This window comes from Apteryx mantelli, chromosome 4 (genome assembly GCF_036417845.1).
Source record: "Apteryx mantelli isolate bAptMan1 chromosome 4, bAptMan1.hap1, whole genome shotgun sequence".
Lineage (NCBI taxonomy): Eukaryota > Metazoa > Chordata > Aves > Apterygiformes > Apterygidae > Apteryx > Apteryx mantelli.
The window spans coordinates 14,090,237-14,162,157 of record NC_089981.1 but is presented as its reverse complement, the minus strand read 5'-3'; the positions used below and the strand labels follow the sequence as shown (position 1 = coordinate 14,162,157).

The following is a 71,921-nucleotide window of genomic DNA, read 5'->3' as shown; positions in this document are numbered from 1 at the left end:
TTTGTCAAATGCCACAGCAAGTGGGGAGACAGACTACCTGAACGGGTGAAATGTGACAAATTGAAACATTATTGTTTCATCTCAACAACCCACCCTGTCTCCAGTGCTACACGGAAAGACTATGCAGGTAATCTCCTCGTCCAGCTGATGGCCGGGGCAGCGGGGATAGTTTTGCCGCATGAGTCTGTGACAGGCATATACACCGGCAGTGCTTGGTTGGGAATCCAAGTGGAACCATTGCACCTAACTTTATCCATTAAGAATACAAACGTCTCATTGCACTTAGCTTTTAAAGCTACCATTAGAATTAATGGAGGTTTAGGAGCACCTGCAAGGGTAATATTTTGGCCCTAAGATAGGTGTCTTAGGTGTGCACAGTCAGCTGCCTGTCTTTCTCTGCTGACTGCAGACACATCCCATGGTGCTAGCTTCACCTAGTGGCTTAACATCTGGATGGCTGAAGGCAGGTGAGGTGAACTGCACCCTTAATTTCATCACCACAGCTTGCAGGATGTGTCTTTTAGGGTTGACTGAACCCAGGGAACTTCTGGCACTGCGGCATACTCTTTTGCAGGGAGCTAGAAGATTCCATCCTCAGCCATTATGGGACCTCGAGTGTTTCTAACATCAAGCCTTTAGAGACTGTTAGATCCAAGAAAGAATTTAAGTATGTACTTCTGAAATGGACTAAGGGAAATAAAAAGCATTGTCTCTTTCAGAAAGCAAGGAATGTCTGTTGTAGCACAGTTTGTTTCAGAACAGGCAGGTAAGTCCTGCATGTAACATCTGAGTCCAAACTCACCTTCTGTTTCTTTATCTTAGTAGAGTAGCTTACTGCTTGCCCAACAGCACTCACAAGGCTACCTGCTCCCTGAACATCTGTAGCAAGCCCATTGAAAATATATGGCCTTATGACTGTGTCCACTTCCTCTCCATCTGGTTGTGGGGTCGCAGCAGATCTCCCACAATGAAAAATTATCAGAACTTGATCCACAGTAGAAAGTACCTGAAGCAGCCGCTAATTCTGTGAACCAAGTATGCTGTGAGGAGAAATGAAGAGCCGATGGTTAGTGGTTACCCACCCTTTGGAGAATCCAGTTGCAGCACACTCCTCTGCCACAACCTCTCTGTGTGACCTGAAGCAATTTGCCAACTGATTTAAAGACGACGCAACTATTTGAGTGGCACCTACCTCTGCCTTTGCTCACTCCAACCTTCTCACCAGGTGCTCACATTAAGAAAGTGGTTGTTTTACCTCCCTGCTGCCATCATCTCCACAAGGCAATTCACCCCACCTGAAATGTGGGTCATCCTCTGGAGGTGCCTCTCTCTCCATTGGCCATTTAGGGAACATCAGGTGATTACGTTTCTAGCTAAAGCATTTCAATCAGATTTCATAATGTTAAACAGCATCAGCCTGGGCCATTGATAGTGTACTGTCACGTAGTGTCATACTGGTTGTAATGGACGCCCTGTGGAGATATGCCGAATCATCAAAAACTTTGCATTCCATATAATGCAAGTGAAGTAACCATCCTATGGTTTCTTCCATAGACCGTGCAAAAGCAAGTGGAAAAGTCACTCACGGTTCTCATATATCTATTATAAGGCTTTGGTAAGATTGGTCTCCTGTCTCCAAAGCATATTCAAAACCTGAGTCTACTTCCTTAATGAAACTAATTAATGAAAGCCTGCATCAAATAGCAGCAGTCTAGCTGGTCTTTCTTTCCCTTGAGATTAAACATCCTTCCTGTGGTTTACATGCTGAGCACAGTATAGTTCTTGTGGCAGCTGTTAGTCTGAACAAACTTGACACCACAAAGACATCTCCTTGTCTGGACACAGAGTTATGCTGTTGTGTTTTCTCAGCTAATCTTAATTGATCATCTAAGACCAAAACTGCTAATGTTTGATCTCTGAAGAATGCCACCTTCTATGACAGATGGGCAGTTAGGGCAATGCAATAGCATTTGTTCTTGGAAAAAGATCCCCAGAAAGAAGATCTCCTTATCTTGAAGATGATCAAGACAATTGTGTAGCTATAGCCAATTTCTAACCAGCAGGAAAGGAAAATATTGGAGATCCTTTCCCCCAGTTCTTTTTTCTCCTCCCTTCCCCTCACCATCTCTCCAAAATCATGGCAGAAAGCAAGAGACAGAGGGCAATGGCAAAGATCGTTGCAGCCATCCAGGACTTTCTCACCTTCTTGTGGGTTCCTTGGTATTTCAGGGACTATTTGCAGCAACTGCCTGGTGTGGATCTGCTGGTGAAAATTGTCACCTGAATTCTGTGACTGATGGTCCAGACAAAATCCTTGTGCTGTAAAATCAAATCCTGGTGCTGGGCTATTTAGACACTGTTAAAAAAGCCACGGTCATTTCAATGTGACATCTGGAGAAACAGCCAGTCACTCTCTTGAGGAAGGATCTAGTTTGTTGTATGTGGTCACTTAGATTCCAACCACTTCCCCCTTCCCTCCCAGCACAGAACCTGTCACTGTCATGGCTTAGGAAATGCTTTCTCGCTACTTCTCCCTTCTTCAGACAGTCTCACGATATGAAGAACACAAGAACTGTCTGTCCAAAGTTATAGCTTGACTCTTGCACTGATGCTTTGCTTCCCAGATGCATCCATGAGCAGCTCTAGTTTCACAGACCTTGCAGAAGATGCTCTACTGCTGCTCAGGGTCACACAGATTGAGAAATTGTCAGTCCTCTTCCCTAATGCCTGCTGCTGATTTCACAACCTCCCTCAACACAACTTCTCATTCCCCAAGGGTCCACTGTCACTACAGAACCTCCCTTAGCACACTCACCACTACCGAGTGTCCTCTTCTGACCTCAAAACCTCTCCCAACACAAGTTGTCACCATACATTGTCCCCTACTACTTCGCACAACCTGTTCTACTGTAGGGTCTCCTTGAACTTTCTAGCCAGCCTTATGACACCTCAGCAGCCACAATTTTGCAACCTCTCCTAGTGTTAGCCTTCAAAACACGATGTCCGCTTCTGATGTCACAAGGTCTTTCAACACAGCTTAGCACCCACAGTATTACTTGCCACTTCATACTATCTTTCAGCACAGTCCCTCACCACACCTCAGGCACTTCTGATTTCACAAACTCCACGAAGACAGCCCCTGGCCATGTAGCATCCATTTCAAGTTTCACAACTTCCCTCCACACCATGACTTGTCCCCATCCTGCCCATCATCAAATTCACAACACACATTCACCATGGCTCTATCAACAACCCCCTTGCCAGTATTCACTATCCAGCTGCAAAACCTCGTTCATCTCACCATGCACAGTCCCTCCTTGTCCAAATCACAGCTCCCCTGAGCATGACCTGCTGCCATAGTGGTGTCCAGAGCCAGGTGCCGAGGTAAGTGGAATGAAAATGGAGAAAAGACCTTTCTCCTTTGCTGGCACTAAGCACAGCCCTATGGGGAATTATTTTGCAGCAGGAGGTAGCAGCAATTCTTCATTTGGACTTGTGCATTAAGTCACCTCTGGTAGTCCATTTGGCTAAGGAAACAAAAGGACATGAATGTGATGCTAGCCAAGTCGCTGCCATGTGTGCCACTGGGTACAGAAAGTGGCAGGCTGGTTCACACTAGGTTAGCAGGCCAGATGCTATTGGCCTGATCTCTGGCTTCTGTCATCTGTTGCTCCTCTTCCTTTCCCAAAGACTGTAAGGCTTTGTTTACCTTCTTACCCAATACTCGTTTCCTGTAGTGACTACTGTTAACCCTCATTAAGCTGCCCAAGACTCCAGGTGACAATAAAAGTATATTTAAGTTAGGGGACTATTTTCACCAAGGCATTTCTTTACCAGTATTTATTCTCATTAACTGTAGGATTTCTGTTTTCACTGCGTAGATCGCTGGCATTCTGTGCAGAGGAGATGGAGACATTAACTATGTTGCTATCAGGCCATTCCACATTTCCAGAAATTTCAGCAAAACAAAGGAAAGGACAGTAGCTGAGACAATGTCTTTCCTGACATCCATGAGGCATAAGCTACAAATACACAGTAGAGTTGAGAGCCATGATGAATTTGACTTGGGCCTTGGTTGAGATGATATGCTGATATAAATCAGCATGTCTATTTGCTTCGTTTGTTTCATTTCTTAGGTTCACCTTTGACTGCAGCTGCTCAGGTTAAGAAAGATGGGGCCCATCATGACAGTGAGATTTGTCCGCCCTAAGTTATTTTGTTTAAAAGCTAGATGTCCATTTCAGACCTAATCGCATCCTAAAATCAGTTCTGAGGTAGATCAGATGCATCTGCCTCCAGAGACATTCATTCTTTTCCACAGAAGAGCCTAGAGTGACTAAGTCAGGGTTAAATTTGCTGGCTTCCATTGGCATTAAATAGGTGACTTCCTCCCCCAGTTTCCCAATTTGTATATGAAGGATTTTTTTGACTAACTTTGTAATTCACTGACCTCTGTTAAAACATGCAAATTCTTGCAAAGAGGCTTTATTCACTGGATTTCCAGTGATGAAATTTCTGGTGAGATAGGACTTGGAGGGTCATCAAGAGGTCACCCAGGACATCTTCTGTCCCTATAAAAACTTCATCGTAACCACTCCTGAGAGAAATGAGCCCAAGCTGTCCTTAAAAGACTCCTGTGATAGGAATTCTTTACCATCCCTGGAGGATGGTGACTCTTCTTACAGCTTGAGGTTTCTTTCTTTGTTTCCTTTAATGAGGATTTCTCTTTTACATGTTTTTTGGAATACACAGAAGTTAAAAAAGAAGAGAAAATATCTAGATTACAAATGGACTGTTTTAGCATTCACAATGCTAGGAAGCCAGAGCAGTGGACCTAATGGCCCTTTACACATGGGAAATCCATACAACTATCAGCTTGGAGTAAGGAAGAACTCCGAGAAGTGTTAACTGCATAGTTCCATGCATATGCTTGTCCAGTTGAATACTCAGCTACTCCTTTGACTGTTATTTCTTATGGAGAAACCCTGAAATGCCTTTGTGATATCATTATAAAAGCATTGACTGACAACTGTTTCTTTAAAATATATTTACTTAAACTTTTCAGTCAAGACAGAACTCATTCTCCTCCTTTGCCCCTTTCTTTCACGCCTTCCCTTCACGAAGCCTCCACCCCTCCCTCCTCCAGCCCCAAGAGCCCTTCAGGTGGAAGATTTCCTGCGAGAGGGTTAAAGGTTGGTGCTTAAATGGTTTTCTTCTCAGCCCTGGGATATGAAAGCATCATTCAGCACACCCAGGTCACATCATCCACACAGCCTATTAAACCACTTCTCACACAGGCAGGAAACATCAAGATACACTTGTGACACACGAAAGCAAGTAATGAATTAGATGGGGTTGGGTTATACACTAACAGCCACCTCCTAAGCAAGTTTTGGAAGATTTCCAGAAGCCATTCTATGTTCTTTAAAGGTGCTGTGCTCTAACACATTCATACCAGGGAAGACAGAAGTTGAGGAGATAAAGTTGTACAGCCCTTACACAAAATATTAGATCTCTAAACACAGGCGAGGTAAGTTTTGCAGCTTCTCTGGCTTCTCGCTTTGCTTCGCTTTGTTTGCTTTGCTTTGCTTTCCTCTTCCTTTTCCTTTCTTCTTGCACAAATGTGAAAATACAGAAAGGAACTTCCACTGAAGTTATCAACTGTCTCTAGTTATCTTTGGCTAGAATCATATACAGAGCTAGTTCTACAGCTGCAGATTAGACTGCTTCGATATTATTCTTTTGTTTCCCATAACCACCTGAGATTTCAGGGAAGAATGCATGCAGTAAGGAGATGGTGCAATTTCTCACCCTTTTTGAGATGTTAAGAGTACACATGAGATTCATTTTATTTTGCAGCTGATTGCATTATGTCATATAGCTCAGGTCTACCCCTGCAAAGGCACTTGAAGAGATAAGCCATAACTGGTGGCAATCCTCTACTGAATTAGTTATTCTAGTAATCCTCTTGGAGTCAGCAGTAAGAAACGGGTACCTGCAGCACATGATTCATCACATCTACAAGTAGACTGGTCAGGTGTAATATGCCTAGCTTAGGTATAGGTGCCTACATGACTTAAGGTGATGAGATGAGATCAGACAGATGGGTAGTTTGTTAAATGCAGTTTGGTGGTGATGGAAAGGACCTTATCAAGCAAGACACATAGTCGAGCTGTCTGAATTGTGAATCGGTCCTTTTGTAGATGCACACCTTGTTTTTAGCTCAGGAGTTTGCCATCTGCTGGTATTCAGGCATATAGTTTCCCCTGACCATTTCTCTCTTGGTCACTCCTTTCTGACTGCCTAAACATGGCCCTGCGATTGCTGTGGTATGCTTCCAGTGATGCTCTGGCTTGGATGGAGCCCAGCTATTTCTTTTCGACTGGGTACTGCACAGCCATAAAGGTGTGCTCATTTCATCCCTGTCATTTATTCTGTTGAGAAGTCTACGTCGTTGCTCATTAGAAGGAAGAGGGGTAGAAAGGATCACAACTTGGTAAGACGAGGGAGAAACTGACCTCCCGTTGTTCTTACTGATCCTTTTCCTTGTAGAAATATCTGAAAGGGAACCATCCATGTAAATTTTACCCTTCTGCTTGAAAAACTTTCATCTAGTGTAAGTACAACTGTAAGCATAGGAAAAGTCCCTAACTTTGCCCACTTCCTCTCTCGGCTTCACTTTGTGGGTTTGAAAGTAATCTTGGCTTTTCTCAGTTTCAGTGTTTCCTGTGGATGCTTGATCACTTTGTGCCTGCACGAGAATTTCTGATTATGCTGCAGATTGAAGTAGTTGGTAGATAACTTGGCTTAACTGAATCATTCCACAGATTTGCTCACAGATCACCAACACAAATGAGAAGACCTGGTTGTGATGTAATTCTGCAGGACTTAAAATGGTGCATTTTAACACCAGCTGATGGGGAATGTTTTGATCCTAGAAGGAAGCCCATACAGTGGATATTTTTATTAAAAGAGTGCCTGCTTTTGGCTGACCTTAAACTCTCTGTGAAGAGTTTAATCTGGTGGTTCCCAGACTTCTTTGACCAAGGGAATTCTGGTGGTCTGGGTGCATAATGGCAAGCTAGAGACGTTACACTCTTTCTAAAGATGTAGGCTACTCATTTATTAGTGACACGTAATGCTCGATGGGTTGTAGCTGGAATACAGGGTGAACCAAAGAAGTCCCATGTTTATGCTGGAATGTGACCTTGTCTCGAATGAGAAACTGTATGGATGTAGAAATGCCTAGGGACAAGGAGCTCAGCCATAACCTAAAACAGGTGGATGGCATTACAAAAAGCTCTGAGCTACTTTCAGGCACCAAAAGGGATTATTCTCTGAGGGTCATTCTAACCTGGTGGTGCTAATTTGCTTAAGCTCCTCATAGTGAATGGAGGAAAAAAGGGTTCTGCAAAGGACCCTAATTTAGTCATTCTGAATCAGCCTATAGAGAGACCTATACTGGCTGTTGAAGGAGTTTAGTTAGATTAGCTTCATTAAGCTAAGTTAACCCTTGAAAGGATCACGCAGAGTGTATCAAAAATCACGCTAGGTAAAATCAGTACAGTGCTGGGACAGAAGATCTCACAAGAGTCTTTCATTCTTCCTTCCTCTGATAGAAACAATGCTGAGATTTAGAACAATGTGAAATACTACATTAAGTCATATGTGTACTTTTTTTCCCCTCCATGATAGATAACCTTCCCAGAACTCATTTTTCAGCCTGTGACATTTCATATTTACGTTTCAAAATGTATATACACAAGAGAGTTCTTTTCTCTGCATGTGGGTACATTTCCCTTCTAAACGAGAATTCAAAGATCATGTGTACTTATAAAGCCAATCATCATTCTGAGCAATATTTCCAGGTATTCTTAAAGACACCCATTTTACAAAGATTGCTGTCAGGGACTTTGTCTCCCCTGAGGGCAAACATGCTGCATTATCTGCCTTGTAGTGCCCAAGGTGAACACTCTGGCCTTGTCCTTAGTGCATGGAAGGCTACCAGCCGTGGAGCCAGTCCTTCAAGATCCTGGAGGACCAGGATTAAGGAACATAACACAGAGTGCACCTATCTCCATGCCACCAAAGCCATGGCAGAAGCTTTGTACTGTGGACAATTAAGTAGCTGTGAAAAAATACATGACAGAAACTAAACGCTTCAAAAGCTTAATGCTAATGCTATATCTTGCTTGGTTTGTATCCACTTCTGATATAGAATTCATTATTAATAATGAAAAAATGCTGATGAATCATGTGTCTGTCTTTGTTTTCCCAGGTGTATAAGCTGTATATTGCATATTGCCACCTGACTGATCAACATGGAGAATGCAAGCAGTGTGAAGGAATTCATTCTTCTGGGCCTTTCAAAGAACCAAGGGGTGCAGAAAATGTGTTTTGTGGTGTTTTTTTTCTTCTATATTGTTACTCTGGCAGGAAATCTGCTCATCGTTGTCACTGTAGTTAGCAGTCAACGTCTGAACTCCCCCATGTATTTCTTTCTCTGCCACCTGTCCATTGCAGATATTTGCTACTCTTCTGTCACAGCTCCCAAAATGATTGCTGACTTCCTTGTTGATAAGAAAACCATTTCCTTTGGGGGTTGCATGGCACAGCTATTTGGGTTTCATATCTTTGGCGGCGCTGAGATCTTCATCCTCACAATGATGGCCTATGATCGCTACTTTGCCATATGCAGACCCCTGCACTACACCACCCTCATGACCAGGCGTGTGTGTGGCTGGATGGCGATGGGTTCATGGGTGGGGGGCTTTGTGCACTCCCTGGTGCAGACCCTCATAACTGTTAGCCTCCCTTTTTGTGGTCCCAACAAAATTGACCACTACTGTTGTGATGTCCATCCCCTACTACAACTGGCCTGTACCGACACCTATGTTGTGGGCATCATTGTCGTTGCCAACAGTGGAATGATTTCTTTGGTCTCTTTCTTCATCCTGGTCACGTCCTACATTGTCATTTTGTTATCCTTGAAAAGGCGAACATCCGAAGGGCGGTACAAAGCCCCCTCCACCTGTGGGTCCCACATTACTGTGGTGATTCTCTTCTTTGGGCCATGCACATTCACCTACATACGCCCATCCAGCAATCTCTCAGAGGACAAGAGCGTAGCTGTGTTTTACAATGTCATCACGTCCATGCTGAACCCACTCATCTACACACTGAGAAATGAGGAGATGAAAAGTGCCATGAGAAAACTGTGGAATAGAAAAGTTTGGAGAGAAAAGGGTGAGGTGTAGAACTGTGGTAACATTTTCTCAGGAGCTGAGAAAATCAAGTCTCTCTCACTATAATTCCATTTTGGAAAATTTACTGAAAGCTCCCTTTTGAAGAAAAGCTTGGTTTTAGCTGTTGCAGTAATTAGGAAGATGCTGAAAGTTCATGTTTTGATTGGAATGGCATTGTAAACTCTGTGACTAGCAGGGATTCCCTTTATGTTCTCTTTTTGAATAGCACAGGCCCAGGACTGGGGCTTCCAAGCACTGTCGAGACACCAGCAAATAAATAAATGAATGCCTTCTTATGAGTACTGCATTGTCATATGCTGAATCCATGGGTTAGCAATTAAACTGCTGATATTAGATGCTGGCTGGGTCATTTGCTGATGCAGATGATATGAGGAGAAGCTTCTCCCCTTCCCATTCCAGTTCAACTCTCTGCCTTTCTGCAGTAGTTCACCTATCACTAATGCCCTCCTTCCTAGCCATCCCCTCTGCCCTTCATCTCTGCCTCAGATTTTGCATTTTAATGTTTAGACTAATAGAGAATAAAAGATCCAAGTGAAAGATAAATTGCTCACCATAGGAAATTGTCGCCACCAAAGAAAGCATTGGGGGGCACAATTTTATGAGTCAATGAAAAAAAAGAGTTGTTTGGGGATAATTCCTGTACGCAGGATAACTCCTAGCCCAACAGGGCACATCTACAGGCCCAGGCAAAGGAAGAAACATGTATTCCAAGGGAATAGCTGGAGCAGCTACTCCTGCAGGAGGGAAGAGAAGAAATGTGAAGATGGAAGATTAAATCATCTCAGAGCCAGGCACAGCTGCCACAGGGAGGTTAGTTGTAGCAGCTAAGGTTCTCCACAAGGACGAAGGAGCCACGAGGAGCCACGGGACCCTGACTCCTACCTTGCCAGGAGGAAAAGAGCAAATGAGCTGTGTGAGGGAGAAAGACATCTGTGTAATGCACTCTGAAAGTAACTAAAGCACTTTCTTTTTCCTTCCTTCACTTCACGTTCCCTATAAACACTTGCTTGCACTTGTGTTGCACCTTAACATGGCTTAAGTGTGATTCAAGATAAGAAGGTGTTGCCTGCACAGGAGAGCGGCAGATCTACAGACCAAACCCTGGGACAATGTCGCAAATGCTCTGGTTCCCCGAATGTCCTCTGCTCTATGCAGGGGGTGGCAGAGTGGGTTCCCGTTTCACAGGCATGCACCAGTACACTGCAGGTGTCTCAGTGTCTTCTCCTCACCGTGGTGGGTTATGTGGATGGCAGCCAGCAGGACGGAACTGGGATAAATCCTGATTCTCAAGGCTTAGAGGGATAGTGTCCCTCAGGCCTGGGCCAGCATGTCCCTCACCCAGCATTCACACTCTGTGGACACAGCTAAAGGTGGGACCATCCCCACCTATTTGTAGCAGTCTAAATTCTTCATGCAATGAAGGACAGTTGTCTAGCTCAGCACCATTGTCAACAGAGAGGGACAGGCGCCTTCAGAGGTTGGTCTGTCTCACCCGGGGTGGGGCAGGTAGAAAGACAGATGGGGCCCACTGACCCCCTTCATACTGAAACTGCTGAGGCGTTAGGGCACACGGCCAGTTCAAGCTAAGGCTTATAATTTTAAAACTGTTTTGTTTTTTTTTTAAATGTTTTGGGGAAGAACACCATGATTTTTCTGATTTCTCTTCTGGCTGCCGGGTGCAAGCAGGCAACAGTGGGACCATAGTTTATGGAAGGCGAATACAACAACAACAACAACAACATTTGATTCCTCTACACATTGGCCCAGATTCTTATAATGACTTAATATGAGGACTAACCAGCTGCTTCTGTATTTTGCATTGCCTGAGTAAAAATACCTGGCAAGTAGTGAGGCCTGACCACAAACATTTTTAAAGTCTTGAAATAATTTCCTCGTTTACTTCTTGTTTCAAACGTGTACAGACCAGATGTCTAAGTGCCAACAGTCATATAGCACAGTTCTGATATTTATTTATGCTGCAAACATGCAATGGTAAGAGCAAGTTAATAAGAAAGAAGAAAGCATATGTGAAATATTGGCTTGGAAGGGAAAAAATATCTGAGACGTGTAAGAGACATCTTTACGCAAAAAATGTTTGATTGCAAGGGTAATGTGAACACAAACTCTTGCAAATGGTCAGCCATGACATTGATTTTAAATAGAAATGTTTCCAAAAGAAGCACATAGCTAATACTAAATGAAGTCCATTTATCTGGACAGCATTGGAAAGCAAGCAAGAACGCAAGCAAACCCCCCCACAATGTGACATGGTCTAGGTGATCACGCTCCAGAGTCACCCTGTAGAGATTACTCTAATAGCTGTCCAAAATATATATTTTAGCTCCCCGTCCACTGATTCTTTCTGACGAAGAAAACTTCACATGCCTCTGGGATCTCGTTGCTTCTGGTAAGCTTGTGCTTCTGCTGTGCAATTTACTTGAAATATTTCTGCCACAACTTCCCCATCTGGAGAGAGAGAGTTGTTCTTGCAGATGCTCTTGGAAGTTCTTTTTGCAGAATGAGAAATGGAGCTAGACATTCAGGCTGTCCGTTTCATCCTCTGTAGTTTTCAGCCCTGGCAGAGGTGTGGACTGCTCTCGTGACACACAAGAAGCAGCTTGGAGCTGAGAGGTTTTGATGAAAGTGCCTGAAGTGGTCCGAGAAGGTCATCAGAGGAGAATAGCAGGCAAACTTTTGGAGACTAGCAAATATAAACTGTGCAAGTTTTCTGATCTTGCTTCTTTGCTTTGTTCAAGCATGACTATGAAATCCTGCCTTTGAAAAGAGGCATTACTGTTGAGTGACTTTTGTGAGGTGCATTTTATGAGGTAGAAAGTACTCCATTTTTTTTTACCCTTTGTTTTAATTGGTGTCTTCTTTGCTTATTTTTCAGTTATATGCCATTTCCAGAAATATCTGTCAAAAGGAAGTTTCTGGTGTTACAGAGTCAAGGACTCAATAGGTAGCTGCAGCACTGCCTATGTACTCAGTCTTAACTTGTCCCCTCTAGCTGTGCACATCGTGGCAACAATGCTCTTAACACACACGCTTTGGGCCTCCCCACACTGCTTTCCCTCTGCCCACGGAGTGGCATGGAGATAGGGACGGAGACATGAAAGAATATTTCCTCTGCTGCTGAAGTTGGAGGGTGGAAGAGGCAGAGATCTCGTGAGAAAGAACTGATTGACCTGTGATTGTGGAACAGGATTAAGGTCCCAAAGGACTTGCCAGTATTGTAGACACTGTTATGCAGCTCTTGCCATCTATCTTTTCAGTGTAGAAACGCAACACTAGTGATACTTGCATACTGCACTAGAGTGCAGCAAAGGTGAATACAAGGGTGTTGGTGAGTAAAGGAGATTCAGCAGTGGTGTATTTATTACCCCAGGGGCATCACAGGTGTGTTTATGGGGGTTTCCATGCCTAGTCCAGAACTTGGCTGAGGTGTACAAAAATCTTACTGACACATCGTTAATGCAGATTATCTCCAGTATTCACCCATGTGCTGTAGGAAAGGTGGTCTGAGAAAATACAAGCCTGCTCTTTTGGAGACTGAGGTCGCAACCCAGAAACTCATGAGCAATAACTGGAACCAATCCACACAAGATGTAGCCCAGTACAGCACTTATAGGACAATGACTCTCCTGCTTCAGGTTTCCTGGCATGCCTTGAACATGGTCTGATTTCACTTAGGGCGCCTTAAAGACAGTTTGTGCCTAAAGGCACATCTCTGCTAAACAGACATGAGGTAGGTGTCCACTTTACCTCCTCCAGAAGGATCTATGCTGATAGCTGAAGTGATGTTAATTAGCCAGCTGCCTTGTGTCATGATGTGAATATTGATGGCTGCACAGAAATGCATGGACATTCTACAGAGTCAGAGAGCAATAGCAAGGACTAGTTCTGTTGAATTCCCTCAGAGGGTTGAAAAAGAAGGTACGTTCACTGCCTGAGCAGAATTCCTTAGGGCATGACTAACGTGTTGAGACTCAAATCAAAACATGCACTACCCTTCTCAGTCAGTTTTTCATTTCCAAATCAACACAACAAAAGTGGATGTTTAGGCAACCTAGTGACTAGTCTTCCTTTTTAAAAGGGGCAAAGATCAGAAATATGAATCTGGAGGATATTTCCACCAACTCCCTCAAGCAAATAAGTGGAGCTCGCTAATACACACTTCAGTAATACATTCTGAGTCAGATATCAACTGTCACTCCTTGAGAGAAGCATTGACTTTGAAAGGAAACTTTCCCCAAAAGGCATAAAAGGGAATACATTGATATTGAACATACCAGTGATCGACATGGATGTGTACTGATAGCACTGTGTTTCTAATGCCATCACAGGTGGCTTTATTCTGTGCTTCAGGTCCTGTCTACGTGACGTATATGAAGAACAAGAACAATGTGACAGAGTTTGTATTCCAGGGACTCACACAAGATGATACATTAGCAAAAGTATGCTTCACATTCTTCTTAGTCTTCTATGCCACTATTATTCTTGGAAACCTGCTTATCATCATCACTATACAGAACAGTCAACAGCTGGACTCTCCCACCCCATGCTTCTTCCTGAGCTGCTTGTCCTTTGTAGATATCAGTTACTCTACTGTCACAGTTCCCAAACTCATTTATGACCTTCTTGCTGAAAAGAAGACCATCTCTTTTGTGGGCTGCATAGCACAGCTCTTTGGGGTCCGTCTCTTTGCCTGCACGGAGATGTTCATCCTCATAGCAATGGCGCATGATCGTTACACTGCTATATGCAAGCCGCTTCATTACACAAGCATTATGAACAAGCATGTGTGTGGCCGGCTGGTGGCAGCTTCGTGGGTGGGAGGCTGTGTGCACTCCCTGGTGCAGACCCTGCTGACCGCTCAGCTAGTGTTTTGTGGGCCCAATGAGATCGACCACTACTTCTGTGATGTACACGCTTTGCTGAAGCTGGCCTGCACTGACACCTACGTGGTTGGTTGCATCGTGGTTGCCAATAGTGGTCTGATTTCCTCAGGCTCTTTGCTTGTTCTTGTTGTGTCCTATGTCATTATTTTGGTCTCTTTGAGGACACGCTCTTCCAAAGGGCGTCTCGAAGCACTCTCTACCTGCACCTCCCATATCACTGTTGCACTTCTGTTCTTTGGGCCATGCATTTTCATCTATATGCGCCCTTCCACCATCTTCTCAGCAGACAAGAGTAGAACTGAAACTAAATTCAAGGTTTCATGTAGCTCTCATCTTTCTTTGGAAACTGTCAGTCAAAAGGATGTGAGCATACTGTCACCAGTCAAACCCGAGCCTTTGGGGTGGTATTGTGGCTTTTACCTTTAGACACCTTAGAGCTGTGTAAGTCTCAGGTCTAGGCTTCTCCTGGCATTAAGAGGAATAACTAGGTATTTTGAGAGGTTATGCTTTCCCACTAGCTCCTACGAGCTTCGGAGAGTGGTGTCTGCTCACGTTTCTACACAAAAAAAGTGATGGTGGTGCTAAGCTTCCAAGAGAAAGCAAATCCTTCAGGATGGCACAGCACAAGCAGGTTTCATCTCACATATATTGGTGTGCTGACAGGAGGTGCCTCAACTTGAGAGAGCTGCTGAAGACAGCAAGAGATCTTTGAGGGGACTGCGATTCATTGCATAGTAAATAGGAGCATGAGAGGAGCAGGATGCTGCACTAGGTGTCTGCCTTACAGTGAAGGGTGACATACACCGTACTAGACTTTCCAAGGCTCCCAGGAACACTGATGGACACAGAGGCCGTTCCCCAGTGCCAGGCATTCACTCCGATTTTCATCAGTCTGTGCCAACCTGGTGTCTCCGGGAACGCTTCATTTAAAGGAGCTCTGCTAACACCTTTCCAAGGCCTTGACCTTATGTCATAGCTGAGCTTTATAATCTATCAGAGCAGCAATCCAAGCATGGTTAAATACCATAGTCAATGTTGGAGCCACAAACCAGTTCAATTATCGGGACATTTTTCACCGCTTTATTTAGAGACTGGATGAAGTTTCATACTTTGGCCAGTCGTCTGGTGCTTTACACTATAAAAATCTAAGGAATAGGTATCTCAGTGGAAATACGGGGATCCAATATCTCTCCATACTCCATAAGATATAGCCTAATTCCTAGCTGAACACTGAAAATTTCCCTAAAATTCTTAACAGTACTGTTCTTGATTCATCGAGTTTTCCTCAACTGTTTGCAGCAGGGAAACCCCCAAATGCCCCTAGGACCTCCTGACTCTGGGCAATGCTGTTCTACCGCAAATGGACTTACTTTAGCATTGCTGTCATGACAAGTGATTCAAGGCAGGGATTTTCCCAAATCTCCTTCTGGAACTGAGATTTGGGGAAGGGAAGAAGAGGAACAGGATTCTGGATGTTGGATCAGAAGGCTTTCTTAGAAAAGCAAACTGTAGATTTGAAGAGACAGCAGCTCTTTAACTTTTTAAATTCCCTAATTTTGTCTGGGTTTCTTGAGGTGGAGACTAAGGGATAGGTGAATGCAGGGCTTAGATGAATGTGGGGCTTATGAAAATCTGTTCTTTTTGATGATATTTGTCAGAAAGCATATTTAGGTTTGAGATTGTGATTCTTGATTGAAACATGCTGCCGGTTCTGCTGATGCTTAGCTCGAGATGGCTTTGACTATCTTAAACATCAGCGCAGAGAGAGGTGTGCAGACATGACTCATTGCTGTGCAGGGAAGCTCTTTGATGACAATCTACCTGTCTTTTTCTGGAAGAGTAGTATTGTACATTGCTCTTCCCAGAGACCTGTAAACATACACAGTAAAGTAAAATGATGCCTGTGGTTTTTTCTCAAGCTATTTCCTTCCTTTGAGCTGGGAGTCCACTGAAAGAGACAATTTTGGACACCTCAGAAATCTGCTTTAAAAATCTCACTTCTCTGTTGAAGATAAGGAAAGCACAACATTGATACGTGTAAAAACTGTGAACTTCACATACCTGATGATACTTAATAATCAGAAACAAGAGATAAACCTTGAGCTTCAGCCTCTGCAGCAACAGAAAGATGGCAACTAGCAGGACCAAAAGGCTACATTTTCCTGAGACTTGTAAAATCCTTCTTTAGGGTGCCATAGATGATCACAGGGACACAATCTTTGCTATAGTTATGCACAGCTTTAAGGAGAGGAAGTCAGGGGAAATAACAGCCCTAACAGGCTTGCAGTGAAATGCAAAGGGAATCCGCAAGACCTCTTTCCATCCCCCTTTGACTGTAAACCTTATGCAGAGGCAGGAACCTCTCGCCTGTCCGAGATTAATTCTGTCACTTTCAGCTCAATAAAGATTTCAACTCCTTCTGCCAACTGAGGGACAGCATTTGTAAACTCAGCCAGAAGGGATGAAACATCTACTAGTGATAGAACACCTATCCTTAGAGCTAGCTTAGCTGAACTGATAAAAGGATTCCAAAGCCTTTCCCAACTTTCTCATCTCCCAGAAATGATTGGTCATTTATTCTCAAAATCACATTGATGGCAGACATGTAGTTGGTAAGTCACCATCTTATTCCGTCATTCTTTTAAGTGAAAGAACACTGCAGCTTGATTAACTTTCAGATTATGTCCAATGTCCTTAAAATAACTACCAGTTCACTCAGTTGCCTCAAGTGGATTGCTGATATGTGGAGAAGAAAAGCAGGAATAAGTTCTTGTTACTTCACAATGGTAGCAAAATTAGAAGTCAGTCTTTTTTGCAGTTCTGTAGTTTTTTCATGTTTCCAGGCAGAAGGGGAAAAAGGAGGTAGTAATGAGTGACAGAAGAGGGAGATTTAACAGAAGAGGGACAGTTACTTTCCCTAGTGTTTGGGGGGCAAAAACACGGGTGTCTCTTCTCCAAGATTTCCTTTCCAGAACTTCAGGTTCTGTGTGTTGCACTGGAAGAGGCTACCCCTTTCAAATACTGAAGACGTAGCAGAAATGGCCATAAATTCAAATCACATTGCTTTTCTCCTCTTGAATATCTTTGAAAGCTTTTTCTCATCTTGACAGACTGGTGTTTTTCCTACATGAGCAAACGTTCCTAAAAGAACAGAGAACTGCAATTCTGTGCCACGCACTCCTCAGGCAGGAGTCCTGTTTGTGCTTGGAACTTGCAAGTTAAGAGTCAGGATTCCTCCAGCTTTCAGCAGCAGAGGAACACAGTCTTTCAAGGCAGAAGTTGCAGATACAACCAGTTAAAAGTCCCCCTAAAAGCACTTCTAACAATTAAGTACCTTTCTGAATCTCACCCTTGGAAGCTGATCAAATCTTCCTTGGAAGTCCTACTCTTTGTACCAAGGTTTTGATAAATTCTCCCCAAACAAAGTTCTCTTTCTAACAAGTCTGCTGAAGTTTCTCTAATATGATCTAAAACTCTCCTTAGAGCATCCTTCACCTCCTTATTCCTTAGGCTGTAGCTGATAAGATTCAGCACTGGAGTCACCACTGTAGAGAACAGAGAGGCCCATTTATCTCAGTCCAATGAGTAGCTGGATGTTGGGCTACCGCACATAAAAACGGTGCTGCCATAAAACAAGAAGAGAGCTCTCAGATGGGAAGCAGAGGTGGAGAAGGCTTTGCATCTGCCCTTGGAGGAGTGGATCCTCAGGGTGGTGGAGATGAGGTAGATGGAGGAGATTAGAATTGCCAGAGATGTGAAGATGCCACGAAACACACCAAAAATGTGAAGTACCGTCTCTTTGCTATAGGTGTCAGAGCATGAAAGCTGGATCCTAGGGGGATGTCACAGAAATAATGACCGATAATACCAACGTCACAGAAAGAGAATGTGAAGGTGGAGATAGTTTGCGCAAGTGCGTGGACAAAGCCAATGAAACAGGAGATGATTACCATCTCTGTACAGGCTTTTGAGGACATGACAGTTGCATAAAGGAGAGGGTTACAGAGAGCCACATGCAGTCATATGCCATTACTTCCAGTAGGAGACACACAGCACTAGCCATGAGGAGACAAGTGAATAGCTGTGCCACACAGGCACTGACTGAAATGACTCTCCTCACTGCTGAAGAGTTCACCAGCAACCTTGGGGAGATAGCTGAGGAGTAACAGAAATCCACAGAAGCCAAGTTACTGAGGGAAAGGTACACAGTGTGTGAAGCCGGGGGATCAACCTTCATCTACATGATCATTCCAAGATTCCCTATTAATGTGCTTAAAAAAAGCGGGTTACCTTCACCTCTTGGCTTTCTGTTAGTCCAGAGAGGATAAACTCAATGGCCACACAGTGATTCCTCTCAGGCATGTTGCTAGCACACTCATGTTATCTCCCGACAAGAAACTGGTTCAACACCTAGAAGTAATGGGAAACTGGCAACACACAATGGATTGTCTCAGTAGCCGCAAGGAAGTACGGCGCATTTTCCTCATAGCTTCTGACTAGACTTCTTTAATTACGCATTGAAATGACTTGTGAAACAAGGGAGTACTGTTCCTATTTTTCAGGTGAGATAAGAAAGCGCAGAAAGATAAAATAATTTATTCAAAAGGCAACAGCAGCACTGTGAAACACCAGTCCTAATCTGGCACTACAATGGTTTTTGTGTGCCCTCTTTCTCCTCTTTTAAGGAAAAAAGTCTGCTTTTCTTGAGGACATCTATGGAGCACTCTTCTCCCCTCACTCGTGGCCACGGTTGGGTGTACAGTATCATCCAAATGGCCCACTCCAAGGGCAATGGCCCACTTGTTCCTGAAGATACATGGTCTTGACACTAGTTCAGACATCATTCTTCCTGTATTGCAATCACCAATACATTTTTTGCCTCTTAGCTAACTCCCCCGGGCATTTGTAGCAGTGTAGTTATAGCTCAGTATCGGCCACAAAGTCCATTAAAAGGGCAAAGTAGCCCCCATTCAGCCTTGCTGAAATAGGAATATAATGGTTAGGCTGCAGCTGTGCCAACTTGCTAAGACCTGCCTTAATTACATGGACCTCCACCACCCTGACCTTTGGGACTGCAACTCGTAAACATACAAATAACACATCCACATCCTGGCAGAAGAAAGTAAGAGCTTCCTCTCTTGAATGAAAGGTGCCAAGCACTAAATGGCAACAGCAGCAGGAAAACTCAGCTTTGCATCTTCCCAAAGAGGAGGAGATACCACAAGATCCTCCAGGTTTGGCTGAGAAAGGATTTCTCATTTGCTTGCATCCCTGTTGTCAAGGAAAAGTGGCCATTTTCTGCTCAGGAATAAATTGGGAAGAGTCACCAAATGAAATACTGATCTGTTTTATCCAGTAAGACAAGAGTAGATACTGTAGCTACCAAGCCAGTTTATTCCCCCCTTGAGCCAAATCTTCAGAAGTACTTGCCCATTTCAAGAAGCAGACAGCAGGATTAAAACCAGCCTATAATGGTTAGGTACACAGTTTAAGTGAGCAAAATGCTTACCCTGCTTAGATGCACAAAAGACCAGACTGCCTTTACACACTGAGTTAGCTTTGCATAGCTGGCTGTTGTTTATCTCCAACCTACCCAACCTTTTCTGCCCTAAAGCACAGCAACTAGCCCAGTTAATTCTCAGAAAAGGGCTTCAATGAGCTTGCTATCAACAGGTTGCTCTCTTCCATGGACTACTTGGGAAACTGAAGGAGGAAATTTCCCTCTCCTGCCCCAACGTGAGTGATCAAACACTGGATTAGGTGCAAATCTGTACAATCTCCATCTGTGCTGACATTTAAAATTCAACGGGATCGGGCCGGAGCAATCTGATCTGACTGAACCTGCTCTGAGGAGGAGGTTGGACTTGATGACCTCCAGAAATCCTTCCCAACCTAAATGATTCTATGATTCTATCTGCAGATTGAAAATGATCTTTTTCATCTCAGAAATAAACTCTTATTTCAAAAGCTACAAACATTTCATGTACCTTCGTAAGAGTGAGTAGCTTCCTTCTTCACTTCAAAGACATCTTAATGAAACAAATCAGAAGATTTATCTAAATAGAAAAACTTTAGGACTTCACACTTGCAGTAGAGCCCCTCCCTGCTCCAGATAAATGCCCAGATAAATGTTCTTTGCTTCGATGTTTGCAGAACTATGCAATTCAGTACTGCCTTTAGAGCAACAGCTCATTCTTTTCCCTGTATTTTGCAGCTGACCTGCAGTCTGGGCGTTGTGAAACATTAGTGGAGTGACACGCTGAGAAACAACTTCAATATGAAATGTGATATTCTAAATGTGATATTCTAACACTCAGCTTGCCGCTTCGGAATTCTTTCTTCAGAAAAATGGTGTTACTGAAGTACTTGGTGTACTTATGACTCTCGATGCAGTTTAATGTCTGTAAATTAGATCTCCTGCAAGACACCAGGCCTTAATCAGGAGTCTCAGCAGATGCACTCTAATGAAGAATCTTTCTGTGAATTAATTTCCCCTACCCTTGGTTAGGGGTCCAGTCAACATCTATTCTAGGCTCCCCCTATAGACAAAGGAAGCAATATCACCTTCAAAGGACAATTCATCCCATCTTAAGATGAGTGTGATAAGCAGAAGGAATCATCCTCTAAGGGTGTCTTTGTTGTCATTGATTACAGGACATGCCCATCTCATTCCCTGCCCTTACTACTTTTTACTAGTGAAACTGATGACATAAGTGTCCTAGCAAATTCAGTGAACCCTGGTCATGTCTGTACCTATCAACTGACAAACAAAGCTTAACAAAGCTTTAGACTGCAAACTTTCATACAAATTATTTTAATAACAACAAGACCATATTCATGTAAATAGCAGTACAGTGTAAGATATCAGAGGAATCAGTTCTGCTTATCTGACTCTGAAGAGCTGCAGTGCAGCTCTGTGGAGTTTAAGCATTAAGTATGCCATCTGAATGTGAATCCACCTCTGTTATTAATTATGATCAAACTTGATAATTCTTCCTCTCATTAAAATGCACAGTCCTGATACACAGTTAGCTGGTTTTTCCACAGAAGACTCCTGTTGTCTCTAATAACACATCTACCCTTGGACTCGTGTCCTTTGTTAGATAATCTCTTTGTCTCATGGACCATCTAGTTTCAGGCAGCCTGCTCATCTGTGGAGCAGATATTTTGCTGTGATAACCTGTTCGTGTGTGGACCATCCAGGCTCAGATTATGTGTCCATCCATCGGGGTAGATTTTTCTTCAAATGCAGATAGAAAATTCTTCAAGTAGGTAATCGCTGGTGATTTGCTTAGAGTTCTGGTGCCTCTGCCTTAACACTGCCTTTGCACTTTCACATAATCACATGTATATTTTTCTTCTAAGGTCCTTGAATAATTAACTCTTTTGAAGAAAAGAAAAATAATGGTCTATTGGAAGATGTTGACATAGATATCATGCTTTAGTAACAGTTTGCCATTAACCTCTCTCTGTTCTTGCAATATCACTGGACACTTATTGAAATTACTTTACGATAAGATGATGAAGACAGCTGTTCTGGGAAGCTGAGGAGCCTTTGAGACGTACGAACAAAGACCCTTCCCCTGATTCTGGCATGAGTTTAAGGACATCTCTACCTGCCAGAAAAGCTAGCTTATTTGTGCTACTTCGAGGGCTTAGAGGTTGTTTGACAAACTGTTGGCCTTCAGAGCAGAGAGCTGAATTGGGTTACTCAGCTGAAGAGTGATCTGCTCTGACTGTCCCTAGCAGGGAAAGTCATCAGTGGGGCTTAGGCAGGCAGAAATGTCCCAGGTAACGCAGCCTTAGTTAGACTGTGCTTACAGTGGCTGCTCGTGTTGTGGAGTGGGGGCGACTCCCGGGACAATGAATGTGCAGTGCCATGTGTAAGATGATGAGTGAGGGAAGCTCGTCTGTTTGGGCTGCACCATGAGGTCTGCAATGTATTTGCATTGGACCGAGTCCTCTTCCAGACTGCATTAGACTGGCAATGTAATGGCTTCCGGAGTTCTCGTCTAGACTATGTGAAAGCTGTGGTGTTCAGGAGATAGCTGGGTTAAAAGTGGATCAACAGGTATTGCTTGTCTGCGTTATTTATCTTTCTTTGCTGTAGTCCTCTCTCACAGTTTAGTCAGGAATATCTGAAACCTCCATGGTATTCTAGGAAGCATGAAAATGTTTGCTTGCAGAAAATTTGTACTTCTAGATGCTGCCAGAGTTGCTCTGGGAACTGACTGCTTATTGCTTAATGACACCTGTCAGTCTTAATGATAAAGCTAAGGATATGGAAGAGTGGAACATATTTCTTCCTCAGACACTACGTTTACACATTAAGGGGTCTAAGTGGTTCAGGATGGGCAGAATGGGTTGCTCTGAGTGATGACGCCCAGTGAGAGGGAGTGTAGCTTTTTATGGGACCTTTACTTGCAGTCCTTCCTAAGGATAGGGAAAAATGGTCTTACACCCATTTGTCTAATAACTGTGTGTGTTGAGGCAGTGTTATAGCAGGTTCCATTTCCTTCTCTGTGCTACTTCCCTGGCCAAAGCAGCTGAGACTGAAGTCTTTCTCTACTGAAGCCAGTGGCTTTTTGTTCTCTGTGAGCCAGCTCCCTGAGTCAGATGGAATGTGATCCAAAACCAGAACTCAGGGCAGCATTAAGCTGCATTAACGTGGACTTGAAATAATTCCATAAACCTGAGCTGGTCACTCTACACTCTTCCTGTAATTCATAGATATAAATATATACCTTTCAAGGGAGACAGAGACAGGTGTGATCAAACTATGGAGGCAAACAGACTTTTATTTGCCTTCATGAGCTATAGCAAGAGCCTATAATTTTGCTTTATGCTTTGGCAGCTCATTAACAGAAGTCTAAACTTAAGTAAGATGAATCCCAGCCTCAGCATTTGTAAAAAATTCTTCTGTGTGCACATTTTTAGCCTGCGATGAATGTGAATTGGTTCAAGGATATTCACCCACAACAAAAGAGGGTAGGCTGTCCCTCAGGACCACCTGCTGTGTGGTAACTTTGTTCTTGCATGGAAGACTCGAGTCGCCCACATCACTAATACTATAAACAGTCTAAGGTGCCTGATGAATGTGACCCGGTTTTACTGAAAGGTTAATGATCACCTTCAGACTGGGAGTCAGGAAAAAAAAGACTACAAGGATGTATGAGGTAAGGGAATGGAAACAGAACATGGAAGCGATACTGCTGAACTGGTACTAGTTAGCAACAGTTGAAAACAAAGCTGGGATATCTTCAAGGCATCAAACTTGAAAGTAAAAACTTAGGTGAAACTAATCACCTTCAAAAGTGTCACAATTGTACTTTCTCACAGTAAAGCTGTAGCTCTTGCTATTACAGAAAAGTTTTTAATATTTAATATTTATTTTTAATATTTCATATTTAATATTACTACTGTTTTCAGGGTCTGAGGGCACTAACAGGCCTTAATGGGCCTGATCATCCTCGCCTGAGGCAGCTACTTGCACCTCCTGCCCATGGGCCCAGGAGCCCCATTTAAGCTCAACCCTGGGCCTTCAGTTTCTGTCTGAGCTGCCCTAGAGGAGCACTGATCTCCAGCTCAGCTCAGCGTGCAGACTCCATTGCTCTGGACCCTGCCCTGTGGACTGACTTCCCAGCTTGACCCTGCACCTATCTTGTCACTTTGGGCCTGCCCAGTAGGCACTGGACTCTCTCTGTCCCTGGTTACCCTCACCAGGCCTGATCCTGACTCTGACCCGCAGGCTGACTTCTCAGCTTGACCTCATACCTGCTTCATCACCAGGAACTCTCCTGGTCATCTGGACTCTTGGTTGAACTCGGCTACCATCTTCAGGTCTTCTCTGCCCACCTGGCTCAGGGCCAGAGGGACAGGCCCTGGCTGCAGCCTCCTGAGCTTATCATTCTACACATCCTGAATAGGGAAAAGGAAGGAAAAAATGGGCACTTCTGTGGCATAACTCATCTCATCATGTAGCAGATGTCTAAGATACTTAGATGAACCATTCTGTAAAAACACCTGTTACTTTTTTTTCCTCCCCCTCCCTATTGAGAAGAAACTAAGATGGAAGACAGAAACGAAGGCATGCTTAAAGGTATATCTCTAGGTGAGATGAATTCCATAAGCAGGCATATGCATGTAGAGCTACTCCAGATTTATTACAAATAAACCAACTATTCCTTCAGTGCCATATTTATAACTGTGATACTAATATTTTTTTTGTATTCAGAAAAGGATATTAAAGTCCGCTGGTTGGATTCCAACTCTTTCCAGTCAACTTGATGGCATTCTACTAGACAAATGTCTGATAGAAAACACTCTTTGATTAATTCTGCTCGTTCCTGCACCAAACCAAGCTCCATTCACTCTCATAACAAACTGACTGTCTGACTAGTAGGTACATGGACGTATGAATTCCTGAGCTGACTTTTGAAGGTGTGCAGGATATACAGAGTTACCTGTGAAGACAGAAATGGATGGTCAGCATCTCTGGGGAAAATAAGGTTTCACATGCATTTGTCTGCATGGGATTACAATGATATTCCAGAGTAGATGTCAGCTGCACTTAAACTCCACAACTATGAAAAGAGTTAAATTCATATCCATTTTCACTTATCATGTCTTTATTAAACCAAAGGTAAGTAACTGCAATTTGTTTGCACAGAAGAATACATCACTACAGTCTGCTGCTGCTGTATCAATTCTATCAATAAATTGGACATACAAGCCACAAGGAATACGTGTGAAAATGAGGCTATTCTAGGATTCCTAGACTGTAACCTTCTAGTTCCACATTGTCCTGACATGATGTTTTGCTAAATTTCAGTCTACTTTTAAATAGAAACAGACTTTATCTCTGTTATTTCAGTTTTGTATAACAGAGATGGTCTCTTTCCAAAATGTTGAGAAGATTTGGATTTATTCCACTCTTGGTAATACCCAGCACTCTGAAAAAGAAGGAGATCTGAACAGGCTTTCATCTGGTTAACGATGGAGCTTCTATATGTATGTATAGACATCTGGAGATCAAGGGTCTATAAGCAAATCTGGTAAATAATCCAGTCCTTATTGGGGGAAAATAAAAAAGAAGAAGATGACTTGCAAGCAATTACATAGCAACTTATGGCTGGATCATACAAGAACTTCCAAAGTGAACACAGATGTTACTTCCCAGCTGAGAAAGCAAGCAACTCCACCTGTGTTGAAATCCAGTGTTGTAGCAGGCAGGATTAAGCAGTGGGTGTAAGAAAATGAATGGCCATCCTTCATAGCAAAGAAACTAGAGATGGGAAATAGATCTTTCAACCACTAATTTCTAAGGCCAGGAAAACGCAAATTTCATACTAACCAGTGTAACTAGTAAATTCCCTCCTATGCAATGTAAGTTAGAAAGAAGAAAATGAGAAGTACTTTTTTTTTTTTTTAATTTGATCTTAGTATGTAATATGGCTCAGATATCTTTCTCAGCTCCAATATTTCAGGATACATGAGAAAGTAACCAGGTTATAATTACACCCACTGACTTGGATTCCCCAGTTTGAAGGACAAGATGTGAGGTTTTTGCTGTCTGCACTTTGGCTCTCTATGATGTAAGAGATATGATCTCAGAAGTAATCGACTTCACCTAAGCTGTTCATCTCGTGTTCTTCATAGTTTACAAAGAAGATTCATGGATCCTGGGCTATGAAGATGTCTCTTCTAAGAAAAGATGAACGGTGCCCAAGAAGTGCCCCCCTTTTTCTTTATTAACTTTAAAGGAAGATTAGATTGATGAGGTCAGATGAACTCAAATCTGCTGCAGAGGTTTAAATTTGGGTAAGATCAATCAATGTGCTCAGCTCTAACTGCAATAAGCTGAGACAGCCTTTTGCTCAAGCCTATGACTAGATGCATAGTCAACTATCTGAAAAGAGCATGTCGGATATTTTTGTGCCACAACACTCAGATATGATGCAATGCAATGTTGGTCAGTACAATACAATACAAGATAATACATTAAAACAAGTAGCAGCAGTAAACAATAAGTATCACCTATTTACAAAATAGAAGCTCTCAAAATGATGTGTATATCTAACTGATGGTATTATCAATAAACGTTGGAAAACGGAAACTTTCTCAACCATCTTACTTATTAATTTAGAATCCCCATTTTCAAACAAATATATACGGTCCAAAAACTTTCTCAGCTCTATGGACATGCTATGATCGTGCTTTGCCACCAGATGGCGAAGGCACAAACCTGAGTGTGTAAAAATGTGTATTCACTGGTGCTGATGTTTTCTGGTAAGTTGAAGACGGCTATTTTATTTGTTGGATTTTCTTTAGCCATAGTAGGACGCTATATTTTAAAAAACTTTTCTGAAAATTGTCATAATTCTCCTGCACAAGTTAATTATGAAAAGTCATACAAGGGGACATCCATAGGTAAAGGAGGAAGTGACACAATCCAGTATCACATCTGGGGAGGCAGCACAAGTATTTGGGGATGCAGAGTAAAGGGAAGACAAGAGGATTTTCTTCTGTGAGGTGAATTGAATAACTGTGAAACTTCCACCTTGCAGCAATTAAGTTACTGTGCTCCTTCAGCAAATTATCCATTATGAACATATTGATTATGTCACCAAATACATCAAAAATTCAACATCTGCCAACAAGATAAACACAGGGAGTTACATTATCTGTTTGTGTTAGAGTAACTGACTCTTAGGATTCAGTTCATCTCGCCTAAATTCAGGCATCCTACTGAAGGACCTCATGCTGGTGCCTAGGAGGTTTGAGATCTCCCAGTAGAGATAAAAGGGAGAAATTAGGGAGGACTGTGGGTGAAAACGCTCATGTCATCTACCAGGAAGCATGTAAAAGCTTTGTCTGAATCTAATCTAGTCATCTATAACCCCCTCTGGACTCAACGGAGAGAGACAGGCAGTTCCTGGGGATGATTCAACTTGTCCTAAGGAAGAAGCGCTCTGTGAAGATGCTAACTTCTTTCTCTCTGATGAACACAGAGGAAGCCTGATTAGCTTTAAATAGGTCACTTGCACACAGCTAAAGCTCAGTAAGGAAGTCTTCCTGTATGTTTTCCCCAAGTGTTTCACACCCATGAGCATTTGAAAGAGTAATCATGGAGCCTGGCCTCCTGCATTGCTGTGGTATGGAAATATGGTGTGATGGCATGGCGCAGAACTGCAGGCTTGGGAGGGTAAGGCTGGTGGATTTCCAGGGAAGGGTTTTTGTTTTTGTTTTTGTTTTTACACATGCATGTGCAATTTCACACATGCTTTCTCCATGTCATGTGGATTAGGCTCCATGCATCCCAGATTTCGGGATGTGCATAGTTTACTGCGCAGATAAAGACAGTCAGAACAGCACACGGTGCAGCTCAGTGTGATATTTCAGAGAATGTGAAATGCATCTCCTGGACAGAGCTGTGCAGTAGATCCAGACCCATCATGGATCTTGAGCACATGCCACATGTCTATACAGCAGATGGGATTCATCTCCCTGCAGTTAAGCTATTTAAAAGTTAGGTGACTGAATCTAATCTAGTTGTCTAAGCTGCCTTTGTAATAAAGGATGGAGACAGGCCATTCAAGAAGATAATTCATCATCTCTCTCTTGCAAACTCATCTTACAGGGAAGTGGGACCTTTTCCATTTCCACTAATTTTCTGCTGGTATTTTAAATGCTATCTTAAATTTGCTCTCACTCCCACACCTGCACAAAGAGAAGGAAGGTCAGAAGCAGTGGGGGAGTCATTGGTATTCCTGGTGGAGGCTGCTCTCCAGAGATCTCCCATCTTTGGGCAAATAGTGTTTCTCTTCAATGGTGAATTCCTACTTCTCTAATCTTCCTTTTGCATGAGAGAGCAATGTTGAAACATTGAAATGTCTTCTGGGTCAATTATGCTAAATTTCAATTGAGAAAAATCAAAATGCTTCACTTTGATCATTTTGAATCATTTAATTTCAATAAAGAAATTATTAGATATTTCAGAATGTATACCATAGACATTGCAATACAGTCATATAGTATGTAATAATAGAGTGTGTTTTGAATTAAATGAAGCTAGAGAAGAAAGTAGGTATGAAAAATGCTTTGGAAACTGGAAGTGCTTCTCCATCTCAAATGTAACAATGGATCAAAGTCAAACTATACCAGCTGACTAGCTGGGCAGTTGGTTTAAAAGGAAGTGCTAAAAACCTGGGAATAGGAGCACTTACAGAGATGATTTGTTTATTTATTTATTTATTTATTTTTCCTTGGGAGATGTTGTGCTGGAAGCAGGAAGGGGACCTGTGGGAAGATGGAGGCACTGTGGGATCGTGGAGGAATACCGGGGCTATTAAGGTAGTGGGAATTCTGCATGTGTGTCCATCACATGCATCTCTAAGCACACGAGGTTTATCAACTGGAAATAACTGAGTATGTAATTACCTCACAGGAACAGCTTTTGGGAAAGAGGTCTTCAGATATGCATGGGGGTGAGGGCAGACTGAAATAGCAGCAGGTGGCTATGGCCCAAAAGTGAAGGGGCTCAGCTGGACTTCAGGGAGAAATAACAGAATGGTGGAAGCAGTGAATTTAGGAGCAGAGTTAGCCAGCTACAAACGAGGGACATGTCTGCAGAGGATGCGCAAATGACTTTTTTGCAATTTCTGATCGCCTCACAGCCTGTCTTTGCTTGAAACAAGGTAAACCCTGGCCTCAGCTCAGTTCTGCCATTATGAGCATTCACAGTCTGTGTCGTTACCTGTGGAGGCTAGGTTGAGTGCCAGTCTGGACTTCCAGCTGCTTGAGCTTATCTAGGTAGTGCCCTAAACTGCACTTCTCACACTTGCTTCTGTCACTTGCTCCAATTACTCATTTCTTCTCCTCCTGCTACGCTGAGCCATGTCTCCCTTTAGTCCTCTCCTCCCTTCCTTTGCTTTCCCTCCATCCAGAGTCAGCGTCCTCACGCACAACCTAACCAGGCCACCACAGCGGGACCATTCTTTCCCCAAACAGCCCCTGGAGTCTTCCTCAGCTGAGTCCCTTGCTCCTGGAGTTCAGCCAGACCTTGGCACTTACTTCAGAGACCCCCTCCGTGTTGGCTGTAGCCTGTGCGGCCACCAACACATCCAGGTTCCCCCACCCCCTGGACTATACCTTCTTCAGCCATGGCCTTGCAATAGGAGCCAGCTTATCCTCAGTGCTGAGTTCTTCAGTTTGAAAGGCATTGCACTATAATAAGGTTAGAGCTCATGATCATGGGTGGGGGCAAGTGGTATGTCTGCACGGTCTGACATTGTGTGAAAATAGTCTGGGATGCCAAAGGTCTTTGCAGGACAGGGGACTGAACTCTCTATTTCCAAGTCTGTAGGTAGCAGCCCTCACTTGGGTCTGTGAGTTGACACATATGGCGGAGGTGGGCTGGAGGTATTCTTGATCTTTGATCTCGTAGGGAACACGGCAGTGGAAAATAGGATTTGGGATCCTTAATGGAACTATGGGGTGCTTGTCGGGCAAGGTTTAGGATAAGAGTTGCCCTGGTAGACTTGAAGGGCTGGCTGACAGGCTTCTCGGCAGTTGAATTTTGTTGCCAAACCCGAAAGGAGGCCACAGAGTTGTGCAGGGACAGCCCTGAAGAGCTGGAATTCACTACCCGCTGCTAAGGACACAGAAGAAAACAAGGACACAATTGCCAGTTTGGGGAGGGGGCTGTTCTTCCTTCCCTGCCCCACTCCTTCAGTGACCACCTCCATTTATGCCCCACTGAAATTTTCCAGGATTCTGCTCTGTTGGGGTCTTGGCCATTTTTCCTGCCATTACTTAGAAACCCAATTTTTCATTTAATTTTAGAATAAAGAACATTCTGAGGGAGCCTAGCAGGGAGGATGGAGCCCACCTGCAATGTGAGCTGCAGGGAGGGATTATTCCCTTGCAACAGAACTACCTCAGAGCATCTTGTCTCTATGTCTGAAACACAAATGGCCATGAAAGAAAAAAGGATCATTCTCAGCCCCATGTCTAAAGGCAGCAGCTAAGTCTGTAGTTGGCCTGGGCTCGTAACGAGCATCCTTAGTTGGACAGCTCAAGACCTGACAAAGCTCATTAATCCCACTATTAGTCAAAATCAGATTGCTTTGATCGCATTACTCCAGGAACATAGTCCTGGTGTGGAGGCCAGAGTGCACGGTGCTCGCAATCTGCCACAGTCACTGCCCCTGTGGGCACCTGCTGTGGAGGTTCGAGCTGGGGCCATGGGGCAGGAGGTCTCTGTGTTGGGCTCTGTGGGGCACCGGGACAGAGCTGGGGCCTTGGGGCAGTGAGTGGCAGTGGGGGCCATGGGGCAGGAGGTCTGGGCTGGGGCTGTGGGGCAGGTGGAAAGAGATGGCCGGGGCTCCACGGGGGCAGGGGCCGCGTCTCCCCGGGCTAAGCCATGGTGCCCCATAGCAGCCCTGCTCCCAGCATGCCGTGGGGATGCCCCAAGGCATGCTGGGAGGGTGGCTGCTGCCAGCCCAGCCCTGGTGTGGCAGAGCCGAGGTGCTGGCAGCCTGAGGGCGCTGCCTTCCTGCCAGCTTAAAGCCATGGGCTCTATGCAGCCAGTGCGTCGCTGTCTGCTTTCCGGGGGCGTGCAGTCGTGTGCCTTGCAACCTCCTCGATCGCCTCCTTGGCACACTCCAGGCTCCTTTGTGCGGCCTTAGATCCCTTCTCCATGCATGCGCTGATGCTCTGGTCCCCTCACACCTGCTAAAGTCTCCTCCAGTCCTCTCCCTGCATCCTCAGGTTCCTTCTGTTTCCCTCCGTGAGCACCTGAGCCCCCTGCTTTCCCCGCCCGCAGCACTCTCCTCCCTTCCATTTCCCCCAAGGCTTCCTCTGATCCCCTCCGTTGCTCGCCACGCGCACCCTCAGCCCCTCCATTCCCTTCCCTCTGTGCTCCCGTCCCCTCCATTCACCTCCCGGCACGCTTGCATCCCCTCCCTTTCCCCCACTCACACTCACTTCCCCTCTACAGCTTCTCTCTTCTGCAGTCAGTGCTGCTGCCAAAGGCACCGTGCCCCTTCCACAGACCTCTGCAGCTGGAGAGTTGGGGCAAGGGGGTCAGTAGGAACTCAGCTCTGCTCCCACTGTCTCGCTCACTCCATTGCTTCCTTTGAGGCTCCCTCAGATTTGCAGGGCGGAAAATAATGTGCAGGGGATGCCTTTCAGGCACTCGGTGTAAAGCCACTCTGCTTTCCATGCAGCCATCTCAGCTATCTGTTCTGCTTCTGCAAGGGGTCTCTCAGCCTGAGGTGCTTACCAGGCAGGTGAGAAAGGAAAGACCTCAGGCATCGTTTCCTTCCGAAGAGGCCAGAGGGCCGGCCGCTCCTCGGACCACCCTCCGGGCAGACTGAGAAGTAACCAGAGAGGGTCACCAGAATGTACTGCGTGCAGGCATTATTCCCGTGCCTCGTTCGGGTGTGTGATACTGCGTTGTCACGCTGTAGATGGGAAGCTGCTCTCAGTCTCCTCCACTGGGAACCCAAGCGGTGGGATGGCACTGCGAGTGTTGCAGGCTCCATCTGAGCATCACATTTTTCTTCTGCAAAATGAGTGACTTTAGAAGGGAAATGGGCTTTTGGGGCTCCAGTGATAATCTCCACCTGGCGCCACCCTTCTTTTGGTTTTGCCCTGTTAGGATCACATCTTCAAAACCCCCCCAATTAGAACTCACCCCGAGACCAGGATTCACAGACGTCATCTCTAATGCAGAGAGAATTTAGTGCCAAGGGAGAGAAATGACCTTTCCAATAAGCGCTTTTTTTTTTTTCTTGATTTTCCCAGGCTTTGACACTGTTTGGAGGCATTCATGGTGGATTTGCCTTAATACAGTTTTCAGGGTGAGAGAGCAAACCCCTCTGCTCCTTCACTAGGCCATGCCATCTCCATGCCTGTGGCCTAGGGAAGCAACAGCTAGGAGTTGGCCCTTCCTCCCCAGAGGCTGAGAGAGTGCAGTCACAGTCTTCCTCTTTATTCATCCACTTGCTCATTTAGGCCTTCCTTCCCGAGCAGAGCCTCTCCTTGCCAGCAGTTGTAGCCCCGCAACCCTGATCTGGGGACATTGCGGGAGTGGCATGCCTGAGGTGAGCCCCAGCCTGGGGGACCCCTCCTGTGGCTCCCCGTGCCCCCTGTTGTCCTTGGGGAGTGGGCAGTGAGGTGCGGGCAGCTCCCTGAAGTGCCCCAGGCAGCTCCCCTTGCCCTTGCAGGGCCCACCTTGGCAGCACCTGGGGGGTCAAGGGGTCCCTGCAGCCCCTCTGTGACATGGCCTGGGGCATCACGCAGTGCATCGCAGCAACAGCTGCGCCCTCCCCATATGGCCCTGGGAGCCTGAGCTGAGCCCAGGTGCTTGGGGCTGCTCTTGCCACAGCTCTGCCCTGCCCTGCTCTGCTCTGGAGCAGCTGCTGTGCAGCGAGCAGGAGAAGGCGAGGGGAGGTGGTGGGACAGTGCGAGACGCTGTTTGGTGACGTTCCCAGCAGGTCGTTGGAGAGGAGCATTTCTTCCTGGCCACAAGAGCTCTTTGAACTAACTCTGTAGGCTGGGAATTCCCGCTGTGCCCCTAGGGAAGTCCTCGGTGCTGCTGGGAATTGCTGCCTGCGGGAGCCCTCCGTAATATGGCGCTGTCAGGGCTGCAGAACTTGCACGTTTAGAATCTTTGTTCCCCGGCAGCGCGTCCACCCCCGTGTTACTAGTTCCTTGTCAGCTGCGGTCATAGGACTTTTGGTCCTCGCTCCAATAACTCTTTCCTCCTTTGCCGCTGTCACACCTGTGGTCCTTGGCACTGTGGAGCCAACCTGGTTTGACAGGAGTGTTTTGGAGGTGGACAGTCATGGCTACTGGAGTCTTTGAGCACTGGGAAGGTGCATGAGAGGAGCACTTGTAAAGGTGCTTCATGTCTGAAGAATTTGCAGACGGCTCCTGTGTATTTCCCTGTTGCTGCTGTCTTCGGTTTTGGATCATCTTTCCAACCAGACCTTCCAACTTCTGCCCCTCATGTCTGTGGGCTCAGTAATTTACGTATTCTCTTGTGAACCAAACGCTTGCTTCACTTGCAGGAGATTTACCTTGTCCTCTTCAGCAATTTTCTTTGCCTGAGAAACTTCTGCAAAAGTAAAGAGCTTCACTTCCATGCTTACAAAAGTCCATTTGTGGTTCATATGCTCTTTGAGTTCAGGTTCTGAGGAAGAATGGACCTCAGGCAGACTGAGCGAGTCCTTGCAGAAGTCAAAATGACTTTACCTTACTCCTTTTCGGTAAGTAATGGATTTCACACAGCACAGTGATGCCAGTGCACTTTTCGCTCAGCTGAGAAGAACTTCCTCCAAAGTGTACCACAGTCTAAAAGAACCTGTACCTTTGCTCCCTATAGGCACGCTATAGCGTGAGAGAAAGGAAGCCTGTTGTATGCTATCAAGCTCCACTGGAAAGTAGGTTATAGGCACAGCTTCTCGGAAGGGCTAATCTCTCGTGTAGAAGGGGGATAGAAGATGTTAAACGAAAATGTAGCTACGCACAGCGCAATCAGAAACTATGTCTAGGTTCTGTAATTGTAGGGCCATCAAAGGCCGGTGGACACCAAGAAGGGGAAGATGGCCAAGATGCTCACAAGGAGTATAACCTTCGGCGCAGAAATACTGTTGTCCAGTATCAAGAGCCTTTGGAATGTGGGTTACGCGCACAGTTTGTCAGAAGGGCTGATTCCTTGGGCTTAAGGGTGGGAGCTATAAGTTCTTGAATGAAAATGTGCATATGCAGAGACAAACAAGAAATGATGACTTGGTACTGTAATGACAGGGTCCTCAGAGGATGATGAAGAGCAGGAAGAGGATGACGATGAAGATACTCCAAAGCCATCTAACCTTCAGCAAACTGCTGAAGACACTCAAGCCCCACTGGAAGGTAGGCTATATGCAGAGCCTCTCTGAAGGGCTAATTTCTTGTGCGGGAGTGGCATACAGGGTGTTGAATGAAAAGCTATACGCGCACAGACAAATAAGAAGTTCTCTCTAGGTTCTACAATCATAGGGGCAACACAAGAAGGTGAAGGCCGAGAAGGGGAAGATGGCAAAGATCCCTGCAAGGAGCATACCTGGTTTTGGTGATGCCGGTGGCTTTATGCCAAAGGCATTCCATTTCCAAATCAGGTGCAGCATGTGAGGTCAGTCCCCAGGACAGTCACTCAACATGCTTATGAAATAAAGCCCAGCCACAGAGCTTGGCTCACGCTGTAAAACACTGGCCTCGATGGCCCCACAACGGCTAACTCCTCAAATGTAACATGTTGTTTAGAGCAGTTGCTGAACACTGCACAAGTTCTTATGGTAATAGGAAACAGTGAGGATTTTTCCTGTGCTTTTGCTTCCTTTTTCTCTTCCTCTCCCTCTTGCCTTCCTGCCCGCCACCCCCGCACCAAGTCATTGCCGTCTGTCTGTGAGGCTTAGGCAACCTCTGCTTTTGGAACACAGGGGAAGGAGAGCTTGTCTCCAAAGACTTTTCTGCTTCTCACCTCTTTTACTTCCTGTGATGAGAGACGAAGCCACCTGAGCTTATGACCCTGCTTTGTGCTCATGCCTTCGGTCTACAGTCTGCTCTGTGCACAAAATCTTCAAGGGCATTCTTTTATGCATGATATAGTCTATTAGTTCTTGCGCTTTTTAATTCTAATAACAATTGGACCCCCTTCGCTTGCTGCCCTCTCTCCCTCAACACATGCATGTAGTGAGCCAGCACAATGGTACTTCAGTCCCTCTCACCATTTCCCTTGCGCACCAAGTAAGACAATGGTACTAGGTTTTGCAGACAGAACTGCTTAGCTAATGCTTTGGCTTGCTTTTTCTCCTATCTCTGTGCAGCTGCCTGCAGACAAAAGCGAAGGAGGAACGCATCGCCCTCAGAGAGCCTAGCAGAGAAGAGGAGGAAATGCTCACCCCCTGCTGAGAAGGAAACCAGCATCTCTCTCAGGGTAGGTTGGAGCTCACTGATCCACCTTTGCTTCCCGCTCTGCTGACGACCCTTGAGCTATCCATTCTGCCAGCAGAGCTGCAGGCATGGGCAACATTCAGCTAACGGGGAGACAGAAGCACCTGAGGAGGCTCCCACTGCCAGCTGGCAGCCCTCTTTCTGGAGGCTCTGTGGCCTCTCTTCAAAAGATGCATTTCGCAGGGCCCTGCATTGCAGCCACAGAAGCTCATCCAAGGCAAGAGGGCCTTTGCTGTGGCAGCCGCTCTCCTTTACTACAAAACGGGCCATGGCAGTTCCTGCTGTTCTCAGAGAAGTTCACTTGCAGTTAGGATCATGGAGGTGATAGCCTGAGGAGCAGCACAATGCTAGCTGAAACTGGAGCCTTGCTTTTTCTCGCAAGTCGGACACAGCAGCTCATTTCCTCCATGGAAATCTGCTGCGATATTTAGTCTGTTCTTGGACGTTTCACTCCTTCTTTATTTAGCCATACAAGGAAGGAGGATGCGAGTTGTGTGGGACCATTTTCTTTTGTGTCTGAACACCTCGAGAGCCTATTCAAATGATCTCGTGCTAACGTAAACTTGTACTGTCTCCCTTTTTTCTTCAGCAACTTTTGAAGGTCGTTGGCGACGCAACAAAGGACTGCAACATCCGCCACCTCGAAAAACTACACCTGGTGCTCAGCCAGTGTGTTTACCGCCATCGGCAAGACGATGACAAAATGCAGTTGATAGAGGTACTTTGGTTACACAGCACTTCCTGTCACTGTTCTGCACTTCTTCCTTGTGCACAGTGGATATCCTGCTTATTCGCTATTCCTCTCTTTCCTGCTTAGCAGTCCGTGTTACATACGAGTTGCTGACTTCCACCTGGAAGGCATCTACAGAGACTGTCATTTTATACAAAGCAGCTAGCTACAGGATTTTACATTTCTATTCCAGCTTATAGCAAGTTTGCCTGTGTTTAGTTGGCAATTATTATTCCTTTTTTATCTTTTTTTTATCTTTTTTTAGGAAATGAAGGAAGAAATTGAAAACTTCTCCCGTGCTCAGTAACAGGAAACGTGCTTCTACTCTGCCATTCTTTTTCATTATTTGCTGTTTAGTCCTCAGTGCACAATTCAGTGAAGAGGGCCTGTAGTTATAATAGAAAGACATCTGTTTGTATATATATCCAAATATAGCGAGGCTATACCAATAAAGCTCATATAAATCCTTTTAAGCTTTCTTACTGGCTGTTTGTTGCTGTTGTTGTTCCAAACCTATTGCATATACATACATGATCTGTTGACATAGAGGCATTTGACCTTCCTTTCGCATGTGCATTGCCTGAAAGTCTCGTGCCTGGCATTTTTAGGAGACCAATGGTCGTCAGTGCCTTTGACCTACACACATCTGGATGTCTTCCAAGTAATCTCAGTGCCTCTCTCAAAAGAAAGCAACGGAAAACTCGACCATCTTTGCCCAAACGGTGACAGGCGTTTTTTCTGGCGCCGCCTGGGCTACTGCCTATGCCGTTGTCTATTAGGCAACGTTGCAAGGCAGCGCAGAGGTCATTCTTCTTCGGACCTGCTCGCGCCCCCACGGGTTCTCAGAGAAGGAAAACAAACCTGCAGCAAGCGTCGGGGAGGAAAGCTCTTCCCCAGGCAGCGGCACTTTGCTGTGCTCGGGGCGCCCCGCGCCCGGGCACGTCTCAGCCCGCAGCGCTGCCTGCTGCCCGCCGCCCCCCCCCAGCAGCTCTCCTCCGCCCGCTCGGCGGCAAGCGGCGCTCGCGCTCTCTCGGCCCCTCGCCTCGGCCCCGGCCCCCCTTCTCGGCCCGCCAGCGCCCCCGGCAGCCGCTCCGCCGCCGGGCACGGCTCTCCCGGCACAGCTCTCCGCCCGGGCGGCCGAGCCGAGCCGAGCCGAGCCGCGCCAGCCCCCGGCTCCCCCGGCGCCCACCCCCGCCCGCAGCGCCCGCCCGGCCCCCACCCGCCGCCACCCGCCGCGACCCCCAGCGCCGCCGGCAGCCGCGCTCCGCGCCGGGAGCCGCCCTCGCGGCGGGAAGCGCCCCCGAGCCCCGCCGAGGCTGCGAGCCTGCCCGGGCCTGCAGCGCCCACGGCGCCGGCTGCCCCCGCACCCTCGCCCCCGCCGCGCCTGTCGCGCTCTCGGCTCCACGCAGCGGCCCCGCGCCCCGACGCCTCGCCGCCCAGCGCCCGCGCTCTGCCCCGCCGCTGCCCCGGCCCGCCTCGCCCGGCCGCAGCCTGTGCTAGCGTGCCCCGCAGCCGCGGCGCTCCAGCCCAGGGCGCTGCTCTTCCCCAGCGCTCTCCTGCTCGCCCCCGCCGAGGCTCAGCGCCTTCGCCACAGGTGCGAGCAGCGTGTTCATTGCACTGCTTTAAAGGCTCGCGTCTGGCATTGTAACACAAGAAATCGGCTTGGGGCAATGGTAACTCCCTTGCCAGGTTTGCTTGCCTGGATCGGCAGCGGTAATGGGCCTTCTTCGCAACGGAGAGCTGCCAGAGGCTGGTCACAGCCTGCCCTTCTGAGCGCAGATCCAAAAGCTGCCCTGGCAGATGGCCGTTGGCAGAAGTCCATCGCAGAGCAAGCAGCCATGGGAGCATCGTCTTTCTTTTCCTGCTTCTGCCCGCTGCAAACAGAAATCAAGCAAACAGCAGGCAAGAAAATCAGGAGGGGCAAGAAAATCAGGAGGAGAGAGTGCTCCTGCCCTTCCCCTTTGTGCAGTGCAGTGCTGTGTGATGCAGCAGGAAGAGCCGAGAGCGAACAGGTGAAGGCGCCACACACACTTTACCCCAGACTTTGGAGAAACTCCAAGGCAGCTAAGTGCTTACGAAGGAAACAACCACCCGAGCTGTAAAACTGTGAGCATCCCTCAAGGGACACAGCCTTTGCTGATCTGGTTTTACATTTGACTCACTGTGTCCCCTCAGAGAGGGCTGCTGCCCAGGTGCTCCTGCTCCTCCACCTCTTCTACCCTTTCGCTTGAAAAGCCCTCCCTCCTGCTCTCTCTCCTTGCTGCTAGCACTGGTGTTGAATGGTAGTGCTCCGAGTGGGGCTGCTGCTTGCCTAGGTGCTTGCCCAGCACTCCTGGCAGCGTAGCGCTACCCAATGCAGTGCACTTGCCCCAGACGACGGGAGCATCAGTGCAGCCCTCTTTGGCTTCAAGAGGTTCAGAAACCTCTTAGCCTGGGATTTGCACCTGCCTCTTAGGGAGGAGAGTGTGCTGGGAACTGACAAGTATGGACTTGGTGGTGTGGCTGTGTGTTTCCTTTCCCTTCGGAACGAGCAACAGATGAATCCTCTTGCTGGAGGGCCTTCAAAAGCACTTGCCTCCTCCGCAGAAGGCATCCACCACTGCCCCAGAATGAAATTGTCCCACACCAAGAGGAAGCTCTCAGCACCTCTATTTGTGGCTCAGCACAGGTCCTGCAGAGAGAAGGGTTCCAAGCCATGTCTCTGCAAAATAATTTCTCTTTTCCTGCTTCTGATGCTCTGGAAGTGAGTATGCCATGACAGCTTCCTCCACATCTGGCCCTGCCTTGCTGACCGTCTCTTCCAAGTTGCTGGCTGTAGCAGAGACTTGGCACGGCCAGAGAAAACAAGCCCTGCTGCTGCTGCTGCTGCTGCTGCTGCCAAGAGGGTTTCCTTGCTCTGGAGTCCATCTTCACTGCCCGGTGGGAGCAAGGGAGGGCATTTCCACCTGCTGGCCTGCAAGAAACCTTTCATGCTTACAGTGCAGCCTCTCAGCAGTAAGGGCCACCAGTGAGCAGCATCAGCCACTCAGAAATCCGGGAGAGGCTCCAGGGAAAAAGTGGAGAGAGCCAAGCATGTGCTGGAGAGACTCCTGGGCCCAGGAAGGAAGCTGTGGCTCTATATCCCTCAGGGAGGTTTGTCTCAACGGGTTGTGCTGCATCCAGCAATCTGGCACCTGCCCAGTGGGCCATCACTCCAGAGCTGTCTTAGGCTGCTGCTGCGATCCAGTGAAGCCACAGCCAGGCACAAGCAATCTGACCGAGGAAGAGGTGGGGCACGCTGCCCGCCTGGCCTCTCTGCCTCTGCACATGAGACTTCCTCCCAGGCTCCTCCAGGGAGCAAGTGGCATCTGTCTCCATGCATTCAGATCCCTTCTTCCATCTTCCCTAGCAAAACTCCCCTGCAGCCTCGGCACATGTTTGCTACTCACACAAAGTCCAACACATTTTTCCCTTGGCTGTCCAGATTCCCCTTTGATTTGGCGCTATCCATCGCGGTGTCCCTGCAGGCAGCAGGCAGCGCCATGGGGTTCCTGCGCTGCTGCCCGCCAGCTGGCTCCCCTGAGCTCCCCCAGGCAGGGCCAAGTTACTCTCCTGCAGGAGCTGACTGCAATTTGCTAAGATCCCGCATACCAGTGCACTGCAGGAATCTGCTGGAGCAGATGGACTGCTCACCTTTGCCTGGCACTCAGGCAAAGTCTGCGTGGTCCTGGCACTTCCTATCGTTGTCTAGGCAAGAGAACAAAGACTGCACGTGGGAAATGCATGTGGTGCTTCATTTTAGAAATCACTGCTTTCCAAAGTCACTCTGCTGGTGCAGAGGGAACTGTAAAGGCACACCATTCTAGTGGCTTACCTCCAACGCAAGGAGCTTAATTGAGGGAAGTCTGGTCACTCTGCTTGCCCCTGGAGCAGTGATGTGCAGAAAACATAAGGCATCTACCAGGTGATGTTTCCATGTAGCACAGGCAATGGACAAAGGCGGAGCTCTGTAATACCAAGCCCTTCTTTTCCCTCTCTCCTGCAAGGCAGCAGAAGGTTTAAAAGTGCTACCCACACTGCAAGACATCCTGCAGCAGGCAGGAATCCAGCTGTGCTCACGGCAAGCCCCTCTCTGCCATGTACTCAGTCCTGCTGCTCTACCTGCTTCCAGCAGAGGAAAAAGCAGCTTTCCCTTTTCAATGGAGGCCAAAGTGAGCCGTGGTGACAGCTAGATGAGGCTGGTGTCAATTTGCAAGCTCATGGCTAAGCAGCTCAGGGAGCTCTACATGTTTACACATGGGCTCTCTGTGCCCGGAGGAGGCTGTGGACTTAGGCAGATCTTGTGGGAGCAGCTCTCCATTGCTCTTGGGACTCTCCAGGACCCCTCCTTTTTGACATCCCCTGTTTGCAGCGATTCCACCCCATCCCCACCGCTCTCTGTCTCTCTTTTTCTCCCAGATGTCTCTTGCCCCAAACCTCCAGCCTGTCTCCACCTCTTCCTGCTGCCCCAGGACAGTCTCTCTCCAGGCCTTTCCCGGTTACTCACAGGGGGAGGTGGTCCTTCCCACCCCAGCCCGTGGCTTGGCGTGGGGCAGTGGGGAGGGAAGGCGAGTGCTGGGAGTGCTGATGCCCCTGATCTCCTCTCTCCTTCCTTGTCTCTCCTAGGAGGTGGCGGGAGAGGGGAGAGGGACAAGATGACACCGACAGCAGGGGCTTCACCATGGTGGACACCAACACAACAGCCCTTTCTCTGAGCTACACGGCCACAGGATACACAAACTCTCAGAGGACTGCAGAATCTCAGTGCATAAGAGATTACAGAGCGGTGATAATTTTGAGTGTCTCTGTGTGGGCTAGTGGGGAACAGGATGGTTGTGTGGTTCCTGGGCTTTCACATGAAGAAGAGCCCCTTCACCGTCTACATTCTGAACCTGGCCATCACCGACTTCTCTTTGCTCCTCTTTCTTCTTGTTATATTACCACTAGACATGGTTATAGAAATCTCTTGTTCTCCATTATATAACTATATCTTTTCCAAATATCTCCTGATGGATCTGTTTCTCCTGGGGTACTTTACCAGCATGTATCTCCTGGCAGCAATGAGCATGGAGAGGTGTCTGTCTGTTTTATTCCCAGTCTGGCACCGATGCCGTCGCTCAAAGTGCTTGTCAGGAATTGTGTGTGGGGTGATCTGGTTTCTTTCCTGACTTTTTGTTTGCTTGTTTTTTCTGGGTTGTTATTCCCCCTTTAGTATGAACTGTTGACATATATTTCTACAACTAGGCATTGTGAATTTCTTCATTTTCTCTTTCTTCCTGTTCCTTTCCAACCTGATCCTGCTCATCAAACTTCGATATGGCTCACAGAGGCGTCACCCTGGGAGACTGTTTGTTGCGATCTTACTCAACATCCTCTTCTTCTTTGCCTTTGGGTTTGCTTACAGTGTAGAAATAATACTCAGTGTTGCTTATTCAAAAGAATTATTTCCTGAAAAATCTGTCTTTCTTGCTGGTGTCTCTGAACAGTAGCATCAATCCTGTCATTTACTTCCTTGTCGGGAGCTGCCGTCAGCGCCGGTTGCAGGGCTCTGTGAAAGTGGCCTTCCGGCGAGTGTTTGCAGAGAAAGCAACATGTGAGGAGGGCAGTCAAGGCCCCGGCGACACTGCTGTGGAGACCACTGTGTAGATCCCTGCTGGCAAGGCAGGAGTGGAGATGCTGATCTCCACAGGCAGCCCGGGAGGAGATGGAGAGCCCCACGCCATGGCTGGTGGCCCTCTTGCCACCAGGGAGGTGACCAAAGCTGGGTGTGGGGACAGGGCCACAAGCCTGGCATAGTGCTGCTCTGCTGGACTTGGTCCCCAAGCACTGCCTGTATTCCCCTTTGCAACCTCCGCCACAGTCCTGGTCCTCGCCCAATAAACTTTGGCTTTTTTCTGCCAGCAAACAAGCCCTTGTGGTCTTCTTGGGGCTCTGTCGCTCAGGAGAAGTGAGCCACATTCACAGGAAGGCTCTGGTGGAGCTTTGGCCAACTCGGGGAAACAAGTTTTCAGGCAGGGTGAAAGCGGCAATGCCAACACGTGGTGGTGGTGGTGGTCGACCACCAGAGGGGGATTGCCTCTTCCTGCTGTGCCTGTGCTGAAGTGCAAGGCTGAGCAAGAACTGGAGGGGAACCCTGCCAGCAGGAAGCAGAAATGCAGCTGGGTCAGCATTTCGTCAGTGGTCACCTCCCTCGGGCCCAGGGAGCAGCGTCTGCTGCGAGAGCTGCTCTCTGTGCCCACCCTGCTGCCCCAGCACGGGGTTCTCCGCTGCAGCCCCCCTTTGCTGGCGTGAAGAGCAGGTGAGCGGCTGGGCTGCCTCACTGCAGGCAGGCCCCGGCCCCAGCAGCACAGCTGGGGGTCAGTTTGCAGGCCGTCTCTTGTGGTCTGCCAGGCTCTGCACCTCTGGCACCTCCTTGCCTGCGCACACACCCCGGTGAAGAAAATGTCCCAGGGTCTTTCTCCCTTGAGCTCGGCAGGCAGGGTCTGGGCCTCTCGCACACATCCAGCACCCTCAGCACCCCACGGCTGTGATTTCCACGGGCAGTGACCGGCTGTATGAGAAAGTCCCCAGAGCTGTGTTTTGAACCTGCCCCCAGATCACGTCTTTTTCTGACGCTGTGTCCTCGTCAAATTTGAAGCAGCGAAGAAGTGTTCCCTCTTTCCCTCCCACACAAGTGTGCAGCCCTCACTCAGAGGTCTTTGTCTTCTCTCCCCCAGCCTGGGCATGTCCCCCTCACTCTGCAGAGCAGCCCCTGCCAGGGAAGGTGGTGCTCTCCTTTGCCTGCCCTTGTTTCCTGTCTTGGTGCCTTTCCCACTTCTCCCATGGCGTTGCTGTGCTGGGGGGTGAGCAGGGCCTGCGGCACATGTAGTGTGTGTGCAGCCTCTCGAGATCTCCGTCTTTCCCCAGGAAACACCTCAGAAAGAAGGGGTAAAGGAAAGGAAGGAAGGGAAGGAAAGGAAAGAAGGACAAGTGAGCAGTAAAGTTGCAGTCTCCATAAGGCTGATGGATGAGTTTCTGTGAGACAAGAATCTCTTGCAGAGAAAAGCTCATTTGCAGCCCTCTGTATTCCACAAGATGTAATCTCTGAGGCAACATGTTCATGCCGGGAATGGGATTAGAATCAGTGGATGAAGCCCTTGTGCTGTTGCATGCCAAATGTTGGTAAATTCCCATTTTTGATGGTCCCTGGCTCATCTCTCTGGGACAGCAGCACCAACCCGGTCATTTACTTCCTCTTCAGGAGCAACCGTCACCACCGGCTCCATGGCTCTGGGAAAGTCACCTTCCGACAAGTGTTTGCAGAGAAAGCAACGTGCGGAGAAGGAAGCCAAGTGCCCAGAGACACTGCTGCAGAGACTGCTGTATAAATCCCTGCTGGCGAGGAGGTGTGGGAGGGTGGGGCAGCCTGCAGAGGGGACTGAGGGGAGGTGGGCAGCAGTGCTCAGCCCCCAGCGGAGCCAGGGCATCTCCACTGCGGTGGGAGCAGCTCAGCTGGTGACGTGCCCCTTGCGAGCAGGGCTGTGCTGGGGACCAGGGAGCTGGGTGAGAGCGATCCTTGTCTGCACACCATGCCAGTGCCTCTTCTCATTACGTGGTCCCCCTTGTGGAAGGGGACATGGTGCGCAGAGCATGGCTATGCAGAGCATGCAGAGCGCAGGGAGGAAGAGTGACCCAGGATGCTGGGCATGTCTTTGGGACCCTGAACCTTACAGGGAGTCTCTTCCCTCACTTTGACTTGAGGCCAAGCCTGCAGGACTCCAGTGCATTCTGGCAGCTCCTGGGAGGCCATTCTCAGCAGGCATGAGTTTCATCCTGGCTATTTTGGGCTTGTATAGAAACATCCTTCAGGCCTGAACACCTAGGGGACCGTTCAGCTGGTGCCACGGCTGCTCTGGTCAACACACAGGGGTCCTGGAGTGATGCGTGGTGCTTCTGTGTGTGTAGAGAAGAGCACCAATTCCTCACCTACAGCCTGAGCCTCTCCATCGCTGTCCCCAGAGGACGTCTCAACTCATCTCTCCCAGCTTTTGCCCAAGATGGCCATCTCCAGATGAGTTAGTTGCCCTAGGCTGCCTGTACAGGCAGTGGAGAGAAAGGTGCTTGTAAGGAGCTTTTCCCTTCCCTATGTGGCTGCAGCACACAGCTCCTGCTGAGCCATCAGCCACCCTCCTGTCCCTGTGCCAAATCTCTTCCCCACCACCGTCTCGCCCCACACTGGGGATGCCTCGCTCCCCTTACGCAGTGCCATGCAAGGCCTCTCACCCTAGTGCTTCTGAGAAAGCTTTCAGCTCCCAGCCACAGCACCTTATCTCACTGTCTTCCCAGTAGCTGCTGGGAGGGTCACCTCTCTTCCTGGCACTGGCACTTGCCTGTTGCTGCAGGGCTGAAAGGGCATTTCTCTGCCTCTCCATCCAGCTCTCCAGACTTTCTATTTGGTTTTTGGTTTTTGTTTTTTCTGGCTCCTGCCCTCAATCCTTCCCTCCTTTGTTTCTCCATTACTCTCTTTCTGGGTTGGCTGGTGCGTGGATCGAATTAACACTAAAACAGTTTGTGAGCAAGTGAAGGGCTGGATATAAAAGGAATGGATCTAAATCTGATTTTTTGAAATTAAGTTGAGGGCAGAGAAAGAAGGGAAAATGTCTGCACCAGAACATTCAAAGAACTAACAGGGGTCTAAACTTCTCTTATTTGTTTGTTTTAATTCTATGGAGTAGCAGTATTCCTGAAGCCATTTCATGTCAGTTAACAAGGTTTGGAGAAGCCCTTTAATGGTTGATTACAATATTGCTTTAGCAGAGATTTCACTAGAAACCATGAGACCTCTCTGCTGTCCTCCTTCGTTGGTTTCATTTCATAGGTTCACCTTTGACTGCAGCTGCTCAGGTTAAGAAAGATGGGGCCCATCGTGACAGTGAGATTTGTCCGCCCTAAGTTATTTTGTTTAAAAGCTAGATGTCTATTTCACACCTAATCGCATCCTAAAATCAGTTCTGAGGAAGATCAGATGCATCTGCCTCCAGAGACATTCATTTTTTTGCGCAGAAGAGCCTAGAGTGACTAAGTCAGGGTTAAATTCGCTGACTTCCATCGGCATTAAATAGGTGATGTCCTCCCTCAGTTTCCCAATTCGTAAATGAAGGATTTTTTTGACTGACTTTGTAGTTCACTGACCTCTGTTAAAACATGCAAGTTCTTGCAAGGAGGCTTTATTCACTGGGTTTCCAGTGATGAAATTTCTGGTGAGATAGGACTTGGAGGGTCATCAAGAGGTCACCCAGGACATCTTCTGTCCCTATAAAAACTTAATCGTAACCACTCCTGAGAGAAATGAGCCCAAGCTGTCCTTAAAAGACTCCTGTGATAGGAATTCTTTACCATCCCTGGAGGATGGTGACTCTTCCTACAGCTTGAGGTTTCTTTCTTTGTTTCCTTTAATGAGGATTTCTCTTTTACATGTTTTTTGGAATACACAGAAGTTAAAAAAGGAGAGAAAATATCTAGATTACAAACGGGCAGTTTTAGCATTCACAATGCTAGGAAGCCAGAGCAGTGGACCTAATGGCCCTTTACACATGGGAAATCCATACAACCATCAGCTTGGAGTAAGGAAGAACTCCGAGAAGCATTAACTGGATAGTTCCATGCATATGCTTGTCCAGTTGAATACTCAGCTACTCCTTTGACTGTTATTTCTTATGCAGAAACCCTGAAATGCCTTTGTGATATCATTATAAAAGCATTGACTGACAACTGTTTCTTTAAAATATATTTACTTAAACTTTTCAGTCAAGACAGAACTCATTCTCCTCCTTTGCCCCTTTCTTTCACGCCTTCCCTTCACGAAGCCTCCACCCCTCCCTCCTCCAGCCCCAAGAGCCCTTCAGGTGGAAGATTTCCTGGGAGAGGGTTAAAGGTTGGTACTTAAACGGTTTACTTCTCAGCCCTTTGTGCAGCTGCTGGGGTACGAAAGCATCATTCAGCACACCCAGGTCACATCATCCACACAGCCTATTAAACCACTTCTCACACAGGCAGGAAACATCAAGATACACTTGTGACACGGGAAAGCAAGTAATGAATTAGATGGGGTTGGGTTATACACTAACAGCCACCTCCTAAGCAAGTTTTGGAAGCTTTCCAGAAGCCATTCTATGTTCTTTAAAGGTGCTGTGCTCTAACACATTCATACCAGGGGAGACAGAAGTTGAGGAGATAAAGTTGTACAGCCCTTACACAAAAAATTAGATCTCTAAACACAGGCGAGGTAAGTTTTGCAGCTTCTCTGGCTTCTCGCTTTGCTTTGCTTTGCTCGCTTTTCTTTCCTCTTCCTTTTCCTTTTCATTTCTTCTTGAACAAATGTGAAAATATGGAAAGGAACTTCCACTGAAGTTACTGACTGTCTCTAGTTATCTTTGGCTAGAATCATATACAGAGCTAGTTCTACAGCCGCAGATTCGATTGCTTCGATATTATTCTTTTGTTTCCCATAACCAGCTGAGATTTCAGGGAAGAATGCATGCAGTAAGGAGATGGTGCAATTTCTCACCCTTTTTGAGATGTTAAGAGTACACATGAGATTCATTTTATTTTGCAGCTGATTGCATTATGTCATATAGCTCAGGTCTACCCCTGCAAAGGCACTTGAAGAGATAAGCCATAACTGGTGGCAATCCTCTACTGAATTAGTCATTCTAGTAATCCTCCTGGAGTCAGCAGTAAGAAACAGGTACTGGCAGCACATGATTCATCACATCTACAAGTAGACTGGTCAGGTGTAATATGCCTAGCTTAGGTACAGGTGCCTACATGACTTAAGTCGATGAGATGAGATAGTTTGTTAAATGCAGTTTGGTGGTGATGGAAAGGACCTTATCAAGCAAGATACATAGCCGAGCTGTCTGAATTGTGAATCGGTCCTTTTGTAGATGCACACCTTGTTTTTAGCTCAGGAGTTTGCCATCTGCTGGTATTCAGGCATATAGTTTCCCCTGACCATTTCTCTCTTGGTCACTCCTTTCTGACTGCCTAAACATGGCCCTGCGATTGCTGTGGTATGCTTCCAGTGATGCTCTGGCTTGGATGGAGCCCAGCTATTTCTTTTCGACTGGGTACTGCACAGCCATAAAGGTGTGCTCATTTCATCCCTGTCATTTATTTTGTTGAGAAGTCTACGTCGTTGCTCAGTAGAAGGAAGAGGGGTAGAAAGGATCACAACTTGGTAAGACGAGGGAGAAACTGACCTCCCGTTGTTCTTACTGATCCTTTTCCTTGTAGAAATATCTGAAAGGGAACCATCCGTGTAAATTTTACCCTTCTGCTTGAAAAACTTTCATCTAGTGTAAGTACAACTGCAAGCATAGGAAAAGTCCCTACCTTTGCCCACTTCCTCTCTCGGCTTCACTTTGTGGGTTTGAAAGTAATCTTGGCTTTTCTCAGTTTCGGTGTTTCCTGTGGATGCTTGATCACTTTGTGCCTGCACGAGAGCTTCTGATTATGCTGCAGATTGAAGTAGTTGGTAGATAACTTGGCTTAACTGAATCATTCCACAGATTTGCTCACAGATCACGAAGACAAATGAGAAGACCTGGTTGTGATGTAATTCTGCAGGACTTAAAATGGTGCATTTTAACACCAGCTGACGGGGAATGTTTTGATCCTAGAAGGAAGCCCATACAGTCGATATTTTTATTAAAAGAGTGCCTGCTTTTGGCTGACCTTAAACTCTCTGTGAAGAGTTTCATCTGGTGGTTCCCAGACTTCTTTGACCAAGGGAATTCTGGTGGCCTGGGTGCATAATGGCAAGCTAGAGACGTTACACTCTTTCTAAAGATGTAGGCTACTCATTTATTAGTGACATGTAATGCTCGATGGGTTGTAGCTGGAATGCAGGGTGAACCAAAGAAGTCCCATGTTTATGCTGGAATGTGACCTTGTCTCGAATGAGAAACTGTATGGATGTAGAAATGCCTAGGGACAAGGAGCTCAGCCATAACCTAAAACAGGTGGATGGCATTACAAAAAGCTCTGAGCTACTTTCAGGCACCAAAAGGGATTATTCTCTGAGGGTCATTCTAACCTGGTGGTGCTAATTTGCTTAAGCTCCTCACAGTGAATGGAGGAAAAAAGGGTTCTGCAAAGGACCCTAATTTAGTCATTCTGAATCAGCCTATAGAGAGACTTATACTGGCTGTTGAAGGAGTTTAGTTAGATTAGCTTCATTAAGCTAAGTTAACCCTTGAAAGCATCATGCAGAGAGTTTCAAAAATCATACTGGGTAAAATCAGTACAGTGCTGGGACAGAAGATCTCACACGATTCTTTCATTCTTCCTTCCTCTGATAGAAACAATGCTGAGATTTAGAACAATGTGAAATACTCCATTAAGTCATATGTGCAATTTTTTTCCCCTCCATGATAGATAACCTTCCCAGAACTCATTTTTCAGCCTGTGACATTTCATATTTACGTTTCAAAGTGTATATACACAAGAGAGTTCATTTCTCTGCATGTGGTTACATTTCCCTTCTAAACAAGAATTCAAAGATCATGTGTACTTATAAAACAAATCATCATTCTGCGCAATATTTCCAGGTATTCTTAAAGACACCCATTTTACAAAGATTGCTGTCAGGGACTTTGTCTCCCCTGAGGGCAAACATGCTGCATTATCTGCCTTGTAGTGCCCAAGGTGAACACTCTGGCCTTGTCCTTAGTGCATGGAAGGCTACCAGCCATGGAGCCAGTCCTTCAAACTCCTGGAGCACCAGGATTAAGGAACATATCACAAAGTGCACCTATCTCTGTGCCACCAAAGCCATGGCAGAAGCTTTGTACTGTGGACAATTAAGTAGCTGTGAAAAAATACATGACAGAAACTAAACACTTCATAAACTTAATACTAATGCTATATCTTGCTTGGTTTGTATCCACTTCTGATATAGAATTCATTATTAATAATGAAAAAATGCTGATGAATCATGTGTCTGTCTTTGTTTTCCCAGGTGTGTAAGCTGTATATTGCATATTGCCACCTGACTGATCAACATGGAGAATTTAAGCAGTGTGAAGGAATTCATTCTTCTGGGCCTTTCAAAGAACCAAGGGGTGCAGAAAATACATTTTGTGGTGTTTTTGTTCTTCTATATTGTTATCATGGCAGGAAATCTGCTCATCGTTGTCACTGTAGTTAGCAGTCAACGTCTGAACTCCCCCATGTATTTCTTCCTCTGCCACCTGTCCATTGCAGATATTTGCTACTCTTCTGTCACAGCTCCCAAAATGATTGCTGACTTCCTTGTTGAAAAGAAAACCATTTCCTTTGGGGGTTGCATGGCACAGCTATTTGGGTTTCATATCTTTGCCTGCGCTGAGATCTTCATCCTCACAATGATGGCCTATGATCGCTACTTTGCCATATGCAGACCCCTGCACTACACCACCCTCATGACCAGGCGTGTGTGTGGCTGGATGGTGATGGGTTCATGGGTGGGGGGCTTTGTGCACTCCCTGGTGCAGACCCTCTTAACCGTTAGCCTCCCTTTTTGCGGCCCCAACAAAATTGACCACTACCTCTGTGATGTCCATCCCCTACTACAACTGGCCTGTACCGACACCTATGTTGTGGGCGTCATTGTCGTTGCCAACAGTGGAATGATTACTTTGGTCTCTTTCGTCATCCTGGTCACGTCCTACATTGTCATTTTGTTTTCCTTGAAAAGGCAAACGTCCGAGGCGCGGTACAAAGCCCTCTCCACCTGTGGGTCCCACATTACTGTGGTGATTCTCTTCTTTGGGCCATGCACATTCACCTACATACGCCCATCCAGCAACCTCTCGGAGGACAAGAGCGTAGCTGTGTTTTACACTGTCATCACGCCCATGCTGAACCCACTCATCTACACACTGAGAAATGAGGAGATGAAAAGTGCCATGAGAAAACTGTGGAATAGAAAAGTTTGGCGTGAAAAGGGTGAGGTGTAGAACTGTGGTAACATTTTCTCAGGAGCTGAGAAAATCAAGTCTCTCTCACTATAATTCCATTTTGGAAAATTTACTGAAAGCTCCCTTTTGAAGAAAAGCTTGGTTTTAGCTGTTGCAGTAATTGGGAAGATGCTGAAAGTTCATGTTTTGATTGGAATGGCATTGTAAACTCTGTGACTAGCAGGGATTCCCTTTATGTTCTCTTTTTGAATAGCACAGGCCCAGGACTGGGGCTTCCAAGCACTGCTGAGACACCAGCAAATAAATAAATGAATGCTATCAAAAATATTAAAATGTGTTCCAGGCAGAGCATCCCATTAGTCCGAGCTCTCCCAGGTGTAAACTTTCCGTCAGACAAACTCCATCTGCTCTGTAATCTACTCAGCTAGGAAACGATGGCCCAAGGTGTCTGCAAGGCTGTTGGTCACCTGCTGCTGGAAGCAATTGTACCAAAGGCTTCCTTCCCCTTTACTTTGGAGTAAATGCCTTCTTAGGAGTACTGCATTGTCATATGCTGAATCCATGGGTTAGCAATTAAACTGCTGATCTTAGATGCTGGCTGGGTCATTTGCTGATGCAGGTGTTATGAGGAGAATCTTCTCCCCTTCCCATTCCAGTGCAGCAACTCTCTGCCTTTCTGCAGTAGTTCACCTGTCACTAATGCCCTCCTTCCTAGCCATCCCGTCTGCCCTTCATCTCTGCCTCAGATTTTGCATTTTACTGTTTATTACTAAAACAGAATCAAAGATCCAAGTGAAAGATAAATTGCTCACTGTAGGAAATTGTCGCCACCAAAGAAAGCATTGCGGGGCAAAGAAAGCATTGGGAGGCACAATTTTACGTGTCAATGAAAAAAAAGAGTTATTCAGTAATAATTCCTGTACGCAGGATAACTCCTAGCCCAACAGGGCACATCTACAGGCCCAGGCAAAGGAAGAAACATGTATTCCAAGGGAATAGCTGGAGCAGCTACTCCTGCAGGAGGGAAGAGAAGAAATGTGAAGATGGAAGATTAAATCATCTCAGAGCCAGGCACAGCTGCCACAGGGAGGTTAGTTGTAGCAGCTAAGGTTCTCCACAAGGACGAAGGAGCCACGAGGAGCCACGGGACCCTGACTCCTACCTTGCCAGGAGGAAAAGAGCAAATGAGCTGTGTGAGGGAGAAAGACATCTGTGTAATGCACTCTGAAAGTAACTAAAGCACTTTCTTTTTCCTTCCTTCACTTCACGTTCCCTATAAACACTTGCTTGCACTTGTGTTGCACCTTAACATGGCTTAAGTGTGATTCAAGATAAGAAGGTGTTGCCTGCACAGGAGAGCGGCAGATCTACAGACCAAACCCTGGGACAATGTCGCAAATGCTCTGGTTCCCCGAATGTCCTCTGCTCTATGCAGGGGGTGGCAGAGTGGGTTCCCGTTTCACAGGCATGCACCAGTACACTGCGGACGTCTCAGTGTCTTCTCCTCACCGTGGTGGGTTATGTGGATGGCAGCCAGCAGGACGGAACTGGGATAAATCCTGATTCTCAAGGCTTAGAGGGATAGTGTCCCTCAGGCCTGGGCCAGCATGTCCCTCACCCAGCATTCACACTCTGTGGACACAGCTAAAGGTGGGACCAGCCCCACCTATTTGTAGCAATCTAAATTCTTCATGCAATGAAGGACAGTTGTCTAGCTCAGCACCATTGTCAACAGAGAGGGACAGGCGCCTTCAGAGGTTGGTCTGTCTCACCCGGGGTGGGGCAGGTAGAAAGACAGATGGGGCCCACTGACCCCCTTCATACTGAAACTGCTGAGGCGTTAGGGCACACGGCCAGTTCACGCTAAGGCTTATAATTTAAAAACTTTTTTGTTTTTTTAATGTTTTGGGGAAGAACGCCATGATTTTTCTGATTTCTCTTCTGGCTGCTGGATGCTAGCAGGCAACAGCGGGACCATAGCTTATGGAAGGCGTCAACAACAACAACAACAACATTTGATTCCTCTGCACATTGGCCCAGATTCTTATAATGACTTAATATGAGGACTAACCAGCTGCTTCTGTATTTTGCATTGCCTGAGTAAAAATACCTGGCAAGTAGTGAGGCCTGACCACAAACATTTTTAAAGTCTTGAAATAATTTCCTCGTTTACTTCTTGTTTCAAACGTGTACAGACCAGATGTCTAAGTGCCAACAGTCATATAGCACAGTTCTGATATTTATTTATGCTGCAAACATGCAATGGTAAGAGCAAGTTAATAAGAAAGAAGAAAGCATATGTGAAATATTGGCTTAGAAGGGAAAAATATCTGAGACGTGTAAGAGACATCTTTGTTCAAAAAATGTTTGATTGCAAGGGCAATGTGAACACAAACTCTTGCAAATGGTCAGCCATGACATTGATTTTAAATAGAAATGTTTCCAAAAGAAGCACATAGCTAATACTAAATGAAGTCCATTTATCTGGACAGCGTTGGAAAGCAAGCAAGAAAGCAAGCAAACCCCCCCACAATGTGACATGGTCTAGGTGATCACGCTCCACAGTCACCCTGTAGAGATTACTCTAATAGCTGTCCAAAATATATATTTTAGCTCCCCGTCCACTGATTCTTTCTGACAAAGAAAACTTCACATGCCTCTGCGATGTCATTGCTTCTGGTAAGCTTGTGCTTCTGCTGTGCAATTTACTTGAAATATTTCTGCAACAACTTCCCCATCTGGAGAGAGAGAGAGAGTTGTTCTTGCCGATGCTCTTGGAAGTTGTTTTTGCAGAATGAGAAATGGAGCTGGACATTCAGGCTGTCCGTTTCATCCTCTGTAGTTTCCAGCCCTGGCAGAGATGTGGACTGCTCTCGTGATGCACAAGAAGAAGCTTGGAGCTGAGAGGTTTTGATGAAACTGCCTGAAGTGGTCCAAGAAGGTCATCAGAGGAGAACAGCAGGCAAACTGTTGGAGACTAGCAAATATAAACTGTGTAAGTTTGGGCCTCCCCACATTGCTTTCCCTCTGCCCATGGAGTGGCATGGAGATAGGGCTGGAGACACGAAAGAATATTTCCTCTGCTGCTAAAGTTGGAGGGTGGAAGAGGCAGAGATCTCGTGAGAAAGAACTGTTTGACCTGTGATTGTGGAACAGGATTAAGAGCCCAAAGGACTTGCCAGTATTGTGGACATTGTTATGCAGCTCTTGCCATCTATCTTTTCAGTGTAGAAACTGAACACTAGTGATACTTGCGTACTGCACTAGAGTGCAGCAAAGGTGAATACAAGGGTGTTGGTGAGTAAAGGAGATTCAGCAGCGGTGTATTTATTACCCCAGTGGCATCACAGGTGTATTTTTGGAGGTTTCCATGCCTAGTCCAGAACTTGGCTGAGGTGTACAAAAACCTTACTGACACATCGTTAATGCAGATTATCTCCAGTATTCACTCATGTACTGTAGGAAAGGTGGTCTGAGGAAATACAAGCCTGCTCTTTTGGAGACTGAGGTCACAACCCAGAAACTCATGAGCAATAACTGGAACCAATCCACACAAGATGTAGCCCAGTACAGCACATATAGGACAATGACTCTCCTGCTTCAGGTTTCCTGGCATGCCTTGAACATGGTCTGATTTCACTTAGGGTGCCTTAAAGACAGTTTGTGCCTAAAGGCACATCTCTGCTAAACAGACATGAGGTAGGTGTCCACTTTACCTCCTCCAGAAGGATCTACGCTGATAGCTGAAGTGATGTTAATTAGCCAGCTGCCTTGTGTCATGATGTGAATACTGATGGCTGCACAGAAATGCATGGACATTCTACCAGAGTCAGAGAGCAATAGTAAGGACTAGTTCTGTTGAATTCCTTCAGAGGGTTGAAAAAGAAGGTACGTTCACTGCCTGAGCAGAATTCCTTAGGGGATGACTAACGTGTTGAGACTCAAATCAAAACATGCACTACCCTTCTCAGTCAGTTTTTCGTTTCCAAATCAACACTTCAAAAGTGGATGTTTAGGCAACCTAGTGACTAGTCTTCCTTTTTAAAAGGGGCAAAGATCAGAAATATGAATCTGGAGGATATTTCCACCAACTCCCTCAAATAAATAAACGGAGCTCGCTATTACACACTTCAGTAATACATTCTGAGTTAGATATCAACTGTCACTCCTTGAGAGAAGCATTGACTTTGAAAGGAAACTTTCCCCAAAAGGCATAAAAGGGAATACATTGATATTGAACATACCAGTGATCGATATGGATGTGTACTGATAACACTGTGTTTCTAATGCCATCACAGGTGGCTTTATTCTGTGCTTCAGGTCCTGTCTACGTGACGTATATGAAGAACAAGAACAATGTGATGGAGTTTGTCTTCCAGGGACTCACACAAGATGATACATTAGCAAAAGTATGCTTCACATTCTTCTTAGTCTTCTATGCCACTGTTGTTCTTGGAAACCTGCTTAGCATCATCACTATACAGAACAGTCAACAGCTGGACTCTCCCATGTACTTCTTCCTGAGCTACTTGTCCTTGGTAGATATCAGTTACTCTACTGTCACAGTTCCCAAACTCATTTCTGACCTTCTTGCTGAAAAGAAGACCATCTCTTTTGTGGGCTGCATAGCACAGCTCTTTGGGGTCCGTCTCTTTGCCTGCACGGAGATGTTCATCCTCATAGCAATGGCGCATGATCGTTACACTGCTATATGCAAGCCGCTTCATTACACAAGCATTATGAACAAGCATGTGTGTGGCCGGCTGGTGGCAGCTTCGTGGGTGGGAGGCTGTGTGCACTCCCTGGTGCAGACCCTGCTGACCGCTCAGCTAGTGTTTTGTGGGCCCAATGAGATCGACCACTACTTCTGTGATGTACACGCTTTGCTGAAGCTGGCCTGCACTGACACCTACGTGGTTGGTTGCATCGTGGTTGCCAATAGTGGTCTGATTTCCTCGGGCTCTTTTGCTTGTTCTTGTTGTGTCCTATGTCACTGTTTTGGTCTCTTTGAGGACACGCTCTTCCAAAGGGCGTCTCGAAGCACTCTCTACCTGCACCTCCCATATCACTGTTGCGCTTCTGTTCCTTGGGTCATGCATTTTCATCTATATGCGCCCTTCCACCATCTTCTCAGCAGACAAGAGTAGAACTGAAACTAAACTCAAGGTTTCATGTAGCTCTCATCTTTCTTTGGAAACTGTCAGTCACAAGGATGTGAGCATATTGTCACCAGTCAGACCCGAGCCTTTGGGGTGGTATTGTGGCTTTTACCTTTAGACACCTTAGAGCTGTGTAAGTCTCAGGTCTAGGCTTCTCCTGGCATTAAGAGGAATAGCTAGGTATTTTGAGAGGTTATGCTTTCCCACTAGCTCCTACGAGCTTCGGAGAGTGGTGTCTGCTCACGTTTCTACACAAAAAAAGTGATGGTGGTGCTAAGCTTCCAAGAGAAAGCAAATCCTTCAGGATGGCACAGCACAAGCAGGTTTCATCTCACATATATTGGTGTGCTGACAGGAGGTGCCTCAACTTGAGAGAGCTGCTGAAGACAGCAAGAGACCTTTGAGGGGACTGCGATTCATTGCATGGTAAAATAGGAGCATGAGAGGAGCAGGATGCTGCACTAGGTGTCTGCCTTACAGTGAAGGGTGACATACACTGTACTAGACTTTCCAAGGCTCCCAGGAACACTGATGGACACAGAGGCTGTTCCCCAATGCCAGGCATTCACTCCGATTTTCATCAGTCTGTGCCAACCTGGTGTCTCTGGGAACGCTTCATTTAAAGGAGCTCTGCTAACACCTTTCCAAGGCCTTGACCTTATGTCATAGCTGAGCTTTATAATCTATCAGAGCAGCAATCCAAGCATGGTTAAATACCATAGTCAATGTTGGAGCCACAATCCAGTTCAATTGTCGGGACATTTTTCACCGCTTTATTTAGAGACTGGATGAAGTTTCATACTTTGGCCAGTCGTCTGGTGCTTTACACTATAACAGTCTAAGGAGTGGGTATCTCAGTGGAAATATGGGGATCCAATATCTCTCCATACTCCATAAGATATAACCTAATTCCTAGCTGAACACTGAAAATTTCCCTAAAATTCTTAACAGTACTGTTCTTGATCCATCGAGTTTTCCTCAACTGTTTGCAGCAGGGAAACCCCCAAATGCCCCTAGGACCTCCTGACTCTGGGCAATGCTGTTCTACTGCAAATGGACTTACTTTAGCATTGCTGTCATGACAAGTGATTCAAGGCCGGGATTTTCCCAAATCTCCTCCTGGAACTGAGATTTGGGGAAGGGAAGAAGAGGAACAGGATTCTGGATGGTGGATCAGAAGGCTTTCTTAGAAAACCAAACTGTAGATTTGAAGAGACAGCAGCTCTTTAACATTTTAAATTCCCTAATTTTGTCTGGGTTTCTTGAGGTGGAGACTAAGGGATAGGTGAATGCAGGGCTTATGATAATCTGTTCTTTTTGATGATATTTGTCAGAAAGCATATTTAGGTTTGTGATTGTGATTCCTGATTGAAACATGCTGCCGGTTCTGCTGATGCTTAGCTCTAGATGGCTTTGACTATCTTAAACATCAGCGCAGAGAGAGGTGTGCAGACATGACTCATTGCTGTGCAGGGAAGCTCTTTGATGACAACCTACCTGTCTTTTTCTGGAAGAGTAGTAGTGTACATTGCTCTTCCCAGAGACCTGTAAACATACACAGGAAAATAAAATGATGCCTGTGGTTTTTTCTCAAGCTATTTCCTTCCTGTGAGCTGGGAGTCCACTGAAAGAGACAATTTTGGACACCTCAGAAATCTGGTTTGAAAATCTCACTTCTCTGTCCAAGATAAGGACAGTGCAACATTGATACGTGTAAAAACTGTGAACTTCACATATCTGATGATACTTAATGATGAGAAACAAGAGATAAACCTTGAGCTTCAGCCTCTGCAGCAACAGAAAGATGACAACTAGCAGGACCAAAGGGCTACATTTTCCTGAGACTTGTAAAATCCTTCTTTAGGGTGCCATAGATGACCACAGGGACACAATCTTTGCTATAGTTATGCACAGCTTTAAGGAGAGGAAGTCAGGGGAAATAACAGCCCTAACAGGCTTGCAGTGAAATGCAAAGGGAATCTGCAAGACCTCTTTCCATCCCCCTTTGACTGTAAACCTTATGCAGAGGCAGGAACCTCTCGACTGTCTGAGATTAATTCTGTCACTTTCAGCTCAATAAAGATTTCAACTCCTTCTGCCAACTGAGGGACAGCATTTGTAAACTCAGCCAGAAGGGATGAAACATCTACTAGTGATAGAACACCTATCCTTAGAGCTAGCTTAGTTGAATTGATAAAAGGATTCCAAAGCCTTTCCCAACTTTCTCATCTCCCAGAAATGATTGGTCATTTATTCTCAAAATCACATTGATGGCAGACATGTAGTTGGTAAGTCACCATCTTATTCCGTCATTCTTTTAAGTGAAAGAACACTGCAGCTTGATTAACTTTCAGATTATGTCCAATGTCCTTAAAATAACTACCAGTTCACTCAGTTGCCTCAAGTGGATTGATGATATGTGGAGATGAAAAGCAGGAATAAGGTCTTGTTACTTCACAATGGTAGCAAAATTAGAAGTCAATCTTTTCTGCATTGCTGTAGTTTTTTCATGTTTCCAGGCAGAAGGGGAAAAAGGAGGTAGTAATGAGTGACAGAAGAGGGAGATTTAACAGAAGAGGGACAGTTACTTTCCCTAGTGTTTGGGGGGCAAAACCACGGGTGTCTCTTCTCCAAGATTTCCTTTCCAGAACTTCAGGTTCTGTGTGTTGCACTGGAAGAGGCTACTCCTTTCAAATAATGAAGACGTAGCAGAAGTGGCCATAAATTCAAATCACATTGCTTTTCTCCTCTTGAATATCTCTGAAAGCTTTTTCTCATCTTGACGGACTGGTGGTTTTCCTACATGAGCAAACGTTCCTAATAGAACAGAGAACTGCAGTTCTGTGCCACGCACTCCTCAGGCAGGAGTCCTGTTTGTGCTTGGAACTTGCAAGTTAAAAGTCAGGATTCCTCCAGCTTTCAGCAGCAGAGGAACACAGTCTTTCAAGGCAGAAGTTGCAGATACAACCAGTTAAAAGTCCCCCTAAAAGCACTTCTAACAATTAAGTACCTTTCTGAATCTCACCCTTGGAAGCTGATCAAATCTTCCTTGGAAGTCCTACTCTTTGTACCAAGGTTTTGATAAGTTTTCCCCAAACAAAGTTCTCTTTCTAACAAGTCTGCTGAAGTTTCTCTGATATGACCTAAAACTCTCCTCAGAGCATCCTTCACCTCCTTATTCCTTAGGCTGTAGCTGATAAGATTCAGCACTGGAGTCACCACTGTAGAGAACAGAGAGGCCCATTTATCTCAGTCCAATGAGTAGCTGCATATTGGGCTACCGTACATAAAAATGGTGCTGCCATAAAACAAGAAGAGAGCTCTCAGATGGGAAGCAGAGGTGGAGAAGGCTTTGCATCTGCCCTTGGAGGAGTGGATCCTCAGGGTGGTGGAGATGAGGTAGATGGAGGAGATGAGAATTGCCAGAGATGTGAAGATGCCACGAAACACACCAAAAACATGAAATAGGAATATAATGGTTAGGCTGCAGCTGTGCCAACTTGCTAAGACCTGCCTTCATTACATGGACCTCCACCACTCTGAACTTTGGGACTGCAACTTGTAAACATACAAATAACAAATCCACATCCTGGCAGAAGAAAGTAAGAGTTTCCTCTCTTGAAAGAAATGGTGCCAAGCACTAAATGGCAACAGCAGCAGGAAAACTCAGCTTTGCATCTTCCCAAAGAGGAGGAGATACCACAAGATCCTCCAGGTTTGGCTGAGAAAGGATTTCTCATTTGCTTGCATCCCTGTTGTCAAGGAAAAGTGGCCATTTTCTGCTCAGGAATAAATTGGGAAGAGTCACCAAATGGAATACTTTCCATTTAGAGGGGGAAAAATCTCATACTAAAAGGGAAGGAATCCTGAACAAAAAGGGAATCAGTCATCCCTGTAAAGGTTCTACCAGCTTCACCTCACATGAAAAATTATTGTTAATCTATTGGAGGTTAGCAGTAACCTGGCTGACGCTCTCAAAGCGGAGTTCTTATCATGTGGGTGACTGAATGGAGGTTTCAATTCTTGCTGAGGTCTGTTTCTAGCATAGGCTTCAAGGTATTGCATAGGTACAAAACTATTCTCTTACTGACCTGTTTCATCCAGAAAGGCAAGAGTAGATACTGTGGATACCAAGCCAGTTTATTCCCCCCTTGAGCCAAATTTCAGAAGTACTTGCCCATTTCAAGAAGCAGACAGCAGGATTAAAACCAGCCTATAATGGTTAGGTACACAGTTTAAGTGAGCAAAATGCTTACCCTGCTTAGATGCACAAAAGACCAGACTGCCTTTACACACTGAGTTAGCTTTGCATAGCTGGCTGTTGTTTATCTCCAACCTACCCAACCTTTTCTGCCCTAAAGCACAGCAACTAGCCCAGTGAATTCTCAGAAAAGGGTTTCAATGAGCTTGCTATCAACAGGTTGCTCTCTTCCATGGACTACTTGGGAAACTGAAGGAGTCCTGCCCCAACGTGAGTGATCAAACACTGGATTAGGTGCAAATCTGTAGAATCTCCATCTGTGCTGACATTTAAATTCAGCTGGATCGGGCCGGAGCAATCTGATCTGACTGAACCTGCTCTGAGGAGGAGGTTGGACTTGATGATCTCCAGAAATCCTTCCCAACCTAAATGATTCTATGATTCTATCTGCAGATTGAAAATGATCTTTTTCATCTCTAAAATGAAGAAATGGGCCTACCTTTCTTGCATGGAGGTGCGAGATATTTTTGGCAGTAGTGACCCCAGAAATAAACTCTTATTTCAAAAGCTACAAACATTTCATGTACCTTCGTAATAGTGAGTAGCTTCCTTCTTCACTTCAAAGACATCTTACTGAAACAAATCAGAAGATTTATCTAAATAGAAAAACTTTAGGACTTCAGACTTGCAATAGAGCCCCTCCCTGCTCCAGATAAATGCCCAGATAAATGTTCTTTGCTCCGATGTTTGCAGAACTATGCAATTCAGTACTGCCTTTAGAGCAACAGCTCATTCTTTTCCCTATATGTTGCAGCTGACCTGCAGCCTGGGCGTTGTGAAACATTAGTGGAGTGACACGCTGAGAAACAACTTCAATATGAAATGTGATATTCTAAATGTGATATTCTAACACTCAGCTTGCCGCTTCAGAATTCTTTCTTCAGAAAAATGGTGTTACTGAAGTACTTGGTGTATTTATGACTCTCGATGCAGTTTAATGTCTGTAAATCAGATCTCCTGCAAGACACCAGGCCTTAATCAGGAGTCTCAGCAGATGCACTCTAATGAAGAATCTTTCTGTGAATTAATTTCCCCTACCCTTGGTTAGGGGTCTAGGCAGCATCTATTCTGGGCTCCCCCTAGAGACAAAGGGAGCAATATCACCTTCAGAGGACAATTCATCCCATCTTAAGATAGGTGTGATAAGCAGAAGGAATCATCCTCTAAGGGTGTCTTTGTTGTCATTGATTATAGGACATGCCCGTCTCATTCCCTGCCCTTAGTAATTTTTACTAGTGAAACTGATGACATAAGTGTCCTAGCAAATTCAGTGAACCCTGGTCATGTCTGTCCCTATCAGCTCGCAAACAAAGCTTAACAAAGCTTTAGACTGCAAACTTTCATATAAATTCTTTTAATAATAACAAGACCATATTCACGTAAATAGCAGTACAGTGTAAGATATCAGAGGAATCAGTTCTGCTTATCTGACTCTGAAGAGCTGCAGTGCAACTCCGTGGAGTTTAAGCATTAAGTATGCCATCTGAATGTGACTCCATCTCTGTTATTAATTATGATCAAACTTGATAATTCTTCCTCTCATTAAAATGCACAGTCCTGATACACAGTTAGCTGGTTTTTCCACAGAAGACTCCTGTTGTCTCTAATAACACATCTACCCTTGTACTCGTGTCCTTTGTTAGATAACCCCTTTGTCTCATGGACCATCTAGTTTCAGGCAGCCTGCTCATCTGTGGAGCAGATATTTTGCTGTGATAACCTGTTCATCTGTGGACCATCCAGGTTCAGATTATGTGTCCATCCATCGGGGTAGATTTTTCTTCAAATGCAGATATAAAGTTCTTCAAGTAGTTAATTGCTGGTGATTTGCTTAGAGTTCTGGTGCCTCTGCCTTAACACTGCCTTTGCACTTCCACCTAATCACATGCTTATTTTTCTTCTAAGATGCTTGAATAATTAACTCTTTTGAAGAAAAGAAAAATAATGGTCTATTGGAAGATGTTGACATAGATATCATGCTTTAGTAACAGTTTGCCATTAACCTCTCTCTGCTCTTGCAATATCACTGGACACTTATTGAAATTACTTTACGATAAGATGATGAAGACAGCTGTTCTGGGAAGCTGAGGAGCCTTTGAGACATATGAACGAAGACCCTTCCCCTGATTCTGGCAGGAGTTTAAGGACATCTCTACCTGCCAGAAAAGCTAGCTTACTTGTGCTACTTCGAGGGCTTAGAGGTTGTTCGACAAACTGTTGGCCTTCAGAGCAGAGAGCTGAATTGGGTTACTCAGCTGAAGAGTGATCTGCTCTGACTGTCCCTAGCAGGGAAAGCCATCAGTGGGGCTTAGGCAGGCAGAAATGTCCCAGGTAACGCAGCCTTAGTTAGACTGTGCTTACAGTGGCTGCTCGTGTTGTGGAGTGGGGGCGACTCCTGGGACAATGAATGTGCAGTGCCGTGTGTAAGATGATGAGTGAGGGAAGCTTGTCTGTTTGGGCTGCACCATGAGGTCTGCAATGTATTTGCATTGGACCGAGTCCTCTTCCAGACTGCATTAGACTGGCAATGTAATGGCTTCCGGAGTTCTCGTCTAGACTATGTGAAAGCCGTGGTGTTCAGGAGATAGCTGGGTTAAAAGCGGATCAACAGGTATTGCTTGTCTGGGTTATTTATCTTTCTTTCCTGCAGTCCTCTCTCACAGTTTAGTCAGAAATATCTGAAACCTCCATGGTATTCTAGGAAGCATGAAAATGTTTGCTTGCAGAAAATTTGTACTTCTAGATCCTGCCAGAGTTGATCTGGGAACTGACTGGTTATTGCTTAATGACACCTGTCAGTCTTAATGATAAAGCTATGGCTATGGAAGAGTGGAACATATTTCTTCCTCAGACACTACGTTTACACATTAAGGGGTCTAAGTGGTTCAGGATGGGCAGAATGGGTTGCTCTGAGTGATGACGCCCAGTGAGAGGGAGTGTAGCTTTTTATGGGACCTTTACTTGCAGTCCTTCCTAAGGATAGGGAAAAATGGTCTTACACCCATTTGTCTAATAACTCTGTGTGTTGAGGCAGTGTTATAGCAGGTTACGTTTCCTTCTCTGTGCTACTTCCATGGCCAAAGCAGCTGAGACTGAAGTCTTTCCCTACTGAAGCCAGTGGCTTTTTGTTCTCTGAGAGCCAGCTCCCTGAGTCAGATGGAATGTGATCCAAAACCAGAACTCAAGGCAGCATTAAGCTGCATTAATGTGGACTTGAAATAATTCCATAAACCTGAGCTGGTCACTCTACACTCTTCCTGTAATTCATAGATATAAATATAGACCTTTCAAGGGAAACAGAGACAGGTGTGATCAAACTATGGAGGCAAAGAGACTTTTATTGCCTTCATGAGCTGTAGAAAGAGCCTACAAGTTTGGTTTATGCTTTGGCAGCTCATTAACAGAAGTCTAAACTTAAGTAAGATGAATCCCAGCCTCAGCATTTGTAAAAAATTCTTCTGTGTGCACATTTTTAGCCTGCGATGAATGTGAATTGGTTCAAGGATATTCACCCACAACAAAAGAGGGTAGGCTGTCCCTCAGGACCACCTGCTGTGTGGTAACTTTGTTCTTGCATGGAAGACTCGAGTCGCCCACATCACTAATACTATAAACAGTCTAAGGTGCCTGATGAATGTGACCCGGTTTTACTGAAAGGTTAATGATCACCTTCAGACTGGGAGTCAGGAAAAAAAAGACTACAAGGATGTATGAGGTAAGGGAATGGAAACAGAACATGGAGGTGATACTGCTGAACTGGTACTAGTTAGCAACAGTTGAAAACAAAGCTGGGATATCTTCAAGGCATCATACTTGAAAGTAAAAACTTAGGTGAAAATAATCACTATCAAAAGTGTCACAATTGTACTTTCTCACAGTAAAGCTGTAGCTCTTGCTATTACAGAAAAGTCTTTAATATTTATTTTTAATATTTAATATTACTACTGTTTTCAGGGTCTGAGGCCACTAACAGGCCTTAATGGGCCTGATCATCCTCGTCTGAGGCAGCCACTTGCACCTCCTGCCCATGGGCCCAGGAGCCCCATTTATGCTCAACCCTGGGCCTTCAGTTTCTGTCTGAGCTACCCTAGAGGAGCACTGATCTCCAGCTCAGCTCAGCTCAGCTCAGCGTGCAGACTCCATTGTTCTGGACCCTGCCCTGTGGACTGACTTCCCAGCTTGACCCTGGACCTATCTTGTCACTTTGGGCCTGCCCAGTAGGCACTGGACTCTCTCTGTCCCTGGTTACCCTCACCAGGCCTGATCCTGGCTCTGACCCGCAGGCTGACTTCTCAGCTTGACCTCATACCTGCTTCATCACCAGGAACTCTCCTGGTCATCTGGACTCTTGGTTGAACTCGGCTACCATCTCCAGGTCTTCTCTGCCCACCTGGCTCAGGGCCAGAGGGACAGACCCTGGCTGCAGCCTCCTGAACTTATCATTCTACACATCCTGAATAGGGAAAAGGAAGGAAAAAATGGGCACTTCTATGGCGTAACTCATCTCATCATGTAGCAGATGTCTAAGATACTCACATGAACCATTCTGTAAAAACACCTGTTACTTTTTTCTCCTTCCCTCCCTCCCTCCCCCCCCCCCGCCCCACTGAGAAGAAACTAAGATGGAAGACAGAAACGAAGGCATGCTTAAAGGTATATCTCTAGGTGAGATGAATTCCATAAGCAGGCATATGCATGCAGAGCTACTCCAGATTTTATTACAAATAAACCAACTATTCCTTCACTGCCATATTTATAACTGTGATACTAATATTTTTTTGTATTCAGAAAAGGATATTAAAGTCCACTGGTTGGATTCCAACTCTTTCCAGTCAACTTGATGGCATTCTACTAGACAAATGTCTGATAGAAAACACTCTTTGATTAATTCTGCTCGTTCCTGCACCAAACCAAGCTCCATTCACACTCATAACAAACTGACTGTCTGACTAGTAGGTACATGGATGTATGAATTCCTGAGCTGACTTTTGAAGGTGTGCAGGATATACAGAGTTACCTGTGAAGACAGAAATGGATGGTCAGCATCTCTGGGGAAAATAAGGTTTCACATGCATTTGTCTGCATGGGATTACAATGATATTCCAGAGTAGATGTCAGCTGCACTTAAACTCCACAACTATGAAAAGAGTTAAATTCATATCCATTTTCACTTATCATGTCTTTATTAAATCAAAGGTAAGTAACTGCAATCTGTTTGCACGGAAGAATACATCACTACAATCTGCTGCTGCTGTATCAATTCTATCAATAAATTGGACATACAAGCCACAAAGAACACGTGTGAAAATGAGGCTATTCTAGGATTCCTAGGCTGTAACCTTCTAGTTCCACATTGTCCTGAAATGATGTTTTGCTAAATTTCAGTCTACTTTTAAATAGAAACAGACTTTATCTCTGTTATTTCAGTTTTGTATAACAGAGATGGTCTCTTTCCAAAATGTTGAGAAGATTTGGATTTATTCCACTCTTGGTAATACCCAGCACTCTGAAAAAGAAGGAGATCTGAACAGGCTTTCATCTGGTTAACAATGGAGCTTCTATATGTATGTATAGACATCTGGAGATCAAGGGTCTATAGGCAAATCTGGTAAATAATCCAGTCCTTATTGGGGGAAAAAAAAAAGAAGACGACCTGCAAGCAATTACATAGCAACTTATGGTTGGATCATACAAGAACTTCCAAAGTGAACACAGATGTTACTTCCCAGCTGAGAAAGCAAGCAACTCCACCTGTGTTGAAATCCAGTGTTGTAGCAGGCAGGATTAAGCAGTGGGTGTAAGAAAATGAATGGCCATCCTTCATAGCAAAGAAACTAGAGATGGGAAATAGATCTTTCAACCACTAATTTCTAAGGCCAGGAAAACGCAAATTTCATACTAACCAGTGTAACTAGTAAATTCCCTCCTATGCAATGTAAGTTAGAAAGAAGAAAATGAGAAGTACTTTTTTTTTTTTTTAATTTGATCTTAGTATGTAATATGGCTCAGATATCTTTCTCAGCTCCAATATTTCAGGATACATGAGAAAGTAACCAGGTTATAATTACACCCACTGACTTGGATTCCCCAGTTTGAAGGACAAGATGTGAGGTTTTTGCTGTCTGCACTTTGGCTGTCTATGATATAAGGTATATGATCTCAGAAGTAATCGCCTTCACCTAAGCTGTTCATCTCGTGTTCTTCATAGTTTACAAAGAAGATTCATGGATCCTGGGCTATGAAGATGTCTCTTCTAAGAAAAGATGAACGGTGCCCAAGAAGTGCCCCCCTTTTTTCTTTATTAACTTTAAAGGAAGATTAGATTGATGAGGTCAGATGAACTCAAATCTGCTGCAGAGGTTTAAATTTGGGTAAGATCAATCAATGTGCTCAGCTCTAACTGGAATAAGCTGGGACAGCCTTTTGCTCAAGCCTATGACTAGATGCATAGTCAACTATCTGAAAAGAGCATGTCGGATATTTTTGTGCCACAACACTCAGATATGATGCAATGCAATGTTGTTCAGTACAATACAATACAAGATAATACATTAAAACAAGTAGCAGCAGTAAACAATAAGTATCACCTATTTACAAAATAGAAGATCTCCAAATGATGTGTATATATAACTGATGGTGTTATCAACAAACGTTGAAAAACCGAAACTTTCTGAACCATCTTACTTATTTAGAATTCTCATTTTCAAACAAATAGATAGGGTCCAAAAACTTTCTCAGTTCTGTGGACATGCTATGATCGTGCTTTGCCACCAGATGGCGAAGGCACAAACCTGAGTGTACATAAATGTGGATACACTGGTGCTGATGTTTTCCGGTAAGTTGAAGACGGCTATTTTATTTGTTGGATTTTTCTTTAGCCATAGTAGTGCGCTATATTTTAAAAAACTTTTCTGAAAATTGCCATAATTCTCCTGCACAAGTTAATTATGAAAAGTCATACCAGGGGACATCCATAGGTAAAGGAGGAAGTGACACAATCCAGTATTATAGCTGGGGAGGCAGCACAAGTATTTGGGGAAGCAGAGTAAAGGGAAGACAAGAGGATTTTCTTCTGTGAGGTGAACTGAATAACTGTGAAACTTCCACCTTGCAGTAATTAAGTTACTGTGCTCCTTCAGCAAATTGTCCATTATGAACGTATTAATTATGTCACCAAATACGTCAAAAGTTCAACATCTGCCAGCAAGATAAACACAGGGAGTTACATTATCTGTTTGTGTTAGACTAACTGACTCTTAGGATTCAGTTCTTCTCACCTAAATTCAGGCATCCTACTGAAGGACCTCATGCTGGTGCCTAGGAGGTTGGAGATCTCTCAGTAGAGATAAAAGGGAGAAATTAGGGAGGACTGTGGGTGAAAATGCTCATGTCATCTACCAGGAAGCACCTAAAAGCTTTGTCTGAATCTAATCTAGTCATCTAAACCCCCTCTGGACTCAACGGAGAGAGACAGGCAGTTCCTGGAGATGATTCAACTTGTCCTAAGGAAGAAGCGCTCTGTGAAGATGCTAACTTCTTTCTCTCTGATGAACACAGAGGAAGCCTGATTAGCTTTAAATAGGTCACTTGCATACAGCTAAAGCTCAGCAAGGAAGTCTTCCTGTATGTTTTCCCCAAGTGTTTCACACCCATGAGCATTTGAAAGAGTAATCATGGAGCCTGGCCTCCTGCATTGCTGTGGTATGGAAATATGGTGTGATGGCATGGCGCAGAACTGCAGGCTTGGGAGGGTAAGGCTGGTGGATTTCCAGGGCAGGAGTTTTGTTTTTGGTTTTTTACACATGCACGTGCAATTTCACACATGCTTTCTCCATGTCATGTTGATTAGGCTCCATGCATCCCAGATTTCACGATGTGCATAGTTTACCGTGCACATAAAGACAGTCAGAACAGCACACGGTGCAGCTCAGTGTGATATTTCAGAGAATGTGAAATGCATCTCCTGGACAGAGCTGTGCAGTAGATCCAGACCCATCACGGATCTTGAGCACATGCCATGTGTCTATACAGCAGATGGGATTCATCTCCCTGCAGTTAAGCTATTTAAAAGTTAGGTGACTGAATCTAATCTAGTTGTCTAAGCTGCCTTTGTAGTAAAGGAAGGAGACAGGCCATTCAAGAAGATAATTCATCATTTATCTCTTGCAAACTCATCTTACAGGGAAGTGGGACATTTTCCATTTCCACTAATTTCCTGGTGGTATTTTAAATGCTATCTTAAATTTGCCCTCACTCCCACACCTGCAGAAAGAGAAGGAAGGTCAGAAGCAGTGGGGGAGTCATTGACATTCCTGGTGGAGGCTGCTCTCCAAAGATCTCCCATCTTTGGCAAATAGTGTTTCTCTTCAATGGTGAATTCCTACTTCTCTAATCTTCCTTTTGCATGAGAGAGCAATGTTGAAACACTGAAATGTCTTCTGGGTCAATTATGCTAAATTTCAATTGAGAAAAATCAAAATGCTTCATTTTGATCATTTTGAATCATTTAACTTCAACAAAGAAATTATTAGATATTTCAGAATGTATATAATAGACATTGCAATACAGTCATATAGTATGTAATAATAGAATGTGTTTTGTATTAAATGAAGCTAGACAAGAAAGTAGGTATGAAAAATGCTTTGGAAACTGGAAGTGCTTCTCCACCTCAAATGTAACAATGGATCAAAGTCAAACTATACCAGCTGACTAGCTGGGCAGTTGGTTTAAAAGGAAGTGCTAAAAACCTGGGAATAGGAGCACTTACAGAGATGACTTATTTTTATTTATTTTTCCTTGGGACATGTTGTGCTGGAAGCGGGAAGGGGACCTGGCACTGTGGGATGCGTGGAGGAATACCAGGGCTATTAAGGTAGTGGGAATTCTGCATGTGTGTTCATCGCATGCACCTCTAAGCACAGGAGGTTTATCAGCTGAAAATAACTGAGTATGTAATTACCTCACAGGAACAGCTTTTGGGAAAGAGGTCTTCAGATATGCATGGGGGTGAGGGCCGACTGAAATAGCAGCAGGTGGCTATGGCCCAGAAGTGAAGGGGCTCAGCTGGACTTCAGGGAGAAATAACAGAATGGTGGAAACAGTGAATTTAGGAGCAGAGTTAGCCAGCTACAAACGAGGGACATGTCTGCAGAGGATGCGCAAATGACTTTTTTGCAATTGCTGATCACCTCACAGCCTGTCTTTGCTTGAAACAAGGTAAACCCTGGCCTCAGCTCAGTTCTGCCATTACGAGCATTCACAGTCTGTGTCATTACCTGTGGAGGCTAGGTTGAGTGCCAGTGTGGACTTCCAGCTGCTTGAGCTTATCTAGGTAGTGCCCTGAACTGCGCTTCTCACGCTCGCTTCTGTCACTTGCTCCAATTACTCATTTCTTCTCCTCCTGCTACGCTGAGCCATGTCTCCCTTTAGTCCTCTCCTCCCTTCCTTTGCTTTCCCTCCATCCAGAGTCAGCGTCCTCACGCACAGCCTAACCAGGCCACCACAGCGGGACCATTCTTTCCCCAAACAGCCCCTGGAGTCTTCCTCAGCTGAGTCCCTTGCTCCAGGAGCTCAGCCAGACCTTGGCACTTACTTCACAGACCCCCTCCGTGTTGGCTGTAGCCTGTCTGTCCACCAACACATCCAGATTCCCCCACCCCCTGGACTATACCTTCTTCAGCCATGGCCTTGCAACAGCAGCCGGCTTATCCTCAGTGCTGAGCTCTTCAGTTTGAAAGGCATTGCACTATAATAAGGTTAGAGCTCATGATCACGGGTGGGGGCAAGGGGTATGTCTGCATGGTCTGACATTGTGTGAAAATAGTCTGGGATGCCAAAGGTCTTTGCAGGACAGAAGACTCAACTCTCTATTTCCAAGTCTGTAGGTAGCAGCCCTCACTTGGGTCTGTGAGTTGACACATATGGCGGAGGTGGGCTCAAGGTATTCTTGATCTTTGATCTCGTAGGGAACATGGCAGTGGAAAATAGGATTTGGGATCCTTAATGGAACTATGAGGTGCTTGTCGGGTAGGGTTTAGGATAAGAGTTGCACTGGCAGACTTGAAGGGTTGGCTGACAGGCTTCTCGGCAGTTGAATTTTGTTGCCAAACCCAAAAGGAGGCCTCAGAGTTGTGCAGGGACAGCCCTGAAGAGCTGGAATTCACTACCCGCTGCTAAGGACACAGAAGAAAACAAGGACACAATTGCCAGTTTGGGGAGGGGCTGTTCTTCCTTCCCTGCCCCACTCCTTCAGTGACCACCTCCATTTATGCCCCACTGAAATTTTCCAGGATTCTGCTCTGCTGGGGTCTTGGCAATTTTGCTGCCATTACTTAGAAACACAATCTTTCATTTAATTTTAGAACAAAGAACATTCTGAGGGAGCCTAGCAGGGAGGATGGAGCCCACCTGCAATGTGAGCTGCAGGGAGGGATTATTCCCTTGCAACAGAACTACCTCAGAGCATCTTGTCTCTATGTCTGAAACACAAATGGCCATGAAAGAAAAAAGGATCACTCTCAGCCCCATGTCTAAAGGCAGCAGCTAAGCTTGTAATTGGCCTGGGCTCGTTAACGAGCATCCTTAGTTGGACAGCTCAAGACCTGACAAAGCTCATTAATCCCACTATTAGTCAAAATCAGATTGCTTTGATCGCATTACTCCAGGAACATAGTCCTGGTGTGGAGGCCAGAGTGCACGGTGGTCAAAATCTGCCACAGTCACTGCCCCATCTGGGCCCCTGCTGTGGAGGTTCGAGCTGGGGCCATGGGGCAGGAGGTCTCTGTGTTGGGCTCTGTGGGGCACCGGGACAGAGCTGGGGCCTTGGGGCAGTGAGTGGCAGTGGGGGCCATGGGGCAGGAGGTCTGGGCTGGGGGTGGGGGGCAGGGGGAAAGAGCTGGCCGGGGCTCCATGGGGGCAGGGGCCGCATCTCCCCGGGCTGAGCCATGGTGCCCCATAGCAGCCCTGCTCCCAGCATGCCGTGGGGATGCCCCAAGGCATGCTGGGAGTGTGGCTGCCGCCAGCCCAGCCCTGGTGAGGCAGAGCCAAGGTGCTGGCAGCCTGAGGGCGCTGCCTTCCTGCCAGCTTAAAGCCATGGGCTCTATGCAGCCAGTGCGTCGCTGTCTGCTTTCTGGGGGCGTGCAGTCGTGTGCCTTGCAACCTCCTCGATCGCCTCCTTGGCACACTCCAGGCTCCTTTGTGCGACCTTAGATCCCTTCTCCATGCATGTGCTGATGCTCTGGTCCCCTCGGATGCTCCTCGGACTACCCTCAGGGCAGACTGAGAAGTAACCAGAGAGGGTCACCAGAATGTACTGCGTGCAGGCATTATTCCCGTGCCTCGTTCGGGTGTGTGATACTGCGCTGTCACGCTGTAGATGGGAAGCTGCTCTCAGTCTCCTCCACTGGGAACCCAAGCGGTGGGATGGCACTGCGAGTGTTGCAGGCTCCATCTGAGCATCACATTTTTCTTCTGCAAAAAGGAGTGACTTTAGAAGGGAAATGGGCTTTTGGGGCTCCAGTGATAATCTCCACCTGGCGCCACCCTTCTTTTGGTTTTGCCCTGTTAGGATCACATCTTCAAAACCCCCCCAATTAGAACCCACCCCAAGACCAGGATTCATAGACGTCGTCTCTAACGCAGAGAGAATTTAGTGCCGAGGGAAATAAATGACCTTTCCGATAAGCGTTTTTTTTTTTTTTGATTTTCCCAGGCTTTGACACTGTTTGGAGGCATTCATGGTGGATTTGCCTTAACACAGTTTTCAGGGTGAGAGAGCAAACCCCTCTGCTCCTTCACTAGGCCATGCCATCTCCATGCCTGTGGCCTAGGGAAGCAACAGCTAGGAGTTGGCCCTTCCTCCCCAGAGGCTGAGAGAGTGCAGTCACAGTTTTCCTCTTCATTCATCCACTTGCTCATTTAGGCCTTCCTTCCTGAGCAGAGTCTCTCCCTGCCAGCAGCTGTAGCCCCACAACCCTGATCTGGGGACATTGCGGGAGTGGCATGCCTGAGGTGAGCCCCAGCCTGGGGGACCCCTCCTGTGGCTCCCCGTGCCCCCTGTTGTCCTTGGGGAGTGGGCAGTGAGGTGCGGGCAGCTCCCTAAAGTGCCCCAGGCAGCTCCCCTTGCCCTTGCAGGGCCCACCTTGGCAGCACCTGGGGGGTCAAGGGGTCCCTGCAGCCCCTCTGTGACATGGCCTGGGGCATCACGCAGTGCATCGCAGCAACAGCTGCACCCTCCCCATATGGCCCTGGGAGCCTGAGCTGAGCCCAGGCGCTTGGGGCTGCTCTCGCCACGACTCTGCCCTGCCCTGCTCTGCTCTGGAGCAGCTGCTGTGCAGCGAGCAGGAGAAGGCGAGAGGAGGTGGTGGGACAGTGCGAGATGCTGTTTGGTGACCTTCCCAGCAGGTCGTTGGAGAGGAGCGTTTCTTCCTGGCCACAAGAGCTCTTTGGACTAACTCGGTAGGCTGGGAATTCCCTCTGTGCCCCTAGGGAAGTCCTCGGTGCTGCTGGGAATTGCTGCCTGCGGGAGCCCTCCATAATATGGCGCTGTCAGGGCTGCAGAACTTGCACGTTTAGAATCTTTGCTCCCTGGCAGTGCGTCCACCCCCGTTTTACTAGTCCCTTGTCAGCTGCGGTCATAGGACCTTTG

At 46.1% G+C, this 71,921-nt stretch overlaps 2 protein-coding genes and 1 pseudogene across 2 annotated transcripts; all 3 read left to right on the top strand.

The window, feature by feature from the left end:
• Window positions 1-8,321: 8,321 nt before the first annotated feature.
• LOC136992048 (olfactory receptor 4S2-like) lies at window positions 8,322-9,215 on the top strand (the record flags this gene model as incomplete). Its single annotated transcript, XM_067295729.1, has 1 exon — window positions 8,322-9,215. A coding segment is annotated over exon 1 (894 nt), but the record flags the coding sequence as incomplete, so codon positions are not given.
• A 31,505-nt stretch (window positions 9,216-40,720) lies between these two features.
• On the top strand, window positions 40,721-45,095 carry LOC136991805 (proto-oncogene Mas-like; annotated as a pseudogene).
• A 3,863-nt stretch (window positions 45,096-48,958) lies between these two features.
• Window positions 48,959-49,882, top strand: LOC136991952 (olfactory receptor 4S2-like; the record flags this gene model as incomplete). The annotated part of the gene is made up of 1 exon (XM_067295452.1): window positions 48,959-49,882. A coding segment is annotated over exon 1 (924 nt), but the record flags the coding sequence as incomplete, so codon positions are not given.
• Between the last annotated feature and the right edge of the window lie 22,039 nt (window positions 49,883-71,921).